The sequence below is a fragment of the Puma concolor genome, chromosome D3, assembly GCF_028749965.1.
Source record: "Puma concolor isolate L17-30 chromosome D3, mPumCon1.1.hap2, whole genome shotgun sequence".
NCBI classification, from domain to species: Eukaryota; Metazoa; Chordata; class Mammalia; order Carnivora; family Felidae; genus Puma; species Puma concolor.
The window spans coordinates 78,540,368-78,611,566 of NC_141678.1; the positions used below are offsets into that span (position 1 = coordinate 78,540,368).

The window sequence follows — 71,199 nt, forward strand, 5'->3', positions numbered from 1 at the left end:
AAAAAGCAGTGGGTGATACATAATGTGCCACCACTGAGGTAAAGTGCTTGAAGGACGTAGGGAATTTCTCAGGACTATCTTTGCGACTTCCTATGGATCTCTAATTACTCCAAAATAAAAAGTTTAAAAAAAAAAAAAAAGAAAAAAAACCCTCCAGGTGGCTGGCCATAATGCGAAATCTTGATACAGGTCACTATTTTGGATTCTAGTCTCAAAATATAAGACACACACAAGTGCCTGTATGAATTAGGCATTTGGTGGACTTCTAATGTAACCATTTCCCTCTCTCTCTTTAAAAAAATTTTTTTTAATGTTTATTGATTTTTGAGAGAGAGAGAGAGAGAGAGAGAGAGAGACAGATTGTGAGTGGGGGATGGTCAGAGAGAGAGGGAGACACAAAATCTGAAGCGGGCTCCAGGCTCTGAGCTGTCAGCACAGAACCCGATGCGGGGCTCGAACCCACGAACTGTGAGATCATGACCTGAGCTGAAGTTGGATGCCTAACCAACCGAGCCGCCCAGGCGCCCCTCTCTCTCTCTCTTTTGATAGGTTTTTTATTTTTCTCTGTCTTTTCCAGCCGTTTACCACACTACAGTAGAGACAATACGATACGTCACTGAGTTGCTAGAATGCAGCCCTGTCACAGAAATAAAGAATCCAAACTTTCTAAACCACAGGGGAAAAAAAACAATTCCCCGGGGAATCCTTAATTCGTATTTATTTTGCGGGTGCCTGTTTCTCGGAAGTTTTTGCTATTAAAAAGCAAACAAACAAAAAATATTAGAGCTGATTCTGGAGACCAGAGAAGCCAAGATATTAGGCGTCTGAATAGCAACAAGTTTAAATTAACTCGGGTTAAATGACTGGGGTCTCCACAGATGAGGTCATTAGGGTGGGCCCTAATCCAATGTGACTTGTGTCCTTATACAAAGGGGTAATTTGGTCCTATAGGCAGACATACACAGAGAGCAGCACCATGGGAAGATGAAGGCAGAGACTGGGGTGATGCTTCAAGAATCTAAGAAGGCCAAAGATGGCCAGCAAATCACCAGAAGCTAGGGCAGAGGCATGAACAGAATCTCCCCACAGCCCTTAGAAGGAATCAGCCCTGCGATACCTCAATCCCGGACTTCCAGCCCCTAGAACGGTGAGACAAAAAATTTCTGTTATTTTAAGCTATCCAGTGTGTGGTACTTGGTTATGGCAGCCGTAGCAAATTAATAAAGCCCAGCCTCAGGGCACCTGGGTGGCTCGGTCAGCTAAGCTTCCCAGTTCAGCTCAGGTCATGATCTCAGGGTTCGTGAGTTTGAGCCACAGAGCATGCTCTGAATCCTGTGTTTCCCGTCTCCCCTTGGCCCTACCCACCTCAGAAGTAAATAAACATTTTGGATAGATAGATAGATAGATAGATAGATAGATAGATAGATATAGATAGATGATATAGATATAGATATAGATATAGATATAGATATAGATATAGATATAGATATAGGTATAGATATAGAGATATATAGCCCACCTTCAACTGTGAGCCCTTGGCGGATTCCTTTATGAGATCTTTTACCCTAGCGGAGTCATAGCAAAGAAATGGATGGAAGATGTCGATGGGTTAGGAGTTAGGGGCAAGTTCTAGCCTTTACAGGACAAGACTTTATGAGATCTTTTACCCTAGCAGAGTCAGAGCAAAGAAATGGATGGAAGATGTCGATGGGTTAGGAGTTAGGGGCAAGTTCTAGCCTTTACAGGACAAGACTTTATGAGATCTTCTACCCTAGCGGAGTCAGAGCAAAGAAATGGATGGAAGATGTCGATGGGTTAGGAGTCAGGGGCAAGTTCTAGTCTTTACAGGACGAGACTTTTTCCAGTACTCCCTGTAATAATAATAATACCAGGAGCTACTGAGCACTTAGTATGGACTAAACGCTTTATGTCATGATCTCATTTAATACATACAGGTACCCAGTGAAGTGGGTATTATTCTGGCTTTGGAGACAAAAGAAATTAGGATTAAGTACCCTGTCCGAGTTTATGGGACTAGGTCATAAACCCTTGGCTCTGAGCTCACCTGATTGACCGCTGCAGTGCTCTGTATGACTGCAAGGGACTAAAGCCACCCGGTTACCCATATCCCTTCGCACCTTAGCTGCTGCTTGTCCAACAGCCTTGCTTCTCCAGCAGCGAAGCAGCTATAGACGAGAAGAAACAGGTAACGTGGCTAATAGACTGTGGTCGGATTGTCAAGGTAGAGTTTTTAAAGGAAGCTATAGACATTGTTATCAGTTCCTATAACTCATTTGGTGCCTGTGACAGCACAGAAGGGGACAAGAAACACTTCTTCCTAGAAGGAGAGGCTTTTCCCAGGTTAAACACATGCACTGGTGCAGGAGTGACACCACTGGTCAGGTTTGGGGATTTGAAGATGAGACAGGAGAGCACTCGGGCACTCTGGACTCTAGCAGAGAAGGGCAAGAGTGAGAGATCATTCTAGGGGCAGAGCAAAGACCACCACTCCTCCCAGTGATTCACTGGTGGAAGATTGAGGCCTGTCATGGGGTCTAACCAAAACCTTTCGATCATCCTGCTGTCTTTGAGGGGAAGTGAGATTGAGGCAGAGCTGGGGAAGGGAACTGGCTGTCTCAAACAATTTCTTTTTTTCTTTTTTTTAATTTTTTTAATGTTTATTTTTGAGAGAGAGAGAGAGACATAGCATGAGCAGGGGAAGGGCAGAGAGACAGAGAGGGAGACATAGAATCTGAAGCAGGCTCCAGGCTCTGAGCTGTCAGCACAGAGCTCGATGCGGGGCTCGAACCCACGAAACCTGAGATCATGACCTGAGCCGAAGTCAGAGGCTTAACCGACTGAGCCACCCAGGCGCCCCATCAAACACATTTCTATCGGTATTTTTCCTGTCTCAGAAGGACTGGCAAATGCAGGTTGATTTTTACCCACTTAACACGGATACTTGATTATTCTGCTTGCCTTTGGGAGCTCCTAGGCGAGAGGCAGGCAGTGCGAATGGCTGGTGGCCCGTGTGACTCCCCCCTTCAACGTGGTGCCAAGGCTCTGATCTGATCCCAACGCAGCCGCCATGCTCCAGGAAGACAGCCAGCCAAGGCCTTTGCTCTGCACCAGACTCATAGGACCGCACAGCAACCTTAAGGAGACGGAGGGCCCACTCTCCAGTACTTTCCAGCACCACCTGACTTACTTGGCCTGATTTACTCGATTGTGCAGTCGTAGCTCCAGTCTCACTCGGTACATCTCCAGCAGAGAGATGGCTCAGGGAAATGGCTCAATGCAGGGGGAGTTCCCAGGCGCCTTGGAGGCAAAGGAACCCACTTGCTCTAGCCACTCACTCGGCTGTGTGGTTTCAGGCAAGTTGCCTAATTTCTCTGAGCATCTGTCTTTTTCCTGTATTAAAAGAGGATTTTACAACTATTTTTGCAAGGTGGTGGCTTTGACTAGAAATATGTTGTCTCTCCTAGGACGTCTCACTGGAGATCAATAGATGGTAACAATTCTACAAGAACTGGAGAGACTGTGTCAGCTCTGTTTGACCATATGTTCTACCGCCTCATGATGTTTCTGTAACTATAACCACATTTCACTGTATCCGTTCAATAAATGTTGAATACCTTCTCTTTCCCAGGTGCAGCGCTGGGTACTGGATCCCCTCTGCGAGAAGTTTAAGTCGGTAGCAGGAAATCTGTCAGTTGAACTTATAGGGCTATAAATCAAGGCAGAAAGAGACGAGTCTCTGTTCTAAATAGATAAAATTGGTTGATAAACAATACCTCCAGGTCTGGCTCACGCAGGGACAACATCCTAAAGAACCAGTAATTAGTGAAACAGAGACAGGGCAAGGGGGCCTGTTCCAGTTATCTCCGGGGTGCCGACAGACATCTGACATTCGTAAAGAAGCCTAGAGTTCCTCTAGTCCCGGGGGGCACATTCTCCAGGAGCTGGGCTTGTGTAATTAGCGTCAGGAGCAGGCCTCTCTGGCTATAAGCACAGTGGTTATTGCAAATTCTGTTCACGTCTCCTCAGCTGGTGGATCATCACCCTCGCCGCCTCCAAATATACCAGGAAGAGCCTCCTTTTCTCCTTTTTTTTTAAAAATTTTTTTTTCCACGTTTTTATTTATTTTTGGGACAGAGAGAGACAGAGCATGAACAGGGGAGGGGCAGAGAGAGAGGGAGACACAGAATCGGAAACAGGCTCCAGGCTCCGAGCCATCAGCCCAGAGCCTGACGCGGGGCTCGAACTCACGGACCGTGAGATCGTGACCTGGTTGAAGCCGGACGCTTAACCGACTGCGCCACCCAGGCGCCCCCTCCTTTTCTCCTTGTAAAAGGATGCACCACCCAGTGAAGCATCCCCTTCCCAGTACCAACCCTTGGCACTCTCCAAAAAGTTTCAGACCTCCTTGGGGGGAAGGAAGAGACATCCAAAATGGAGATCCCTGAATGGAAGTTCACCATAGAAAATCCCAACCAGCTGGAGGCAACCAACACAAAGCCAAGAGTATGTCTGCCTATTCCAAAGACTCCCGCACCTGCTGAGATCCTTAACACAAGGACAATGAACCAAGGCCGTGGGAAGTTTGGGCACCGTGGTCTTCGGTATTCACCTTCAGTGGTATGGGAAGTGTTTTCCTACAGGACCGACCCTCTGGCAAACAAAATTTGCATGACAGATAGGATTACTCCCTCCCTGCTGGGGGGGCGGGAGGGAAAGAGTACTTTTCCAGCCAAGGCTTACTGCCTTTATGACACACATCTGAACAAAGGCCAAGGCAAAAGGTAAAAATAAGTATGTCAGTAGGTGGAAGAAATTCCAAACCGAATGTTTGATTTCTAAGAAGTTCTAGGGAAAACACTCAATTTAAAAACCATGCAAGTGTGATAAGGCAGATAAAAACCCTGGTCATGTGTTATTTGTAAAGTGATTATATGGCTTCATAGTTGCCAATGAGTAAGAGGAACTTGAGAAACCATTAGTAAACACAGTTATTATGACCTCATGTGGTTGTCAGAAAAAGAAATGAACGTTTGGAGTAGGAGTTCAGGTTAAAGAATAACATGAAACATCACTGAGAGCCTGAAATTGCAGAAAATCACCTGCACGAGTTAAATTCCATAGAGCTTCACAGATTAAGAACTGTCAGAAATGGGTTAGTGGGTGGTTGCCTTTCACACTGAGGAAAGTGTAACAGACCTGAATTCTCCTGATTATACCCTAGGCTGCCAGACCAAAGAAAAGAGCTGTTTTACCATCAGCAATACAGACTGTCACAATCCGCTCCTTCCCCTACCACTTGTGGAGTCCCAATTGTTTCCCCCAGCTTCCCCCAACCCTGTTGCCCCAGCTATGGAACAATTCAGGGTCAGGCCAATATCACTAAGCGACGAGTGTTCTCCCTACACGCGCAGCTGGAGAGCTCCTTTTATGACTTTATCCTCACCGTGGGTTATAAGTCAGACTACGCCATGATGTTCTTCCATCAGAAACCCTGCATAAAGGAACGAAGACGCCTGTCACCTAAGTCGCCTTAGGTACAGGTAGAGATTTTCAGAGTGTTCCAAGAAGGTCATTCCGTGTCGACACCTTCCCTCGGCTCCTATGCACTCCTGCCAGACCACCTCTGCCTGTTTGTCTCCATTCCCTCCCACCCCTCTGTGCTTATCTTCCTTCCCTTGACTTAACCTCATCTTGAGATAAGACGGGTCACCCTTCAGTGCCAGGGAAACAATGGTGGGGGAGACAGACAACCAAAGGGAAGACATATAGGTTCTCCTGCCATAGCTGCGTAGACGCTCCACCACACTTTCCTAGAATTACAGGAGTTGATGAAGTCGCCCTTCCCTTTCAAGGAACTCATCACAGCCTTTTCAGGAAGGTTACAAGCAGCAGAGAGTGTTTTGTTTACCCAGTTCTGTTCAGCACATATTGGAGTATTAGTCGTAGGTCCAAGGTTCAGCAACAAGGAAAGAGTCCTCACCTGTGACCATTGCACTCCGCTTCATTTGTTGGTGCTGCTTGGGGAGGCTTTGGGCTCGGATTGAAAGCAGGGATGCACGGAAGCTTAGGGACCATGACGGTGAATGGACGTGTTTGATGGCCGTGGAGAAACGTTCCTGCGCATCCCACCATGCTCATCAGGAAACGGTCAATGAAAGCATTATTAGCAGGCTCAGGACGAGCAAAAGTGCAGCAAATAATGACAAAGACTGAACAGGGACACTTTATCTGGCATTAATGCATTGAGGATATGTACTCGCAGCGAGTTTAAAGAGGAGACATTTCCAGGTATGGCTGCCTAACAACTAGGTAATGTGCAGACGCCAGTGGAAACTTGTACGTCGGGCGTGGAACACATCAAGCCCCTGTTACTTACGTGCCTCCATTATTCTTTTTCTTTTTTAATATATGAAATTTATTGTCAAATTGGTTTCCATACGACACCCAGTGCTCATCCCAACAGGTGCCCTCCTCAATACCCATCACCCACCCTCCCCTCCCTCCCACCCCCAACAACCCTCAGTTTGTTCTCAGTTTTTAAGAGTCTCTTATGCTTTGGCTCTCTCCCACTCTAACCTCTTTTTTTTTTTCCCTTCCCCTCCCCCATGGGTTCCTGTTAAGTTTCTCAGGATCCACATAAGAGTGAACACATATGGTATCTGTCTTTCTCTGTATGGCTTATTTCACTTAGCATCACACTCTCCAGTTCCATCCACATTGCTACAAAGGGCCAGATTTCATTCTTTCTTATTGCCACGTAGTACTCCATTGTGTATACAAACCACAATTTCTTTATCCATTCATCAGTTGATGGACATTTAGGCTCTTTCCATAATTTGGCTATTGTTGAGAGTGCTGCTATAAACATTGGGGTACAAGTGCCCCTATGCATCAGTACTCCTGTATCCCTTGGGTAAATTCCTAGCAGTGCTACTGCTGGGTCATAGGGTAGATCTATTTTTAATTTTTTGAGGAACCTCCACACTGTTTTCCAGAGTGGCTACACCAATTTGCATTCCCACCAACAGTGCAAGAGGGTTCCTGTTTCTCCACATCCTCGCCAGCATCTATAGTCTCCTGATTTGTTCGTTTTGGCCACTCTGACTGGCGTGAGGTGATATCTGAGTGTGGTTTTGATTTGTATTTCCCCGATGAGAAGCGATGTTGAGCATCTTTTCATGTGCCTGTTGGCCATCCGGATGTCTTCTTTAGAGAAGTGTCTCTTCATGTTTTCTGCCCACTTCTTCACTGGATTATTTGTTTTTCGGGTGTGGAGTTTGGTGAGCTCTTTGTAGATTTTGGATACTAGCCCTTTATCTGATATGTCATTTGCAAATATCTTTTCCCATTCCGTTGGTTGCCTTTTAGTTTTCTTGATTGTTTCCTTTGCAGTGCAGAAGCTTTTTATCTTCATGAGGTCCCAATAGTTCATTTTTGCTTTTAATTCCCTTGCCTTTGGGGATGTGTCAAGTAAGGAATTGCTCCGGCTGAGGTCGTGCCTCCATTATTCTAATGAAACAGAAAAGTACGAATGGTGACCTCCCAAGAGCCAGGTGAAGCTGTGACAGGGCCGGGATTCCAAATCCAGAGCTTTGACAAAGGAAGATGCAACATTACGGGGTTTTGAGACTTGGAGCATCACAGGCAAGGTTTAGCATAAGAATAATTTGTTCTCTGTGTTGCCCTGATGGCCCTGGTTAGTGAAAAGCACTGATCTATAATTACTAGGGCTAGGGTTGAGGGGAGTGGTTGCAATTGGGAGCCCAAACATCTATAACTCTGGAGCTCTGGCTTAAGGGAAAAAGTACATTTCTATTCTGGGGCACAGTATTTTATGTGTGTTCTGTGCATATTTTATGTATGTATCACAAGGGTAAATCTAAGCAGAGACAAAATCATCTTGCCCACGGCAATCTCCAAGTGTTCTGTAAGATCATCCTTGTGGAGTGTTATAGGCTGAGCGCTGAGCCTCTCCCCTCCCTGCTGGCCACTCCTCCCTTCTAACAGTTTCCCCTGTGGCCCTTTTTGGGGAGCCCAGACTCACACACCTGAGGCCACCATCAATGGATGCGTGTTAGCATGAAAATGGGTCAAGCTTTGTTGTTGTTTGTTGTTGGGGAGGGTTGGTTTTGTCCTGGCATTCCCCACAAGCTGTTTGGGAAGTTTTCTCTCCTCCCCCTCCCCCCACCCAGTCCAGGCCCCCACCCAGGAGGTTACCTTCCGACAGCAACTCAGATTGCGCAATCTGAGGCTTTATCGGTGTCCCAGAGTTTAAAATACAATTCAAAATATTTGCAACGGACATCATGAAAAAAGGGTCACGGCTGTCATCTTCTCCCTCCGGATCTTGTTGTAAACGTGTACGAAAATATAAAGAGCTCGTGCAAATCCATTAAAAAAAGAGGGAAGCCCGCCGAGAAATAGAACAAGCACATAACCGAACAAGTTTTGACCGGAAAAAAAATTGTAAATAGACCGATGTTAAGGCATGGTTTCATGGCAAATAAGGGAAATGTGAAATCACATCAGAAGGATGTGATTTTCTTTACAAATCGATAAATATCAAAATGAAAGTATGCGGTGCGGCCCTGACACGATGAAAATGCTTATTCTCCTTCACTACTGGCAGGAATGTAAGTGGGCAGAACCTTTCTGGAGGGCAGTTTATTTTCCCGTTTTGGGGAGCGGGGTGGAAGAAAGAAATTCCTTCATGGCTGACCTAATGAAGCAAAAGAAACACTGGTAGAAAACAGTAGAGGGTGGGGCACCTGGATGGTTCAGTTGGTTAAGCGTCTGACTTAGGCTCAGGCCTTGATCTCACAGTTTGTGAGCTCGAGCCCTGCATGGGGGGCGCTCTGTGCTGACAGCTCAGAGCCTGGAGCCTGCTGTGGATTCTGTGTCTCCCTCTATCTCTGCCGCTCCCCTGCTTGTGCTCTCTCTCTCTCTCTCTCAAAGATAAATAAACATTAAAAAAAAAAAAGAAAGAAAACAGTGGACGATAATTTTTTAAGCTTCCTGGGGTAGGACCATCTAAGAATAGAACCAATACCAAAGCCTATAAAGGGAAAGATAGAAGTCATCTGGACTTCACCTTCCTCAGTGGAATTGAGAAGATAATCTGTTATCCACCATCAAGAACTTGAACCTTTCCCCATCCACCCAGAATATACCAATCACATGTCAGACTTTACTGTTGCTATTCAAGTTAAGATGTAGACGTCTCTTTAACTCGTACCCAAGACAGTAGACACGAATAGACACTTTTCCAAAGAAGACATCCAGGTGGCTAACAGACACATGAAAAGGTGTTCAACGTCACTCATTATCAGGGAAACACAAATCAAACCCATGATGAGATACCACCTCACCCCTGTCAGAATGGCTAAAACTCACAACTCGGAGACAACAGGTGCTGGCGAGGATGCAGAGAAAGGGGAACCCTCTAGCACAGTTGGTGGGAATGCAAACTGGTGCAGCCACTCTGAAGAACACTATGAAGGTTCCTCAAAAAGTTAAAAATAGAACTGCCCTATGACCCAGCAATTGCACTACTAGGTATTTACCCAAAGAATACAAAAATACAGATTCAAAGAGGTACATGCACCCCAAATGTTTATTGTACCATTATCAACAATAGGCAAACCATGGAGAGAGCCCAAATGTTCATCAAGTGATAAAGGGATAAAGAAGATGTGAGATAGATAGATAGATTGATTGGTTTTTGTGCCATTTTTTTCTCTCTCTCTCTCTCAAAAACAACAACAAAAAGCAAACTAAAAACATGTTTGACTCCCAACTCCGCCCCATTTCACTAGCTATGTAGTCAACGGCAATTTTTCTATCTTGAGAAATGGAAACAACACTTATGTTTTTACACTGTGACAGTGACAACTGGATGAGGAACTATGAGATTTATGCCCATTTCCATTATCTAACCCACTTCCATTATCTTAGATATCTAGGAGCCGGCGGGTACAAAAAGCAAAAACAGGAGACATAATTGCTGAATAACAATATAGAACTGAAAAGTTACGACTTAAAAACAAAAACAAACCCTCAGCTGAAAGTAATATCTCAGAGAACTTCCCCTCCTACTGGAAAGTGACATCAGAAACCATAGCCGCAAAGAATGTTCTCAAGATGGAGGGCAGGGGGGAGTCTGGATATCTCAAGGAGTGTCTTATGCAAGCCATCACATTTCAGCGCCAGGTGGTCAGAATTTTGTGCTTTAGTCTCCAAAGTCCTTTTCGGATAGTAGAGTGTCCTTTATTCAGCTCCATCAGAAATATTCAGCACACATACAGGTTATGACATTACGGTAAAAAAAAAAAAGTCTATAATCAGAGAAATCATGAAAAGAGCGTATTTATTTTACTAACTTGTCCTAAGATAAAACCCACACTTTTTGCTGGTGGGGGCAGGGTGGAGGAGAAGGCTTTTTTTCTCTTCCTCTTTTACATAGATGGATATCCAAGGAACTAAGAATAGAGCATTTCCTCTTTTCACTCAGGAGATCTTACCCAAGTCAGAAACCATTTGATTACACAAACATTCCTAGTCCTTCCAGATGTCATTTTTCTCTTTATTTTGTCTCTTTCTACTATTTTTATTACATTACCTTACACATTTTGTTTGATGAGAAATGTATTGATTTGTTGAAAATTATTTCTAGGCTCCCAAGAAACCCCGGAAATATGGATATTTCTCTTCTCATTTACAAGATATTCTTTTTTTTTTTTTTAATTTTTTTTTAACATTTATTTATTTTTGAGACAGAGACAGAGCATGAACGGGGGAGGGTCAGAGAGAGAGACACACAGAATCTGAAACAGGCTCCAGTCTCTGAGCGGTCAGCACAGAGCCCAACGCGGGGCTCGAACTCACGAACTGCGAGATCATGACCTGAGCCGAAGTCAGACGCTTAACCGACTGAGCCACCCAGGCACCCCTACAAGATATTCTTTAACTCAGAAATTAGAAATCTTTGGGGGCGCCTGGGTGGCTCCGTTGGTTAAGCGTCTGACTTCCATTTAGGTCATGATCTCACCATCCGTGAGTTCGAGCCCCACGTCGGGCTCTGTGCTGACAGCTCAGAGCCTGGAGCCTGCTTCGGATTCTGGGTCTCCCTCTCTCTCTCTCTGCCCCTCCCCCACTCATTCTCTCTCTCTCTCTCTCTCTCTCTCTCTCTCTCTCTCTCTCTCTCAAAAAGAAAGAAAACATTAAAAAAAAAAAACTGTGCTAACTTAAAAAAAGCAGAAATTAGAAATCCTTGCCTTTCATGACTATTTTCACTTGCCCTGGCTGTTGTGCCTGTGTGTGTGTGTGTGTGTGTGTGTGTGTGTGTGTGCATGTGTGTGTGCGCGTGCACGTGTGTGTGTGTGTGTGTGTGTGTGTGCACGCGTCTGTACTGGAGTGTGTCAGTAGAATAGTAGAATGATCTTGGACATTGTGACCAAATTGTCATGCAAAGCCATGGCTTCTGTCGAGAATTGAGTAAGAGACCTCTTATCAATTAAAAATTGTAACGATCCTTTCAGTTTTAAGATAAATAAATTTTGGGGATCTAATGTGCAGTATGGTGATGACAGTAAACAATACTGTATTATATACTTGAAGGTTGCTAAGAAAATAGATCTGAGATGTTCTCACCACAAAAAGACAGGGAAATTATGTGAGAGGCTGGAAATGTTACCTAATGCTATGGTGGTATTCATTTTGCAATATAGAAATGAATCAGGTCAACACCTTGTGCACCTTAGACTTATACAATGTTACATGGTGATTTTATCTCAATAAAGCTGGGGGTGGGAGAGTGTGGTCTTGAGACTGGAAGTTTATGAAGAGAATCTAGGTGAGAAGGACAGCACACTTATATATTTTAAGATCCAGGGGCGCCTGGGTGGCGCAGTCGGTTAAGCGTCCGACTTCAGCCAGGTCACGATCTCGCGGTCCGTGAGTTCGAGCCCCGCGTCAGGCTCTGGGCTGATGGCTCAGAGCCTGGAGCCTGTTTCCGATTCTGTGTCTCCCTCGCTCTCTGCCCCTCCCCCGTTCATGCTCTGTCTCTCTCTGTCCCAAAAATAAATAAACGTGGAAAAAAAAAATTAAAAAAAAAAAAAGATCCAAAGAAATACAAAATCAATTAAGAGACAACAGCATGGTGGGCGGGGTGGGGGTGCGCGTAGGTGGCTCAGTCAGTTAAGCATCTGACTCCTGATTTTGGCTCAGGTCACGAGTTTGTGAATTCAAGCCCCACTTTTGGGCCCTGCACTGACAGTTCGGAGCCTGCTTGGGATTCTCTTTCTCTTTCTCCCTCTCTCTGCACCTTCTCTGCTCATGCTTTCTCTCAAAATAAGTAAACAAAACTTAAGAAAAAAAAAAAGAGAGCGACAATAGGATATGAATTGTAGGAGCCCATGAGTAGAAGAGGATTGTGTCAAGGGATGAGGTCCATGTTCTAGACCATAAATAAGGCTCGGGGTGTTTCATCAGGGTGTCTGACGAAAATCCAATGAACATGTCAACCCCCAGAATGATATAGGAACATAATTCCCACATTTGTTTAGTTTGAAAAGATAGTTTCTTCTTAAAGTAGTATCTTTCAACCTGGAGAAGAATTTGAACTGGTATAGAAATGTTTAAAAGAATCAAATCTTTAGGATTAACGTTTGGGAAGAGACTCTGCGTGTTTAGTATTCTATGTATGTTCATGTTTAAGAAAATATGATGTGGGGGCACCTGGGTGGCTCAATCAGTTGAGCATCTGACTTCGATTCAGGTCATGATCTCATGGTTCGTGAGTTCAAGCCCCACATGGGCTCACTGCTGTCAGTGTGGAGCCTGCTTCGGATCCTCTTCCCTGCCGCCCCCCACCCCCCACCCCTGCACCTCCCTCACTCATGTTCTCTGTCTCAAAAATTAATAAACATGAAAAAAAATATGTGTTCTGGGGTGCCTGGCTGGCTCAGTCAGTGGAGCATGTGACTCTTGATCTCTGGGTTGTGAGTTCAAGCCCCATGTTGGGTGTAAAGTTTACTCTCAAAAAAGGAGAGGGGTGCCTGGGTGGCTCAGTCGGTTGAGCGTCCGACTTTGGCTCAGGTCATGATCTCACGGTTCCTGAATTCGAGCCCCACACCCGACTCTGTGCTGACAGAGCTCAGAGCCTGGAGCCTGCTTCGGAGTCTGTGTCTCCCTTTGTCTCTGCCCCTTCCTTGCTCGTGCTGTCTCTCTCTCTGTCTCTCTCTCTCGAAAATAAACATTAGTAAAATAAAATAAATAAAAATAAATTAAAAAGGAGAAAAAAGAAAATATGATTTGTACTGATTTTTGACCTAGATGTTATTCTGTGTAGTTAGTGTTTAAGAAAATGAGGCTTGGGGCGCCTGGGTGGCGCAGTCGGTTAAGCGTCCGACTTCAGCCAGGTCACGATCTCGCGGTCTGTGAGTTCGAGCCCCGCGTCGGGCTCTGGGCTGATGGCTCAGAGCCTGGAGCCTGTTTCCGATTCTGTGTCTCCCTCTCTCTCTGCCCCTCCCCCGTTCATGCTCTGTCTCTCTCTGTCCCAAAAATAAATAAACGTTGAAAAAAAAAAATTAAAAAAAAAAAAAAAAAGAAAATGAGGCTTAAATTTAAATGGAGTTACCCAGCCAGCTCCTCCCCTACTGGACCCCTCCTCAGTGTCCTGTTCAGCTGACTCTTTCCAGAACCCTTTTCTCTGTCTGTGCCCACTCCTCAAGTATATAAGTAATCTAAACAGTCCACCATTAACTTGCTCAGGATCTAGTCAAAGGGGCGCCACTCTAGCCCCCACCACATGACAATACAATGGTGGTCATTTTAAAGGTCCATCGAAGCCCCATAATTAGCAAGGAACCAGCTCCCAGCAGCCCTCTCGGCCCCTCCTCTCAAAGCCCGATTAATCAGCATTGCTCCCTCACAGAGGCAACTAATGCGAAACATCCCATTTGCTTGCTTATTTCACAAAAGCTCTTAAAGCATTTAAAATTGATCAGCTTCTGTTTCTACCAGTTGTGGCTTTTGTTAGGATGGACATCAAGTCAGGCTTCCTGCTCAGTCTTCCACAAAAAATGGCAAAAACAAACCCAAACCCACATCTTCTTTTTACGAACAAATCACACAAGGAAAGGACAGGCGCATCGGATGTTTACACGCGCCATCAGGTGTCAGAAGTTTGGTTTGCTTTTGTTTTCCAAACTGCTAAATGCACGGAAATGATAATGCTTTCTCTTCTTTCCGAGTGTTCTACAAATGTCCTGACCTCTCGTTTTACGGGCACACGGACATCACATAGGGTCTCTTAGAGTGCATGGTGCTAGTTAAAATAAAGGTACCAGTGAGTGAGGCTAGACAGTGCTTCTCAAACTCTGAGGACTGTAAGAACCCCCTGGGAATGTTAGCATGCAGAGTCTGACTCTGTTGGTCTGAAGTGGCCCGGATATTCTGCATTTCTAGGTCTCAGGAGCTGCCAGTGTTCTTTGTCCCCTCATCTCATACCCAGCAGTCAGGATGGTGGCAGTGAGATAGATTTGCCTGGAAATCGAGGGTTTAGTTTTGCTCAGGGGGCAAAACCTTTACAAGGCACGCCCTGCCAAGAAAGATAAGTTGGTTGTGTCCGTGGCATTTTCCTTTCCTAGAAAACATTGGGGGAGGAGTGCCTTTTTGTCAGATGTCATAGTAACACTGACTATTAGTCTCTCTTATATCTGAATTTCCACCCCCCCCCCCTTTCCTTGCATCGCTATCATTCTGTGTAATAACAGTGAGTCCATTGGAAATTGCCCAGCTCCCTTAAAATTCCGGACCTATGAAGGAAAGAAAGCAATTCTACTGGCCGGGGTGGGAGCCAGCGAGTTGGGGCTTAGCGGCTATTTATTTCAATAAACCCCTCTGGTAATAAAGCTTCAGGGCAGGGGGGCTGAGTCCGGGGGGGGGGGGGGCAGAGATGAAAGAAAGCACTGGCTGAAGAAACAATGACCAAAGTCATCCAACTGTCACTTCAGCGCTGGTGAGTTGTGGATACAGGTGCCCAGCAAGGCCTGATAGCAACATCCCTCGGGGTTGGTTGTGACCCTGGCATCAAAGAAGGCCACCTCGAAGCCCAGAGGAAAACGGTAGCCAGAGGAAAAAACAAGGGTGGGGCCCCTGTGAAGAGATTAAATGTACCCTCACTTTCATCAGGAGCTCCGATCAGCGGGGCAGATTACCGAGCCCCTGGCCAGAGCCCTGGAGGACTCAGATTAGAGACAGCACGCGTGTGCGCATGCGTGTGCACCTGCACGTGTGTCTGTGCGAAAGGATAGTGACGGGAAAGGAAGCCCCCGCCGCTCCAGATTCTCTCACAGCTGGATCAAAACAGCTCCAGAAAAGACTGTGGACAGAGCCGCCCCCGGGCACATTCTAATTTTTGTCCCCGTAAGCTATGTTGTTATCACGGTCCAGGGCTTCCTCTCTGTTCATCTGGGACAACCTTTGCCCCCCACCTTGCCCAGGCACTAATTTTCCTAGTAGGATACTTTCAGTTCCAGAAAGACAATAAGATAACTGAAGGCTCGGCAAGAGGTGATTAATACCCCGTGTACAAAACCACCATGCCTGCCCGCTGACCGAACTACACAGTTGGGAACAGAGAGGAGAAATCCTGAGGCTTCTAGAGGTCAGACCTCACTGGGGCCATAGGCCTTCAGAGGGCCTGCTGCCTTCCCGGAAAGGGGAAGCGCAGGAATGATTTTTAAGATCCCTGTGCTTTTGGAGCCTGTGTTGAAAGAAGGAGAAGGGAAAAAGATGAAACCAGGCAAAGCAGGAGCTATTAGGGCAGCTGACTCCCAGAGGGCGGACTTTTCAGGTTCAATGGCCCTCTGCGCAGAAAGTTATGTGTCTCCAATCAGTTATGCTGTCATCACCTATCATGCTGCCCGAGGGCCTAAAATAGACACTAATGTGCAACTTTTATCCTTGTGACATGCAACCCTATCTGGAAATAGAACCAGGCCGATGGCCTGTGGTTGTGAATCCGTTCAATTTAGAGCTGGGAATTAGAACAGAGAAAATTTAGACCAGCAAGGAAGCAAACCTTCCTTGGACACTCGAGGAAAGCTCGGCCCTGAGAAAGGAAGGTGAAGGGCAGGGGCAGGGCACAGCCACTACGCCTGGTCTGTGCCACCAGACTATCCATGTCTCCCCGGCACAAGTTAAGATGGGTTTATTTAAAATAGTCATCTGTCCAGCATCTCCTTTGTGCCAGGTGCAGCAAGGAGAGGTGGAGACACGGCGGACATGGCCTTCAGCCCGTGGAGCTGACGGTCTAGTTCCGGACACTGATAAGCGAATACGATGTCAAGTACGGCCACCCAGGAAATTAAGCTGCTACCGCTTTGGCTATGTTACGAAGGAAGAAAGCCAGGGATGGAGACCAAGAGGGATCAAGAGGGACGACTATTTCGGGTTAGGTGCAGAGAAGCTCTCAGCGGCATTTCAGCTGGGATCTGGAGGATTGGAGAATCATCCTCGGCAGAGTCTAGGGCAAGTACAGGTAAGCGCAACAACATTGAGGAAGGAGAGCTTCCTGTGATTCAAGAACCTGAGAAGACAAGATGCTCGGATGTTGGATTTCAAAGATCTGGGTCCAAACCAGTTGACTCTACCAACTGCCAGCCTTGTGCCCTACCCACATTAGAGCGCTGGGATTTTGAGGTCGTAAGACTCAGTGGTTAGACATATTGTCGTCACCTTGATGGCCACTGAGATCAGAAGTCACTGATTCCACATTTCACGTGACTTCTACTTAGGATATATGTACATGTATATTTTTTAGGTTTATTCATTTATGTTGAGAGAGAGAGAGAGAGAGAATGTGAGCAAGTTGGGGAGGCGCAGAGAGAGAGGGAAAGAAAGAAAATCCCAGGCAGGCTCCAAATCCGCAGCACAGAGCCCGATGGGGGGGCTCCAACTCACGAACCTCAGATCATGACCTGAGCAGAAGTCAGATGCTTAACCCACTGAGTCACTCAGGTGTCCCTCTACCTTGGACATTTATTGTTGTTTCCTACACTATATAGAATGTTTGCCATTTCTGAGGAATATAAAATTATCTTTTGCTCCCACGCTTTCTTAACTCTAATGTTTTAGTATTGCTACCTCTGTGACCTTATGTCACAGGTTTCCCTATCGTATATCGTATCTTTATTTCATTGTTTTGTGACTTGGTAGGACTGAATGAGACACCAATGAACCGGACTCCGATTTTAATAGCACATTTTGCTCTGTACTGTAACTTCTAACTAACAAATGCTAGCATCTGTGAATTTCTTAAACTGCCACTGAGAGACTGAACAAAAACATTAAGCACATTGTAACACAAATGTTTAAAAATTCAGCATTTATTAAATGATCGCAGAGGAAACGTGTCTAAGTAAGGGCTAAATACTTGGGCTATCTGCTCAGCTGTTCTTCCTCTGTTTTATTTTATTTTATTTTTTTTTTAAATTTTTTTTTTCAACATTTATTTATTTTTTGGGACAGAGAGAGACAGAGCATGAACAGGGGAGGGGCAGAGAGAGAGGGAGACACAGAATCGGAAACAGGCTCCAGGCTCCGAGCCATCAGCCCAGAGCCCGACGCGGGGCTCGAACTCACGGACCGCGAGATCGTGACCTGGCTGAAGTCGGACGCTTAACCGACTGCGCCACCCAGGCGCCCCATGTTCTTCCTCTGTTTTAAAGTGTTCAGTCAATGCAACAGAAATATCGACCCAACTTCGAGAAAAAAAAAAAAAAGTGCAGGTCCACAGCCCTAATTACAACATCTGTCACCTACATCCTGAGCCCTCGTGAACTGTCTCTGCCCTGAATTGTGATGATGTTGATGACGACTGATAATAACGAATATGGACCTAGGGCTTACTACGTGCCAGGTGCTATTCTCATTGGTTTATTTACTTCCTTGACCCTCACAGCAATCCTCCGAAAGGGGATATAGTGCTATGTCCCTATTTTATGGATGAGGAAGCTGAAGCCCAAGAAAGAAACTTTAGAAAGTTAGCTTCAGTCGTGACAGTATTAAAGCCTGGAAGAGCTTCACACTTCCTGTCTTAGCCATGCCTCACTGATCCAGCTGTGGAGGATTCCTGAAGTTCTCCTGAAGCATTTGTCCACGACGATTATTAGGGAACAAAGTAGACTCTTCTGACAGTTTTGACAGGGAGACGAGGAAGAGCTTATGCTATGCGCAAACAATCTAAAAATACAAATTGGATGTTGATGTTCCCTGAAATCCCTTCTTGGCCATCCCATGCCCTATAGGGCTTTTCTCGGTGTCGGTCCCACCCCCACAGCTCTCATTTCTGTCAATCGTCTGCACATTCTGAGTCCCCCTGCAAACATCTGGTCCTTGCCTCAGTTGTACAAAACGTTCAAGGTCTTCTCAGTCCTTGCTCCCCCCCCCCCACCCCCTGCAGCCTACAAAAAAAAAAAAAATCCACATACTCAGCTACAACCTGCCTTTCCCCAGAACAAATTACACATCCTCAGAAAGTAATAATGGAGGTAGTAAGGCAAATTGTGTTTCTAGTAGAATTTGTTTCTATGTAGTTACGTAGCTCTTGTAATTCTCATTTTAATGACTCATCAAGTTACCTCCTGCTGATGTTCTACACTTAATAAACCATCCTTTTCCTGTTGGGTATTTTGGTAGTTTTCGGTGGGTTTTGTTGCTGTCGTTTGTTTGTTTCTGTTTTGTTTTATATAATACTGCAACAAACACTTTCATTCGTTTGGGAAAAAAATAAAACAAAAGTTTGGCATTCAGTGATTACGGAAAAATTCTTCTAATGTTCTGTTATTTCTTTGTGAGTCTCATTAGCATGGCTCCAAACCGCTGATTTCATGGCCATTTATTTCTTTTTACCTTGAATTGATGTATAACATCCAGGCAGGAAAGAACGGGATACATTTTCACAAAGTGAACTTGCCTCTTCCCGCCGGCCCCCAGCACCCAGATCAAGAAATGGAATATTCTCAACACCCAGAAGTCCTCCTATGATCCTTCGGTCACTAACTCCTCTAAGGGTAACCCCTATCATGACTTCAACGTCATAGGTAGTTTTGCTGCTTTGGAGTATTTTGCCTATAGGTCAATCATTCTCGTCGCCACATAGTATTCTACTATGTGAACGGACTGCAATGTAGCTATCCATTCCACCGTTACAGCTTATTCTTTGCAAAGCTTCCAAGTTTGAGGTCACTCTAAATAGCGCTGCTCGGGGTGCCTGGGTGGCTCAGTCGGTTAAGCGGCTGACTTCGGCTCAGGTCATGATCTCACGGTCCGTGAGTTCGAGCCCCGCTTCGGGCTCTGTGCTGACAGCTCAGAGCCTGGAGCCTGTTTCAGATTCTGTGTCTCCCTTGTACATATATACATACATTTCTATCCCCTGTATACCTAGGAGGAAAACTGGTCCACGTCCATTTGAACTTCACTGGCATATTCTTTGAGCAATGACTATAAACGCGTTTTTGGATACGAGTTACGAAAGAGCATACAGTGAAAACTAGCTATTCCTCGTTCCTCTGCCTGCCAACCACTCAATCTTGCTCCAAGAAGCACAGTTACTAGTTTCTGGTGAAGTCACTTCTTTTCTTTTTTTTTTTGGAACTGCCCCGTATAACCAATGTTACATTACAGCTTAATAACTGCCTCCTGATTGGTCGAACTGCTGTCCTGATAAATCCCAAGGTACATCACCCCCCAGTTTATATACCATGTGTTCTTTTCAAAGATTCTCTTTTTTAAGTAATCTCTACACCCAACATAAGGCTCGAGCTCACAACCCCAAGATCAAGAGCCTCTCGCTCCACAGACTGAGCCAGCCAGGAGCCTCAGTTTATACCATATTTTAAAATCTACTATCTCGGGGCACCTGGGTGGCTCAGTCGGTTAAGCGTCGGACTTCGGCTCAGGTCACGATCTCGCGGTCCGTGAGTTCGAGCCCCGCGTCGGGCTCTGGGCTGACGGCTCAGAGCCTGGAGCCTGCTTCGGATTCTGTGTCTCCCTCTCTCTCTGCCCCTCCCCCGTTCATGCTCTGTCTCTCTCTGTCCCCAAAAAATAAATAAACGTTAAAAAAAAAAATTAAAAAAGATAAAATAAAATCTACTGTCTCACTCATTGAATCATTCCCAAAACTCATGAGGTGGGGCAAGGTCACGACTGCCAGCCAGTTAACAGCTCAGGCCCTGGAGGAAGTCAGTCCTTTTCCAACAAAGACTTTGGGTTTTAAGTGGCAAAGCTGGAAGTAAATCCAGGATTTCTGTCTCTAAAACTTGGCATTGTTCCTGCATAAAGGATCAGAGTTAATATCTGACGGCAGTGACGTACAAGCTGACAGAACCCTGCACCCAGGGCTTGTCCGTGAGCTGAGGCCCCAGGCTGAGGACGGCTGTGAGCCTGCGTCTGGGAGCAGGGAGACCCCCACGTGCACCCCCAACAGCAGGTGCAGACCCCACGCTCCTTTTCCTGCTGGGATTTTATTTAGAAAGATAAATTTGGATATTTGCTCCTGCATATCTCCCGCAGGACAGCTCAAAAACAAACACACAAACAAACCTAAGCAAACCACAAGTCACCTGCTGATGCGCTGGGGTCCCCGGTCCCCCGCCTGTGGGGCCTCTAGGCTCTAAGACTGAGAAAGTGATTCATTTCCTCTTTTTCTTTTAGTTTCCTTTCTCTGCCTGTCACCTCTTTCCTTTCTCTGAGAAACTCGACAAAGTGGGTCATGTTTACAATCCTTGCATTCTGGTTGGAATTCAGCCCGTCATGCTGACGCTTTGAGTTTTCCCGGGCAGAGCCCCCCTGTGTGCTTGGGATGGGGAAGGCACCCACTGGGAATTGTGCTGGTGGGGGGGGGGTTTCCTGGTGGGAGGGCTGCTACTTTCTTGCCCTGCCCTTCTCATTCTGGGAAGGGTGATGGGGGGAGGCAGAGGGGGAAGGAACCTGCCCCATGTGGCACCCACAGCTGCTACCTGACTTGCCTTCATTATCCCTTTTCATTCTCAGGACAAAGCCCTGGGTGGGAGGTATCATTATTAGTCTCCCTTTCCAGAATAGGAAACCTTGGCTCAGAGAAGTGAAGCAACTTGCTCAAGTACACGGAGCAAGTAAACAGTGATGCTGGAATATCAATACAATGAAATAACAAAAAGGGTGTCAGAGAACTAAGTCCCCCACTAACCTAAGGTGTACCTAGCATCGTCCTTCTTTGGGAGTCCCATCTTCTTTCGGGTACTTCCTGTCAGCGAAAATACAGATAAACCCATTATGAGTTGAAAATATCCTAAGTCGCTGGGCTCCTGGGTGGCTCAGTAGGTTGAGCGTCCGACTTCAGCTCAGGTCACGATTTCATGGTTGGTTGAGTTCGAGCCCCGAGTCGGGCTCTGTGCTGACAGCTCAGAGCCCGGAACCCGCTTCAGATTCTGTGTCTCCCTCTCTTTGTCTGCCCCTCCCCTGCTTGCACTCTGTCTTTCTCTCTCTCAAAAATACACAAACATTAAAAAAAAAATAAAAGGAAAAAAACAAGATCCTTTCCCTGCTTAAAGCTTTTGGGGGTCTGTGTCTCCTCTCTCTCTCTCTCTCTCTCTGCCCCTCCCCCGTGTGCACTCTGTCTCTCTCTCTCTCTCAGATAAACATTTAAAAAAATAAAATAAAATAAGGGGCGCCTGGGTAGCTCAGTCGGTTAAGTGTCTGACTTCGGCTCAGGTCATGATCTCCAGGCCTGTGAGTTCGAGCCCCGCGTGGGGCTCTGTGCTGACAGCTCAGAGCTTGGAGGCAGTTTCAGATTCTGTGTCTCCCTCTCTCTCTGCCCCTTCCCTGCTCACACTCTGTCTCTCTCTCTCCCTCTCTCAAAATAATAAACATTTAAAAAAATTAATAAAATAAAATAAAATATCCTAAGTTAAAAATGCATTTACTACACTGACATCAGAGCTCGGCTGCGCCTCCCTCACCTGAGCTCCGACCACTGACATGAGCCCGCCGTGGCGCAAAATCCTGTCACACAAAGCCTGTTTGAGAACCAGGTGTTGACTGTCATGTGTGAAGAACAGGACGGCGTGTGGGCACAGGTTGTCAGCGACCCCACGATCAGAAGTGGCACAATCTACGGACCGAGCCAGCCAGGCATCCCATTAATGGGTATTTTTTAAACATTATATTTTCTAAGTGGTTGTTGCTGGACTGTAAGACTATTTTAATTTTTTTTAACGTTTATTTATTTTTGAGACAGAGAGAGACAGAGCATGAACAGGGGAGGGTCAGAGAGAGAGGGAGACACAGAATCTGAAACAGGCTCCAGGCTCTGAGCTGTCAGTACAGAGCCCGACACGGGGCTCGAACTCACAGACTGCGAGATCATGACCTGAGCCGAAGTCGGCTGCTTAACCGACTGAGCCACCCAGGCGCCCCTGTAAGACTATTTTAGAATACCGATGTGGTATCTGACTTGACATCTTTTATAATTTCTCATGGCTTTTCTTTCTCACTTTGTGTCAGAGTGCTGGGGCTGCTGATTTCACACCGGCCTCCTCTCTCTCTCCCTCCTCCCTCCCTCCCTCCTCCCCTTCCTCCCTCCCTCCCTCTCCTTCTCCGGCATTGTCCACCTGTCCTCTCCCCCACATGGATAGCTGGGGGTGGGGGATTCCTCCCGGGCACTACCCCCTCCCTTGTCCTGTCTGGGAATAAGAATAAGCAAGAATAAACTCTCACTCCATTTTTTCCCTTGAGCTCTGGCAGGTGGCTTTTTCATATTTGCTTTGACTCCAGGGACGATCAGAGATCCCCAAAAACTTTAAGCAGAGAAGGGATCTTGTTTTGATTAAAAAAATTTTTTTTTAAAGTTTATTTATTTTTGAGAGAGAGAGATTGAGAGAGAGAGAGAGTGCAAGCAGGGGAGGGGCAGAGAAGGAGAGGGAGACACAGAATCTGAAGCAGGCTCCAGGCTCTGAACTGTCAGCACAGAGCCGGATGTGGGGCTCGAACTCACAAACCAGGAGATCATGACCTGAGCTGAAGTCGACGCTTAACCGATGGAGCCACCCTGGTGCCCCAGATCTTGTTTTTTAAAACATTTTTTTTTCAACGTTTATTTATTTTTGGGACAGAGAGAGACAGAGCATGAACGGGGGAGGGGCAGAGAGAGAGGGAGACACAGAATCGGAAACAGGCTCCAGGCTCCGAGCCATCAATCAGCCCAGAGCCCGACGCGGGGCTCGAACTCACGGACCGCGAGATCGTGACCTGGCTGAAGTCGGACGCTTAACCGACTGCGCCACCCAGGCGCCCCCAGATCTTGTTTTTTAAAAATAAAAATCTGCTCCACTCTGGAAGCAGTGTGGACAATGGGTAGAAAGCCTCGAAGAAGGGACAGGGGAAATTAGCATTAGAGAAAGTCAAGCTGGCTCCCTTGTGAAGAACAGACAGAAGAGGGGTAGGGTACGGGGGTGGGGGTGGGGATGGGGTGCAGGGAGCCCCTGCAGGGGCCCAGGTGAGTGGATGAACCGGTGTAGAGCGAGCCAACAGGCGTTCGGGATGATTTCAGACAGACTGGCTGTGAAGGTGCCCGAGAGGGAGGGAGGTGGGTGAGTCCTGGGTCTTCGGCCTGGACATCTGGAGGGGGTGGGCGGGGTAAGAGTAGGTCAGGATGGGCTGCGGGAGCGCGTGAGACTGGGCAGGGGGAGAGAGAGGGGTGGGCGGAAGGCAGCGGCCTCTGCCAGAAGGGAAGCAGCTGAGAAGGGCCCTAGAAGGAGAAGGAAAACAGAACGCTTCGGACAGTGCCCGGCTAAGTGTGTTCATCATCATCACCTCTTCCTCTGAGCATCTCAACTTTTAAATCTGGAGGTTTGTTGCTGAAGAGAAATACTTTTATAGGAAAAAAAAAAAAAAAAAGAGGCAGATTGCAAATGCCCAGCATCTGTGATCTCTTCTGATTACTGTCAACCTTTCTTTTTTTTTTTTTTTTTTACCGTTTTTATTTATTTTTGAGACAGGGAGAGACAGAGCATGAACAGGGGCGGATCAGAGAGAGGGAGACACAGAATCTGAAACAGGCTCCAGGCTCTGAGCTGTCGGCACGGAGCCCTTCACGGGGCTCGAACTCACGGACCGCGAGATCATGACCTGAGCCGAAGTCGGCCGCCCAACCGACTGAGCCACCCAGATGCCCCTTTCTTATCAACCAATAACTAGGTGTAATGAACTAAGCGTAGAGTAAGAAGTTTTGGGTTATCATGGCCACTGGCTTACTTCTTAGCACTGCAAATTCAGGCAAATGATAGTAATCTTCAGTTTTGGTTTTCTTCTCTGTGTGTGGAAAAGTGAAAACATAGTCCACAAAATTGTTTTAGAGTGGAAGGTCCTTCCCAACATCCCATTAATGGCCAGGGATTTTACTCAACAAATATTTGCTGAGGTCTGCTCATGTGCCTGGTACCATAGGTCTAGGTGCTGGGATCAGGAGAGAACACGCCATATAAGGTGTGAGCTCATGTCAAGTTTGAGTTCAGAAGGGGAACCAGACAATAAACAAGTCGGACAACTAAAGAAAATAGATCTCACGGTAGAGAGTCATATGGAGGGGGTAGGGGTGGGCAATTTTAGACAGGATTGTCCACGGCGGGGGGGGCTTGCCAAGAGAGTAGCATTTGTTCTGAGACCTGAATGGCCGGAATTATCTATCTAGTTATGGAAAAATCAGGAGAAAGCATTCTAGGCAGAGTCCAGGGCAAGGGTAAAGGCTCAGAAGCAGGAAGGGATTCGGTGAGTTAGAAGAAGGCTCATCGAGGTGGGTATCAGTGAGATGCATTGGCGGCCCCCTACATGTTATTCCCAAGGCTCACAAGTCCACTAGGTCAGTGACACAGAGTCCCCCCTGGGGTGCTGTCGGCAGATGGAATTAGGCATGGCTGAGGGTAAGCAAGAATTCCGCCTCCATTTCCACGTCAGTGTGCCAGAGTTGACGTTGTACCTTCTGCTAAAGGCAGCAACTATCCCTACAGCCGGCTAAGAATTCTGCTCAAAGGTGTAACACTCAAAGCTTCTGGACACTCCGAACATCTTCTAATTTCTAGTTCCCCTCTCGTTTATCAATCGTGTCATGTTTTGCTCCTTCTGCCTCTTGTCGATCATGAGTACCAAGAATTTCAGCCCTGCCTCTTCCCATTCCACTGGGCAAATGCTATGGGTCGGATTGTGAATGTGTTATCACTGTTTTTATCCTTTTTTCCTAAGACTGTTTATCCTGGAGGTCCAGGCTTCTTTTGTCTCCTGAGGGTAATTAACAAGTCTTTTTTTTTTTTTTTTTTTGCCCCTTTCCCTACTTGTTTTTTTTGTTTATAAAGTTTATTTATCGAGAGAGAGAGAGAGAGAGAGAGAGACAGAAAGAGAGAGAAAGAGCAGGGAGGGGCAGAGAAAGAAGGAGAGAATTCTAAGCAGACTCTGCAGGTCAGCACAGAGTCCAGCTCGGGGCTCGAACCCACCACCTGTGAGATCATGATCGGAGCCAAAACCAAGAGTCGGCCGTTTAACTAACTGAGACAACCAGGCGCCCCCCTACATAATTTTTTTTTTTTAATTTTTTTTTTCAACGTTTTTTTATTTATTTTTGGGACAGAGAGAGACAGAGCATGAACGGGGGAGGGGCAGAGAAAGAGGGAGACACAGAATCGGAAACAGGCTCCAGGCTCCGAGCCATCAGCCCAGAGCCTGACGCGGGGCTCGAACTCACGGACCGTGAGATCGTGACCTGGCTGAAGTCGGACGCTTAACCGACTGCACCACCCAGGCGCCCCCCTACATAATTTTTTTTAATTGTGAAATATAACGCTTATCCAATAAAAGCAATGTACAAATTATTTTCACTTAACTATCTTGTAAAAATATTTCCATGTGTCACAATTTCATAACAAATGAGATTCCATTTTTAATTCTTTGCTAATTCATATATATTTTATTTCTTTAACTAGACTCTACACTATTTGAGGTCAGGTATCATCTTTTTAAATTAATTAACTTATTTTTGAGAGAGAGAGAGAGAGAGGCAGAGCACATGAGCAGGGGAGGGGCAGAGAGAGAGAGAGGAGAAAGAGAGAATCCCAAGCAGGCTCTGTACTGACTGCCAATGTGGAACCTGGTGTGGGGCTTGAACTCACGAACCGAGAGACCATGAGTCAGAAGCTTAACTGACTGAGCCACCCAGGCGCCCTGGGTATCATTTCCTAAGTGGTTTTTCATCCTCTCCATTAGTGTAGAAGCTTGTGAAAATGAGGATTTTCAGGCCAGGGCCCCATGGATTGTGAAGCACGCTAATAATGTGAGATCAGGTCTGCATTTTAAATTGATCCTGAGGTTGTAGTTACACAGATTACACTTAAACAATCATTGTTTTCTACTCACACAAGACTGAATCGCCTTGCTAGCAGTTATTCAATAACCACCTAAAAATCATTTTATCATCAGACGCTCTGGATTCTAATAAACACAGCATTTCCTAATCGTGTCTTGATTAAATCCTCTAAGTCAGTTGAACTTACCAGTTGTTGAAAATCAACAGCTCAGCTAAAATGCTCCGCGATACCAACTGATTTCCACTGTTCAATTGATACTTGTTGAGCCATAACACTGCCTCTTTCTCTTCTGGAATCTTCACAGATGAATAAAGCACAAACATGCTTGATGATCGTTATTTGTGATTATCCAGCAAGAAAACAGAAAAAAATATATTAATTGGGGGGGGGAGAGCACGCATCACCATGTCCGCAAACGGGGGAGCAGCAGAGGGAGAGAGAATCCCAAGCAGGCTCCACGCTCAGCACGGGGAAAGAGGGCTCGATCCCACGACCGTGGGGTCATGACCTGAGCTGAAATCAAGAGTCAGACGCTCAATGGACTGCGCCACCCCGGTCCCCCAAACATAACATTTGTAAACCAGAGAGAAGAAAATGAAGCATAGAAACTTTGGGGGATTAAACAAATTTAAAATGCGGTCCAAATTTTACAATGTGCTTATACGTTGCACTAACGAAAATTAAATTTGCTTTCAAGCTCCACCCAAGAATTTATCAAAAACTCATTTGGCCTTGTGAGTGAGAAGCCTGGGGGTGGGACGAAGGGAAGGCATCATACCACAGTCTCCAACTAAGATGTGCATGCCTTCTGTGGCTGACAGGTGTCCTAAACCTGTTCCCTTAGAAGCCATCTCATTTCTTATCTTAACCACACTACTCTGGAGCTTTATTTCTGGCCGCTTGAACCCACTGTCAAGTTTACTAAGGGCCTTTTGGTTTACAAATTGTGCAAATTGCAAATAGGATGAAAGAAAATGTATATACAGAAATTTTTAAAAGGCCCTTGAGGGGCGCCTGGGTGGCACAGTCGGTTAAGCGTCCGACTTCAGCCAGGTCACGATCTCGCGGTCCGTGAGTTCGAGCCCCGCGTCGGGCTCTGGGCTGATGGCTCAGAGCCTGGAGCCTGTTTCCGATTCTGTGTCTCCCTCTCTCTCTGCCCCTCGCCCGTTCATGCTCTGTCTCTCTCTGTCCCAAAAAATAAATAAAACGTTGAAAAAATAAATAAATAAAAGGCCCTTGATAAGGGAGATGTGATGGCTTGAGCTGCGTCCCTCAAAAAGATATGCTGAAGTATACGGCCCCCCCATCTCATCATCCCCTACCTCCATCTATGAACGTAAACTTATTGGAAAACACGGTCTTTGCCGATGGAGTCTCATTAAAATGAGATCCTAGGGGCGCCTGGGTGGCGCAGTCGGTTAAGCGTCCGACTTCAGCCAGGTCACGATCTCGCGGTCCGTGAGTTCGAGCCCCGCGTCAGGCTCTGGGCTGATGGCTCAGAGCCTGGAGCCTGTTTCCGACTCTGTGTCTCCCTCTCTCTCTGCCCCTCCCCCGTTCATGCTCTGTCTCTCTCTGTCCCAAAAAAAATAAAATAAACATTGAAAAAAAAAAAAAAATTTAAAATGAGATCCTATTGGAGCAGGGAGGACCCTCAAACAATGACTGATGTCTTCGGAAGAAATTTGGAAAGAAGGCCATGTGAAGACTGAGGCGGAGATTGGAGCGATGTATCTACAAGTAAAGGAAGGTCATTACTGCAGGCGACCACGGGAAGCTGAAAAGACAAGGGAGATTTCCTCCCATTGAGACCCCAGAGAGAGCACAGCCCTGCCCATACCAAACCTTGATGTCAGCCTCCAGAATTGTGTGGGGATGAACTATTGTTTTCAGATTTTATTTTATTTGTTTAAAGTAATCTCTACGCTCTGTTCCCAAGGTGGTGCTTGGACTCGCGACTGTGAGATCAAGAGCTGCCCGCTCCACTGACAGAGCCCTCCGGGTGCCCACGCTCCCATTGGTTTAAACCCCTGTTTGTGGTACTTTGTCGTGGCAGCCTTAGGACCCTAATATAGGAGAAAATTATAATCGTGCTGAAAAATATCAAGTCTTGCTCCAATAGAATGTGGTCCTATCCTAATCAGGAAATGTGGGAATTTTATTTTTGTATTTTTTTTATTGGCGGGAGGTTGGCGGGTGGAGAAGGGCAGAGGGAGGGAGAGAATCCTAAGCCGGCTCCACGCTCAGCACAGAGCCCAGCATGGGGCTCGATCCCACGACGCTGGGATCACGGTCTGGGCCGAAATCAAGAGTCAGACACTCAACGGACTGAGCCACCCGGGCGCCCCATGGAAATGTGGGGATTTTGATGAGACAGGGGTTAATACTGTGACTGTCCTTGTGGACACTACCATCTTGGAGGAGGATGACCACAGCACATATCTTCATGAGTCACAGCGTCACCCCTCTTAGCTCAGCTCATCTAGTAATAGTGCAGCCAGAGTGAACTGTCTAGAGTCTGATCCTATCACCCACATGCCTAAAACCTTCAGTGGTTCCCCCGTGCCCCCCCCCCCAAATAATACACAGACTCCTGAGGTGGCTTCCGTCTCCACTCGCCTCTCACCCCTTCCTCCTCACACTGCCCTGCAGTCTTTGCCCAGAACATACTTCTTTTCTTTGGCCTCATTGCTTAGCCGATCCCATTTATGCCTCAGTCCCTTTCTACGCAGATGTCCTTTCCTGCCCCATGGCCCTCCGGGGCCGTCCCATAGTCCCCCATAATTTCCGTGGGACAGCCTTGACGCACATCTCGTTGTACCCGCCTGTGTTCTTACCTGTATCACCCTCTAGCCTTTGCTACTCAAAGCGAGGTCCCGGGGACAGGCACTAGGGCATCACCAGAGTTTGTGGAGCTCAGGTAGATTTTCACCATCAGATGTGCATTTTCACCAGAGACTTGGGTGGTTCTCATGCACATTGGCTTTGTGAGGTGTTGGTCTCTTCAGCATAACCTCCACGGGGGTAGGGAGCACTGTCTCCCAGAGCCCAGCACAGTGGCTGTTTAAAGAGAGATGTAACTGATGAATGCATCGGGCCCATTTCCTGTTAACAAGCGTGCCTCGCAGGAAGAAAACAATGACCAAACTAGAAAAAAGCAAGTCTCCTTTTATCGGAATACAGAGACTCAGGTCCTTAGCCTGTCTGTATTTGTCACAGCTCTCTTGAAATTCCCCCTTACATCTGTCATATTCTTTGTTTTCCTGTCAAATCCTATTTTCTGCACGAAACACGCGAATGACTGTTCTATTACTAATCATGTTTTCTGTTCTGTTTTGTGTTTTTTCTTTTTTTCTTTTTTTTTAGTAATTAAAAAAAACGCTCTCATGACAACACAGGCATAGCCAGGTTTACACTGTTATTTTTTTTTTTTAATTTTTTTTTCAACGTTTATTTATTTTTGGGACAGAGAGAGACAGAGCATGAACGGGGGAGGGGCAGAGAGAGAGGGAGACACAGAATCGGAAACAGGCTCTAGGCTCCGAGCCATCAGCCCAGAGCCTGACGCAGGGCTCGAACTCACGGACCGCGAGATCGTGACCTGGCTGAAGTCGGACGCTCAACCGACTGCGCCACCCAGGCACCCCTACACTGTTATTTTTGAACTTGGTCCATGAAAACTGATACCTGGTAATAGCTTTAAAAATGGTCCTCACCGTTCTTTTTTCTTCCTCCCTCTCCCCTCCCTACCCCAGCCCCTCCCCTCTCCGCCTTTTCTCCCATTCAACAGATAACTGGGTATTCTAATGCTTCCTGATAAGTCTTTGTGATGTCAGTCCCGGGGGTCAAAATACGCTGATATGTTTCTATTTCTCACAAGCTCTCAGTAAATGATACGTCACTTTTCCAGAGAAGTATACAGGTAAGAGAGCCTTTCCACACTCAGCTTCTAATTCCCTTAATAGAATGTTAAATCTGACAGTTTATGAACCATCTCAAATTTAGAAATCTTTTTTTAATGATTATTTATTTTTGAGAGAGAGAGAGAGAGAGAGAGCGCGAGCGAGCAGGGAAGGGGCAGAGACAGAGGTAGACAGAGGATCTGAAGTGGGCTCTATGTTGACAGCAGAGAGCCAGATGAGGGACTTGAACCCACTAACCCTGAGATCATGATCTGAGCCAAAGTCAGACGCTTGACCAACTGATCCACACACGCGCCCTCAAATCCAGAATCTTGAAAATCCTCCATAAATTGCTGACTTGACCCACCTCTGAAGCCTATCTCCTCTTAGCTTCTCTCCTCCCTTCCCCTCCCAGCAAGCTGAATTTGCAATTCGCTAAAAGGCACCACTTGCCTAAGGTTTGTACCTAGTAGGGGTCACGTGGCCAACAACCTTTTGTAATGATAATGTTCCAGGATGAGATTGGCACCCTCTCTGTAGGTAAACAACCGTAGGACTGGCTTTTCTTTCGTTGAATGTATTCCCTGCATTTCAGGGTGCACGATGTGGCCAGAAGTTTCCTAATTCATCCAGTCAGAAAGTTAATGGTGTTCCTTAAGTATTCAGACAGTCAAAATGAGCCCTGCAAGAGTCCCCGTGGCTTTGGGCTGTGACAAAAGATTTGGAGGCCGCATCTCTGCGGCGCTTCCCAGGTCGGGGGATAACTCCTCAGTGCGGCCCCCTCTTAACCCTCTGAGTGTTTACCACACTCAAAACTACGTTGTTTAAACTCAGGAGGAGTCTGGTTCCACGATGATAGCCTTGTCTATACTTCTGTAGGACCAAGCCATGAATAACTAAATACTTGCAGCTTTGCGTTGATCGGGTGATCTCAGGTAAATAAACAAGCTCAAACGCCTACTGGGGCCACATAATGTAAATGGCAAACGCAACAGGCGGGTGTGTGGCGGATGGGAGCTCCCGCCCCCGGTCCAAGCGGAGAGGCTCCCACACTTCCAGCCAGCTCTGCTCTGCTCGGAAAGGGAGCCCGGGTTGTCAGAGCTTCGCCTTTTACAAAGGACGCCGGAGATCGGGGATTTTAATGTAATCTCTCAATTTTTAAATTTTGGTAACCACTTCAAATCTTCAGAAGACATTTTGCAAGTCAATACCCTGAACCAAAAGCAAACACTCCTGGGAGCCAGACAGCCCTAAGTGGCCAATTTGTAACCTCGCCACTGAACAGTGCAGATAATTAAGACCATTCACTTTCAAAACAATAACAACAACAACAACAACAACAACCCAAACAACAACAACAACAACCACAAACCACCCAAAACCCCCCTCCCGTTCTGGGAAGGCCACTGTGGGTACGAACTCCTGCTCCGTAGGGCCCGGCCCAGGTTCAGATCCTGGCACGACTCTCGGCCAATGTTCTCACACCTGTAAAGCGGCTTTTATGGTTAAGAATGACAGTTTCGTAGGGTTGTTCCGGGGACAGAATGAGAAATGGTCTACCGAAGCCCTTATCGTGAATTGGCCCCCAGTACCCTCTCTCCACCCCAAATTACCACTTCTCTTGATAAGAATGGAGTTACTCCTGGCCCGGGCAAGCATCGTGCAAATAACTTCCTATTCCCCAGATACCTCGTTCCCCCGTCCACAAGGGCACTTGACGGTCTACTCTCCTTGTGTTTCTACGCAGCATCCAGATGGGAGAAACATGGACCTATCCGGGGGCAATGTGCTCCACACAGACCTGATCCGGGCCGAGAGCTCGTCCCTTTGTCGCCCTACATCGCATCCACACACACCAGCACCCCCACTCAAACCAAAACAGCGTTGGCTTGCTGGCTCCGGGGTTTCAAGCTGGTACTTTCTCGCACGCCTCTGGCATCCTCTCCCCTGCTATGAAAGTCGTCTCCCTTCCCCTGCCCCGCAACTAACCCCCCCCCCAGTTCCAGCTTTCCTCCCCCGCCCCCAACCCCCCGCACTCCTTCCAGGGTTGGCCCGGAGTCTCTAACTGCGGGTTTACGGGAAGCGCCGAGCGCCCGGCCTCCCCACCCCCAGCCTTCCCGCCACGAGAACTTTCCCCTCTCGCGACTCCCGGACTCCCGCCACGACCGCGACCTCGGGCGGGCGCAGCCTCTCGGCCCCGACCCCCCCGGCCCCCGGCCCCCGTCCGCGACCGGAGCGATCCGGGGGCGGGGCAGGGTCTCCGCGCCGGGAGCGCTGAGCCCCCCGCCGCGGACCGGCGCCGCCGCGGACCGCGAGCGAGTCCGGGCAGGTCCTCCCCACGCGGCTGCCCTCGGGGGGGGGTGGGGGGGCGGGGACAGGGGCGGGCGCAGAGTCAAGTTTCGCTACGTCACCGTCCCCGGGAAGTCCCCATAAGAGGAGAGCGCGGGAGCCGGCCGGCGCTCAGACCTGAGAGGTGCGCGCGCGCGCCTGTCGTCGCTGGTAGAGTTGGGTCCCGCCGCCCCGGTCCGGCCCGTCCCCCCCGCGCGTGCAGCTCGCGTGCCGCCGCCCCGAGGTGTTCGGGGTAGGGGACCGAGAACCCCGGGCTCCTGCGGCACGGTGGCCGGCGGCCGCTGGCGGAGATGCCTGGGAAGAGGACGCGTAAGAGCGCGCAGCCGAGCCCCGCGCGGGCCCCGGCAGGTAGGGAGCAGCTGGGTCCCGCTGAGAACCCGGCCGGGGCCGGGGCCGGGGCGGGGGCCGGGGCCGGGGCCGGGGTCTCGGTCGCGGCGGGCTCAGTCCGTCGGCACGCGGCCTCCGGGTCGGGCAGGTCTGCGCCCCTGCATGTGCTTTGGGGGCGCCTCCAGGAAGCCCTGCGGGGTTTCCCCCGGGACCGTGGAGACGGCGCGGGAGGAAACCCGATTCGGGATGCAGATGGCGGTTTGGGCGGAGGAAGAAAGCCTCTTCTTCGCTTGCTTCGCTTGCTTCGCTTGCTTTGCATCCCCAGTTGCTCAGCCCTGGGGCCGCGGGGAGGAAACGTGCAAGTGCGGGCGACCATCACGAGGAGAAAGTCATTGTCACGGCAGGTGGGGGCGGGAGAGAGGCTCGGGGAGCCTCCAGCGCTTCCTGAGACTAGCCCTCTTCCTCCTGAGGCGAGGACCATGGAGGTCCCCACTCTGAGTGTGGCCACTCTCGGGCCCCCCAACGCAAAAAAGCAGTACTTGGCTTGGTACCTTCACGCTTCCCACAAAGGACTGATGGAGCGCTACAGAGGCCCTGCGAGGACCACTGCGGCCAGGAGCCTAGAAAGTTTTGCTGCTTTGTTAAAAGTGCAACATGTTAACAATCGTTATTATTGCGGGGATGGGATAGGAGAAGAACAGGAGTTGGTCTGCAGTGGTTTTTAATCCATCCACTTTCCCCTCCTCCCCACATATAGCCCCATCAAATAACTTTTCGGAACCCCCTCCCCCCTCCCCGTCTAAATCTTACCAAACAAGGCAGTCATCTGCCAAGGGGCTGTAGCGAAGAAGGCAGAAAGGCTCTGGGCTCGAAATCCGTCCTACTGCTATTGCATCAGACGATAATGGCCCCCTTTTAAAGTTGGTTTCGCTTTATAGAGCCCCTGAGGCGTGCAAAGGAAGTGGTGATTGACGATACGGCCAAGGCTAACTCGGTACCTTGTTGCTGTCTCCCGGGTCTTGTTTGGGAGGGAGAAAGCTTGGCCTACCCTTTGGGAAGTCCAAGAATTCTGTTTTGGGAAGGCCTAACCTGAGAATAATCTGCCTGCCATTTAACTTCGTTCCCAGTAATAAGGGCCCTCTTAAACTTAATTAGATAGTAATACATTGTTTAATTGAGATATAAGTGACCTGTGACATTGTATTAGCTTTGATGTGGTATATGCATATATCAAATGATGATTTGACATATGTATACATTGTGAAATGATTCCCATAATAGGTTTAGTGAAGATCGCCACTCCACCTAGTTACAGTTTTTTTTGTTACTACATTTGAAGAAGTGTAATTAATAAAGATTTAGGAAACACCTAGCAGCTATTTTCTGCCCCCTTTTTTGGTGAAAGGGATCATTTTTTTTAAACTCTCCTAGTAATCCTTTTTCTTCAATTAATATTTGTTTAATTATAATATCTCACGTTTCAAACGTAGTACACATGTGAGTTAAACGTTGTATTTTCTGCTTCACTCATAAAGGCAACAGATTGGTACAAATTTGGTTTGTCAAAAGCACACTTTACACCAATTTATGTATTGGTGTTATTGTATGTTAGCCAATTTGACGATAAATTATATTAAAAAAAAATAAAAGATTATTGGCCCCCAAAGAAAAAAAAAGTATAGGAAGATTGTATGAAAAAAAATTGGTTTGTAGGAAGAATTTGATTTACAGTAGAATATAAATTTCTAAGTTATTTTAGAGAATGTGGGCTTAATTTGGATACAAGATTTTATGAGACTTACTAGATTTCAAAGAGTTTTTTTTTAAATGGGGATAAGAACACATTTGGATTTGCCTATTAATGAAGGCATAATATGAGCTGTGAATTACTGCCATTTATAAAATAAATCCTACTTGAAAACAACATAAAAAAGTTTAGAATTCCGACTTCTGTTCCCCCAACCAGCCTTAAATGAGAGAGAAAAGGATGACATCATCTGAGGCTGGCAAAGACTCACTAAACTGCGGTGTGTGACATAAATGTCCCTATTGAAAGAAAGATGACATTTACCTCATCCGGTATGCGTTAAAAAAAAAAAAGACTTCAAAGTAAAAGTCTTCATTCTTACTGTAACTGTTGTTTTTTTGTTTATGAGTCACACCGTGTTAACATATGTCGTGTGTGTTCTAAGTAACCTTTCTCACGTTCAGAAAATGGGTGTGCTTAGAGCTAAAGTTGACATAAACGCTTCACTGGATGCACACTCAGCTTGCCCCTCGGATGGGGCTCTTGCCGGTTACAGTTCGTCATGTCAGCATGATTTTGATGGTTTGCTTTCCTTTTCAGAGCCCGAAGTGGAATGTGCCATGCAGCTCCGGAGATTTGGAGACAAACTGAATTTCCGACAGAAGCTTATGAATCTGATATCCAAACTCTTCCGCTCGGGAACCTGACTGCTTTGGGAGCTTTCGAATGAGGAGATGGCTTTGAGACGGAAGGTTCCCCAGTGGATGCAAATTTCATCAGTTAGAAGAGACTGCCTTGTAATGGAGGTTGTGAGGGAGATCTCACTTGCTTTGGATGCCCTTGGAAACCAGGATGGGATACATCCAAGAGGATTTCTGTCGGGGATTTCCCAGAAGTCATTTTTCTGGGGCTCGGGAGAACGTTATAAGACCACTTTGTTCATTTGTAAAGCAAGAATGGAGGAACTGTGCAACATAAGGAATGAATTACTTATACCTTGAGTTTTTACTTCGAAAATTATTCTGGTATGTGTGCTGAAGGTTGCTGCCCAGGGGTGCTGGCAAACGGATAACGGTGGGCAGGGGCAAGAAAGAGTGAATGTTCAGTGTTGGTTTTCACTTTTGGAAGACAGAAAAGTGCTGTATAGTCTTCGGTTTATATATTACCTTGTTAAAAGTAAAGATTTCATTCTGGAAACACAATGTCATGGTGAATGTTGATCCCGTAGGTCACTACAAAATATAGGGTAATTTGAAACCTTTTTCCTTTTGACTCAAAATGTATTGCTTCTGTTCGGATGACCCTTCATTGAATTATGTTCCTCTGAATCTTCGCTGGAAAGTCTGTACTTGGGAAGAAATGTGATAGAGATGTTATATGGTGCCAGTAAGATTCTTACCGGTTAGAATGTTACAACATACAGAACGAATGTGGGAATTTGCATACTGAGAAATAATGGGGGAAAAAAACGATTTAGGCTTTCTACTGCTGTAATTAAAACTTAGTGAAACAAAAATTCTCAAGTAACTTGATAGGAAAATGAATGTATTTCTAAAGAAGTTTTGAAAATCTGTAAGTTGCCTTTTCTCATACTAGTCAGTGTACCTCTTGCAAGAAGTGGTCCTTTAAAAGAAATTAAGCATGTTTTACATAGGATATACTTTTTTAAAAAAAGAATGGATTGCTCATCCAGAATGGAAATCTCATCTATATGTGTAATTTGCATTATAATAATATGTAGGTTCTGTGAAAGGTATCATGAATTCCCCCCTTTTATTGTTAGAAGGCCAGACTACCGACAAAGCCCCCAAATACATAAAAAAGAAATAATAATGTCATGATTGAATTTCAGCAAGAATGATCTTATTTATTTTACCTATTTATAATTAAAATATGTTGTTCAGTTTCAAAGCGTATTCGTTAAAGTTACATTTTTAGATTATGAGACCAGGCTTTCATAAGTACTTGAACAGTAAGAATGTTTTCCTGATAGGCTGTAGTCACTTTAGATGAAAAATTACCTCAGTATCTGTTTTTCTGCAGTGTTACTTAAGGCTGTTAGTTTATTTCGTGGCAACGATGTTTTTTGATCTGTCTGGAGGCAGATCTTTTGCCCTATGGATATTTATGGTCTGTAAGTGTATTTATACAGGTAAAACTTTATACTGTAGCTGTAAACTATTAAAGATTATCACCAGTCTTGGCTGCGTGTTTACTTCGGTCACGTAAGCTGCCGAATGTTCCTTACGAAACCAAAATCGTTTCACCGATTTCCGTCTGCAGGCACATGGCTGATCACCGCCTCCTGGGTTCCAGCTCTGGGGCAGGAGTGGAAAACACGGGGACGTTTAGCATGACTTCTGCTGTCAAGGGACTTACGGTTTAACTGGCAGAGGAGATAGCGGAAAAAGAAGATATTCGTGCCAGGCGTGGGTCTCGAGTGCCCTCGCAGTACTGCCTGGAGAGTGATTTATTTAAAGGAGCCTTCAGAGATGTGGGACCTCATTAGAGACCCGGGGAGCCCTCCTTGGCCGCCCTGGGGCCTCTGCCTTGGCAGTTTCCTTTTAGATGGCCTCACGCTTCACCCCTCCTCCGCCCCCACCCCGAGCAGCAAGTATTGCTTCATCCGAAGCCAGTCGTGTGCAGAAGTAGGTGTCACTCGAGTGCCCTTCCAGTGTGAGTGAGAACTCCAAAGATCCTCCTAATTTGTAGCTTGGAACTGGATGGCGTCTTCCTGCTGAAAGTGTGGAATGTGTATGGCCTCCCTGAGCTGGGGAGGGAGAGAGGAGGGGCTTCAGGAGGAGGGTGACCATGGGAGAGGGAGAGGGTGACAGCCAGCCGGGGACCTGGGAGGGGGGGATGAAGGGCTGCCCCGGGGCATCTCAGGAGGAGGGCTTGGGGGCAGGGGGGCGATTGGCTCTGTAAAGGGTGGGGGATCTGCAGGATTTGGTTTGAGCCTCTCTGGAAGAGTGACTCCTGTCCCTTTGCCTCTTTGGAGAGCCGGATTCGAACCCTTGGTGTTAATTAGGTTTGCTACGAGCTGCCTTGCCGCTCTTTTATACAGGGAGTAGCAGGAAAGCCTTGAACAGTTCACAGTCTTCAGGTTTGAGAACTACGTATGTTCTGAGAACTCTTTTTTTTTTTTAATTTTTAAAATGTTATATTCATTTTCTGAGAGCGACAGCATGAGCGGGGGAGGGGCAGAGAGAGGGAGATACAGAATCTGAAGCAGGTTCCAGGCCCTGAGCTGGGACGCGGGGCGCAAACTCAACAAACCATGAAATCGTGACCTGAGCTGAAGTTGGATACTTAACTAACTGAGCCATCCAGGTGCCCTGAAAGGTATCAATCTTTACTTTTTTTTAATGGTTAAAGAAAAAGAAGCCTGAGTTTGAGCAGAGGCCCGGAGAATGCTGTTTCATACCTAGCCTAGTCTGGATTCCTTTTCAACTGAGCTTATGGTTTCTATGGGGCTTGAACCCCTGAATGGGGAGATCATGACCTGAACAGAAGTCAGTCGCTTAACTGACTTGAGCCACCCAGAAGCCCCCCTCCCCCCCTCAGGACTCTGAATGTAAAAAAATTCCCACGATGCCCACATCATTGTAATTGTAAATGCTGACTAACAAAAAGCTACCAGGAATTAAAAAAACAGTTTGACTTGCATTTATATATTTATTATTTTTTAATTTTTTTAAGTTTATATATTTTGAGAGACAGAGCAGAGGAGGGGCAGAGAGAGAGAGAGAGAGAATGCCAACCAGGCTCCATGCTGTCAGTGCAGAGCCTGATGCGGGGCTCAAACTCATGAACCATGAGATCATGACCTGAGCAGAAACCAAGAGACAGACGCCTAACCGACTGAGCCACCCAGGTGCCCCTGACTTGCATTTATATCTAAGAGAAAACCATAACTCGTATATTTGAAAAGTCACCTAGAAATGGCAAAGTGCTATTCGCAAAATGGTTACATAAAAGTATAATTTTGCTTCTGAATTGCTTCTAGTTAGTTTAAAATTGAGCAAGAAGGGGCACCTGAGTGGCTTAGTCGGTTAAGCGTCTGACTTCGGCTCAGGTCATGATCTCACGGTCCGTGAGTTCGAGCCCCGCGTCGGGCTCTGTGCTGACAGCTCAGAGCCTGGAGCCTGTTTCAGATTCTGTGTCTCCCTCTCTCTCTGACCCTCCCCCATTCATGCTCTGTCTCAATAAATAAACGTTAAAAAAAAATAAAATAAAATTGAGCAAGAAAAAATTCACTGCCTTTTGCACAAACATGTTCGAAATCCTTCACGTTAACAAAGTTACTGTCATTCCCTCCACAGCAAGTATAAGTGAAGCCTTCCCAGGCTTTGCGTCTTGGATTAAAGCAATAGTGAATCACATTAGCAGAGCGCAGCCCCTCACCCTTTAGACTGTGGCAAAAACTGATGGACCTTTGCGGGGAAAAAAAAAATCAGAAATGCAATAATACCAGAATTAAGAAGCTGTGACCATCACTGAGGGAGCTGAAGAAGACCGAATCCCACAGAAACTTCATTCTGAATCCTAAATATACTAAACCGCTGAAAAATTAGTGCCTCTGGGACACCTGGGTGGCTCAGCCAGGTAAGCATCTGACTATTGATTCCCGCTCAGGACATGATCTCACAGCTGGGGAGTTCGAGCCCCACATTGTGCTCTGTGATGCCACTGCAGAGACTGCTTGGGATTCTCTCTCACGCACTCTCTGTCCCTCCCCTGCCCGCATGCTTTCTCTCTCGCTCAAAACAAAAATAAAACAAACAAAAAACCCCAAACACAACAAAAACAAAACCACAAACACCAAAAACCAAAACCAAGCCAAAAAGCAAAAAACCCTTAAAAAATAAAAAGTGTGCTTCAAATGTCAAGAAAGCTAGCACCTATAGGGACGGAATTTCTTCTGAAGTTATGTCCTTGTATCATTTGAATGGGTCATCAGGTTAAAATGGGCTACGCTTCGAGGGATAACATGACATGCTTTGGTAAACTTTCTTATGTTGATAGGTTTTTTTAAAATTTATTTACGTATTTAAGTAATCTGTACACTCCGCGTAGGTCTCAAATGCACGGCCCCAGGATCAAGAGTTGCACGGTCCCCGGACTGAGCCCGCTAGGGACCCCCTCCTATGCTGATAGTTTTATTTGAGATGTTTTTATCAGCTCTCCTACCATCACTAATCGAGAAAACAGGTATCTAATTGTGTCATTTACATTTACACAAACAATTTAAGAGAAAACCAGCAAAAACATCTCAGTAATTCAAAGATTTTGCATCGTCAACACACTACAGCTATAGAGCTTTATCATAGTCTCTCCCAAAGCAAGTTTTCCTTTTTTTGGTGAATTTATTTATCTCTGTGTATGTGTCTCTCCTGTGCTTGGGCGAAATGCCTGTATTGTCTCTCTACAAATATTAAATACTGCCCAAATAACCCATCATTTCAGGGCCTGTGGGGGCTGGGCAGGGATGCAGGTAGGAAACGGGGAGGAAAGAAGAGGGATAGAAATCTCTTTGTGCTGTAATTTGCAATTACTAACTAAAGGATACAGAATTCCCGTCAAAACCTTTAAAAAGAAATTTTCAAATTTTTACCATGTTGAGTCTATACTTATTCCAGTATCTCGTGTGTACAACTGATTCCATATGTGCTCATGGCACTCATTAATGAATACTGTAATATTTTATTTTATTTTTTTAAGTAAGCTCTGTGCCAAACATGGGGCTTGAACTCATGACCCTGAGATGAAGAGGCACATGTCCTACCAACCGAGCCAGCCAGGGCCCCCCCCCCCCCCCCCGAATACTGTCATTTTTTGTGTAAATCGAGGGGATGAGAAACAGTTCTAAAGAAACAATGAAGAAGAGGAAACAAACACTCAAATCATGGCTTTGTCACTTTTCAGCCCTGAGAACTTGGCAATTCATTAGCTTCTCCTAGCCTGTGCTCTCGCAGGTGAAATATGGGAATAATACTTCCTATGGCAATTGCGTGAGGACTGATAACACATGCGGGTGGGGGCGGGGTGGGGGGAAACAAAGGTCGTCTGTCATCTATCACCTCTCTCTTTATCATCTATCTATCAATGTATCTATGAATGAGATAAGTTGTTTTCTTCAGTCTAAAGACTCTGTGTGCTGTGATTTGGGCTGTTTAATCCCTTGCAATAACTCTGCCCCTGCCCCAGCACACACACACACACACACACACACCTTTGGGCTGGAACAGCATAAATTGTGAAAAATCTTGCCAAACTCCTCAAACCTTTGTCAGAGGGAATGACCCAGCAGGAAGATAACTGGCACCTTGAAAAAAGTCACCACCAAGGGTGACAAGCCCTGCAGAGTGGAATCCTGACGCCCGACTTGGAGGGCAAAGCCATCAGTGAGCTTCGAGACCCTGAGCCAGGCAGCCTGTCTGAGCCAGAGTGATTCCCCTGAATCACCTCTCAGGTCACTTGTGGTTTGAGACAGAAACTGGGACGGCAAAGGGGTCTGGAGACATCTGCCACACGCCTGGTCCTAGCAGACCCGCTCCTGACCTCACTCACAGCACACGGTGAACTGAAGTGTTTGCAAAAAGAAGTAGGAGAGTGGGTGTACAAAGTCCCCTCCGAAGATCTCTTTTCCAAGTTCTCCTCCACATCGATTGAAGTCCTGGAGGAGGTTGGGCAGAAACATCTTGGACTCAGAGGTATTTTCTTGGATATGAAAATTCCCCATGTGTTCTGGCTTCCCTGGGGGGTGGTGTCACTGAGTCTGGGCTGCTTCTTATATGCAGCTGAAAATAGAAGGGGTCACCTGACAGGACACACCCTACCCTGTATCTCACGTCATAGGTCATGGTTCAAGAACAAAACCTGTGTCAGTACAATCCAGGCCCTCTCTCTGTTAAGGACTTTCAGAAATCAGTTTCACAAATTCAGACCTACCGACAGTCTTCTTCCAAATCAGTTGATTGAAAAAAACACCAGAAAAGGGGGAGAATTGAGGAGTTATAGGTGGGGACTTAGGATCCCCTTACTTTGGAAGGCTGGGTCCCCAGACTGCTCCCAGGTGTGATTAGAGACTGCACAGTGGGGAAAAAAAGTTTTTTAAAGAAAGAAGGAAAGAAAGAAAGAAAGAAAGAAAGAAAGAAAGAAAGAAAGAAGGAAAGAAAGAAAGAAAGAAAGAAAGAAAGAAAGAAAAGAAGGAAGGAAGGAAGGAAGGAAGGAAGGAAGGAAGGAAGGAAGAAAGAAAGAAAGAAAGAAAGAAAGAAAGAAAGAAAGAAAGAAAGAAAGTCTCACAGTGCATGGAGCCTGGGCTTGGATTTGGGCTGGGAATGGAATGTGCAAATAGCCCTTTGATATTTCTTGTGTCTTAATGAAAGACTTTTTTTTTTCTTTCTTTTCATCAGGCTCTCTCACTAATGACCTCTCACGGAGCTAGGAGATTTGCCCACTTCCAACTTCACATCTATTTTTAAAACCACAAACTTTCTTTCGCCACAATTATCCCTGGCTTTGGACTTTGAAATCAGCTACGGTGTTGCCACTTATTCTTTGCAGGACTCTGGATAAATGGCTTCGTCTCCCTTTTCTTATAAAACAGTGTAAGATACACCGGTTTCAAAGCTTCTGGGGGAATCAAACAAGGTGAGAATGTGCATGGTGTGTGGCTCACAGTCATGCTCAGTAAATGCCAGTTAACTTCACTTTCAAGACGGAGGGTTAGATATTAGCTTCCTTACAAAGCTATGGAAGATCTTGCCCAATTAAGATTATTAGACTCAAATGAAAGCTTTTGGAAAAAAGGCAGCGGTGAAGCTGGAAAGGAAGTGGCAGGTTTTCCCTTGATGAGGCCATCTGTTTTTAATTTATAACCTTCTAGTGATGGTAAAACCTGTATTTTCGCTCTGTACATAACAGGCTTCATGAATACTACTGAATTGCCCAAAGCTCCTGGCATGTATTCATATAAAAATGCAGGTCCTGATTTATATCATACTGCGTCAAAAAATAGGAAGAAGGGGGGCACCTGGGTGGCTCAGTGGGTTGAGCGTCCGACTTCGGCTCAGGTCATGATCTCACAGCTGGTGAGTTCAAGCCCCGCATCGGGCTCTGTGCTGACAGCTCACAGCCTGGAGCCTGTTTCAGATTCTGTGTCTCCCTCTCTCTGACTCTCCCCTGTTCGTGCTCTGTCTCTGCCTCTCTCTCTCTGTCTGCAAAAATAAACATTAAAAAATTAAAAAAAAAATAGGAAGAAGGTCCTGTGTAGTTACTTTGGACAGATTTGGGTAAGGGAATTCAGCAGGGAATCATAAAAGGCAGTCTCTCCCCTGGGATGAAACTGTGAAAATAAAATGTGCTAATTTGGGGAACAGAGGTTGAATCCTGGCTGCTTCTGTTTTTGGCTTTAGGAAACCACAGGGTTTCCAGAGGACTTCTCTTGAGTCTGTGTTCAGATCACCAATACTTCCCCAAGAGAAACACTTCTTAGTAATCACTCACAAGGTGATACAATTTTATTGTGGTCACCTACTTGGAACCTCTGATTAGCTTTCTTATTTTATAGGGGAGGGGGCCCGCCTCAGAGAATCAGCAGTCTCCCCGAAGTCGATTGATTGATTGGCAAGTGGCTGGAACACTCATGGGATTCGAACTTGAGCCTTTCTAACCTCCAAACTGTCTTCCCTGGCCACCACAGTCCAGCCGGCTTCCCACAGGGGCCCGGGGAAGGGCCCCGTCCCAGAGCAAAGCTAGTTTGTTTTCCGCTCCGGTGCCTCATTAGATGCAGCCAAGTTTTATGCCCCTGGGTTTTCTGAGGGTGCGGGGTTGATTATTAAACCAGCTGATATGTGCAAAATACTGATAAGGTCAGTGCCAGCTCCCCCCCACCCCGCCCCCCCAGCACAGCGCTGCAGCTGGGCGCTCCTAGGTGCTTTCCAACCCCCAGTGATGAAAACGTGACCTCAGAAAGGGTGTCACGTTATTCCAAGAAGCCAGAGGGAACCTGGAGGCAAGGAAGGTGTTGGGGCATCTCACCCCTCCGGAGGGATGTTGTAGGGAATGAGCATGGAACTAATTCTGAAAGGCACACTCCCTACCGGCTTGCTTTTTACCGGCGAATGCCAAAACAGCACCTTCCTGAGACAGACCTGCAGGAGCTGTTTGTGAAGGGAAAGAAGAGGGTTCAAAGAAGCCAGTCAAAACAGCAATTTGTGTGTTTTGTCGGATTGGGCTGCCCTATTTCAGCAAAGCCAAGCAGCGGCGAGGAAGGAAGAAGAAAATGCTGCCACCATTTTTTTTTTTTTAAAACCCAAACAATAGAGAACATCTAAGCGAACCAGTCTGCCTTCTTGATGATTCATTCGGACAAGTGTCGGAGGAGGAGGAGGGGCAGGGAGCGTTGGGTGGTTGTGGCGATTGTGAAATCCTTTTGTTTTTCGAAGTTTACTTTTTAGTAAGAGATTCCCAGATCCTCTGTCGGGAGGGCGCGCACGCGTTTATCAGAAAGCAGAGAGCGAAAACATCTTACTTTGCCCATCTTAAAAAAAAAAAAAAAGACCCAACGCCGTATGGCACCTGCAAATAAAATGATAAAAATACTCCTTTCCTCTTCTTGAAACTTTTATTGGTGTTGCATTAAAAAGAACAGGTTTCGGAGAGTTAGGACTAAACTTTTATTTAAGTTGCATAATATAAATATAGAAGAATATAAGGAAGTCAGGCTAACGCTTCACAGAGGACCCATGGGAGCCCTGGGAAAGTGCCAGCCAGGACGATAAATCTGGACTTTTCTTCCAGACTTGAAATTAACAGACAGGAGGAAGAAGGGCCTTCAGGCTGCCTACGTGTGCCACTTGCAACCCACACTTTTTCAAGCATCAGCTGGGAAATGAAGAAGTGTGTATTTCTACATGTCTTGGAACAAAGTCTGGTGTAATTTTCAACCCAAGTCATCTTATAGGTACATAGGAATTCTCTTCATAATGAATATTGCTAATAGGACATAGATATTAGCCCTTTCATTACGCATTTTACTGTCTCATCCTTAAAGACTAGGGAAAGTTTCCTAGCCCTGGTTTACCTGCACCAGTCCTGGTTTTAAAACTGAAAGTCTCAGGGTGCCTGGGTGGCTCAGTCGGTTGAGCGTCCAACTTCGGCTCAGGTAGTGATCTTATAGTCTGTGAGTTCGAGCCCCGCGTCGGGCTCTGTGCTGACAGCCTGGAGCCTGCTTCAGATTCTGTGCCTCCCTCTCTCTCTGCCCCAACCCACTCGCATCCTGTCTCTCTCTCAAAAATAAATAAACAGGGGCGCCTGGGTGGCGCAGTCGGTTAAGCGTCCGACTTCAGCCAGGTCACGATCTCGCGGTCCGGGAGTTCGAGCCCCGCGTCGGGCTCTGGGCTGATGGCTCAGAGCCTGGAGCCTGTTTCCGATTCTGTGTCTCCCTCTCTCTCTGCCCCTCCCCCGTTCATGCTGTGTCTCTCTCTGTCCCAAAAATAAATAAATGTTGAAAAAAAAAATTAAAAAAAAAATAATAAAAAAATAAATAAACATTATAAATAAATAAATAAAAACTGAAAGTCTCATGTTCTGCAAATGCCCTCCTGCCTGGGCAACCTGGGACAGTTGGTCACCCCGGTGTGGCTGTAATGCACTTTTATCTCTGAGGATCTTCATTGAAATAAACTAGATCTCCCTTCTCTTTTCCACTGTCAGCTCGTTTGTGAAAATTAGAGTAAGTATAGCTCCCCAGCCCTGTGGAAGCCCAGGATTTGTAAGGGGACTGAAAAAGATCATGGATGTGATGCTCTCAGCCCAGAGCCTGGCAGTTAGTAAGCCTCCAATAAATAGTTGCTGAAAAAAATACTCTGGGGGATTACAAAGAGTGTACAGAAGCCAGAGGTTATCACGGTTTTTATGGGAATTATTAAGTACGTACTGAGTGGAGATGTGAAGGAAGTCATGATTCATGGACTTTGCAGTTTAGCTGAGGAAACGGACGAGTGCAACCAGATGAAACATGCAAGTGGTCCAGAATTAACAGTTATAAACCACGAAGCGGTCCTTTGGAGAAAGGACAAAAGTCAGGTAGGGTCAGGCTTTTGCTTTCGGTTTGTTAAAGATTTATTTTTGTAAGTAATCTCTACCCGCAAAGTAGGGCTCGAACTCACAACCCCGAGATGGAGAGTCGTATAGGTATTTTTTTATTTCAGAGGTAAATGTTGCTTATCAGATAAGTCATTTCACTATCAAAATGGCCAGTGACTCAGAAGTCTTAACAGGCAGGTCTCCCAAGGTATCATTGGGACACTTTTTTAGAGGGTAGTTGACTTCCTCAAACATGTATTTTTATCAGCAAAACCTTTCATCTCCAGTTTTTCATAGGTACTGTTTTCTTAAAGGTTACTAGTGGCCTACTTGCCCCATCCCAAAGGCCTCTTTTAAAATTGCATCATACTCAACCTCAGAACATCACCTCCTCCTTCAAACTTATGTAAAGTGATTAGCATACCATATCACATGCCTGAGTCCGCTTAACTCTCCCTGGCAAGTTCCCCTTTCCTGTTGGTCTTTAAATGTCAGTTTCCCAAGGTTCTGCTTTCAATGTGTTCTCTAAGAGTAGTGACCTCACTTGCGCCTTTGAAGCTAATTGATCTCCAATTTTCATCTCCGTCTGGTTTCTCTCACCCTGGGACCAGGCCTGACTCTGTCACTCTGCTAGATTTTTCCACTTCTAGGATTTGTTTATGGTTTTTATTAATTTTGAATTCCTTTCCTTCCCATCTTTGCTGCTTAAAGTTCGGTTAACCTTCAAGGTCAATGTCAAAAGCCATTTCCTCTGAGAAATATTTTCAGATTGCCCAGATCAGAAAGGACATTCTGTCTTTCATGTTTCTATGGCACATTTTTCTTATTTTGATCCAACATTTATTTCACTCACATTTCTGTTAGTTGGTTTTATGTCAGTCTCTCTAACTTGATTATAAGCTTCTACACCTACAACACAGATCTAACTGTATTTTTTTAATCCCTGTGCATCACTTAGCAAAATGATATTCATTCACTCATTTGTTCACTTATCCATAAAATAATTTTTGACCAAATGTACCAAGAGCTACATTTGACACTGGAGATATAAGGATAAGATAACTAAGAACATACATCACAGCCTCAAATGTCTCAAAGTTCAGTGGAGACACCAAAACAAAATCAGGTGATTACAATGAATCCATTAAATATAGTGCTGGGGCTCCCGGGTGGCTCAGTCGGTTAAGGGTCTGACTTCGGCTCAGGTCATGATGTCATGGTTCATGGGTTTGAGCCCCGAGTCGGGCTCTGTGCTGACAGCTCAGAGCCTGGAGCCTGTTTCAGATTCTGTGTCTCCCTTTTTCTCTGCCCCTCCCCTGCTCATGCTCTGTCTGTCTGTCTCTCTCTCTCTCTCAAAAATAAAATAAACAGGGGCGCCTGGGTGGCTCAGTCGGTTGGGCGGCCGACTTCAGCTTAGGTCACTATCTCGCGGTCCGTGAGTTCGAGTCCCGCGTCGGGCTCTGGGCTGATGGCTCAGAGCCTGGAGCCTGCTTCCAATTCTGTGTCTCCCTCTCTCTCTGCCCCTCCCCCGTTCGTGCTCTGTCTCTCTCTGTCTCAAAAATAAATAAAAAAAAAAAACGTTAAAAAAAATAAACATTAAGAAAAGTCAAGTACAGTGCTACATAGTAAACACAAAGCATTGCTCTCAGGTTCACTAAGTGTGTGTGTGCATGTGTGTGTGTTTGGCAGAAGGTATTCAAGTCTTCATGGAATATATGTTGCATGAAATGAGTGCATTAGTTATATATTGGTATGTAATAAATAACTCCCCAACTTACTTTCTTTCTTTCTTTCTTTCTTTCTTTCTTTCTTTCTTTCTTTCTTTCTCTTTCTTTTTTCAATTAATTTTTGTTTTCAATGTTTTTGAGAGAGAGACACAGAGTGTGAGCGGGGGAGGGGCAGAGAGAGAGGGAGACAAAGAATCCGAAGCAGGCTCCAGGCTCTGAGCTGTCAGCATAGAGCCCGACACGGGTTCGAACCCATGAACTGCAAGATCATGACCTGAGCCGAAGTCAGATGCTTAACCGAGACACCCAGGCGCCCCTACCTCCCCAACTTTAGCAGCTTAAAACAATCACATTTATTATCTCATTGTGGGTCAGGAGTCTAGGCATGGAGTAGAGAGATTTTCTCTTCTGTTCTGCTTCCGGGTTTCTCACCTCAATTGCAATCAAGTTGTTAACTACGTGGTCTCATCTGAAGGCTCAAATGGGCATGGAACTACTTCTAAGCTCTCTCATGTGGTTGGAAGGACTCAATTCTTTAATGGTTGTTGGAGTGAGGTCTTCAGTCTTTAACTGGTGGTTAGCTAGAGCCCAGTTTCTTGCCACGTGGGCTTCCTCATCTTGCTTCATCAGAGAAGCATTCAAGAAGAAGGAAGGAGAGCGAGCAAACAGAATCATAATCTTTTATAGCCTAATCACGGAGATGACATCCCATCACTTTTGCTATGTTATGTTTGTTAGAAACAAGTCACTAGGTTCGATCCACACTCAAGGGGAGGGGATTACACAGGGCATAAATACTAAAATTGGGCATCATTGACATCTATTTTGAAAGGCTGTCCACCGCCCCAATGAGTGGGAATGAGAAGGTCACCAGTTCATTTCTTATTTTTTTTATGTTTATTTATTTTTTGACAGAGAGAGACAGAGGATGAGCGGGGGAGGGGCAGAGAGAGAGGGAGGCAGAACCCGAAGCGGGCTCCAGGCTCCGAGCTGTCAGCACAGAACCCAACGCGGGGCTCGAACTCACAGACCGTGAGATCATGACCTGAGCGGAAGTCGGACGCTCCACTGACTGAGCCACCCAGGCACCCTGGTCACCGGTTCATTTCTCTCAGAGGAACCAGCAAGAGCAAATGCAGGATGAGGAGACTAACCCAGCATGCAAGACACTTTGATGCTTCTGGGTCTTCAGGTTTCAAGAACGAGCGATAAGTGGGGTCTGGTTTGTCATATTCAGGGTCTTGGACTACATCTTGTAGAATGGTTGTGCTAATATAAGTAAGGAGTGACTAGAAGTTTGATTTTTAAATGTCTCAGCCTGCACCTATACAAAGGATGCATGTGAGGGAAGTAAGTATAAAATCTGGAAAACCACAGAGGAGATTGTTGTAGAAAGACGATGAAGGCCTTGATGTTGGCAGTGGTTTAGGGTGAGAGAATCAGAGAGAGATCTCAGCTACAAAGAAGAGGTAAAGCTGACTGACTTTTATTTGCCGTAGCCGGGAGACATTCAGGTAGAAACATCTAGCAGACGGTGTGGATATGCAAGTACGAAGCTCAGGGAAGAATCTGGCCCACGGTTTTGGAGTCCTATGGATATCGGTGGTAGTTACAACTAAAAAAAATCTTATAGAAAATGAGATAAAAAATGAACGTGGGGGACGCCTGGCTGGCTCAGTCGGAGGAGCACGTGACTCATGATCTTGGGGTTGTGAGTTCAAACCCCACGTTGGGTGTAGAGATTACTAAAAATAAATAAATTAACTTGGAAAAAAAAAAAAAAGAACCTAGGAACACAAGGGCTTTGGTATGTGCAGAGAAAGAGAAGCCAGTGAAATTATGAAGAAGGAATAATCACAATGCTCAGGAGAATATTTGGCCTCGTTCAGATGAGGAAGGGAGGTGACCAAGAGGGTGAAGCTGCAGCAAAGTCCATTAAGATAAAGATTGTTAGGGGCACCTGACCGGCTCAGTCTGTGGAGCGGGGCCTCTTAGTCTTTGGGTTTCGAATTTAAGCCTCACGTCGGGTGAAGAGATTACTTAAAAATAAAAAATGAAATCTTTAAAGCCGAAAAGATCAAGATGGAGTGCCGTTTGCACGTTCATGCACTCACTCAAGCCTTTGTCCAGAGATTACTTTATGCCAGACAGTGGGAGAGGTGTGGGCTGTGGACCAGACAGGCTCCCAGGGAAGTCACGATCCAGGTGGGGAGATGGACAGTAGAGACAGTGACAAGTGCTCCAAGAGAACGAACAGGGCGCCATGAGTGAAAGCATAGGGAACAAAATATACAAGCCGAATCTTCCTAAAAAGCAGAGCAGAGTATAGCCTCAGAGTTCCCATTGAAGAAATCACTTTTTTTAAAAAAGGTTTTTTTTTAATGCTTATTTATTTTTGAGAGTGCGCGCGCAAGAGAGACAGAGAGAGAGAGAGAGAGAGAGAGAGAGCATGAGTGGGGGAGGAGCAGAGAGAGACAGAGACACAGATCGGAATTAGGCTGCAGGCTCTGAGCTCTCAGCACAGAGCCCCGGCCTGGGACTCGAACTCACGAGCCGTGAGATACGACCTGAGCCGAAGTCAGATGCTTCACCAACTGAGCCACCCAGGGGCCCCTAGAAATCTCTCAACCATACTAGGCAGGAAGGCTGGTGCACAGAGCCCAGCAGCAGTCCTGAGTGGCTTTTGCACACCAGCTTGCTGTTTCTTTCCACGGGACAGGAGGGGATATATCAGTTTCCGAGGGCTGTCTTACGAAGCGCCACAAATTGGGTGGCTTAAAACAACAGAGATTCATTCTCTCACAGTTCTGGAGGCCAGAAATCTGAAATGAAGTTGTCAGCAAGGCCACCCTCCCGCTGAAATCTGTAGAGGAGAATCCTTCCTTGCCTTTTCTCACCTGGCAATCCTTGCTTTCCGTGGTTTCTAGAAGCATGCGTTACTCGATCTCTGTCTCTACGATGACATAGCCTCCTCCTTGTGTGCTGAGGTCTTCACCATGGCCTTTTCCTCTTCGTGTAAGAACCCCGTTCAGGGGCGCCTGGGTGGCTCAGTTGGTGAGGCGTCCGACTTGGACTCAGGTCATGATCTCGTGGTTCTTGGGTTCGTGCTCCCTCTCTCTCTGCTCCTCCCTACTCATACTGTCTCAAAAATAAATAAACATTAAAAAAAAAAAAAAGAATACTGGTCATATTGGGTGCGGGCCCATCCTAACGACCTGATCCTAACTTGATCACGTCTATAAAGACCCTATTTCCAAAACAGGTTGCAATCATACTGGGAGTTAGGACTTCACCATAGCCACAGGACACAGTTCAACCCACAGCAAGAGGTATGAAGGATAATTGGTAAACTTCAAGGAGGCGGTTTAAATGGACTTATGGATTGTAGTGTTATCACGTGATCGGCCCGAGATGGGATCCATAAAGGCTTTTGATGAGATACACAGCAGCCATTGCCTTTCTCATCATTTGTGGTGCCTTACTAGGTTCCATCAGAGAAAACTGTTTGGGAGGAGAACTCACCACTAGGAGAGAAGGAAGAATATGGACCATCCCCTGCTCGTGAGCTCTCCCTCTCTCTCTCAATGATAAATAGCACTTAGAAAAAAAAAAAAAAGAAGGTTATTTTTTTCTGCGGAGGGCATCCATTGTTGTGTCAAGAGAGCCTATGACTCAGTAATATTTATGAACCATTGGACTACTTTGGTGGTGGTTCTAACATTTAGTTGTAGGGAGATTTAAAATGCCTGGTCCCCTCCCCGCCTCCCGGGGTGGGGGACAGAGACTCTGATTCAATTGGCCAGAGGTGGGACCTGAGCATCTGTAGTTTCCAAGGTCCTCAGAGGATTGCAGGGTGCAGCTGGGCTGGGAACCACTGAACCAGAAGGCCCCCACGCCCCCCACCTCCTTCTGTACTTATATTCAGATTCTGACCCCCTCTGCTCTTTAAATAAGCAAGAGGGCATATCGGTCAACGCCATCCGTGCTATGGGGGAGGGCGTGTTGGGGCCCATGAGGAACATGATTTAAGGTACTTCTGGTGTACGTTTCAAGAACTTCCTTGAAGCTCTGGGTGGATGCCGCAGCTGCAGGGAGTGGGTGCAGGCAGCTGGCTTCTGAGACCTCTGGCCCACTTCCTATACTATTAGCTTCCAGGAAGAATCAGGGCCACAGACAGGGATGCTGCATAGCTTCTAAGGGGGGGTGTGGTGAGAGGGGCAGGCCGGCTCGGGGTGCCTGCGTGGCTCAGCCGGCTCAGGTCACGATCTCGCAGTTCGTGGGTTCGAGCCCCGCGTCGGGCACTGTGCTGACCTGAAGCCTGCTTCGGATTCTGTGTGTGTGTCTCTCTCTGCCCCTTCCCTGCTTGCACTCTTTTACTCTTTCTCAAAAATAAACACACACACACAAAAAAAAAAAGAAAGAAAGAAAAGGAAAGGAAAGAAAAGAAAAGAAATGAAAAGAAAAAAGAAAAGAAAAGAAAAGAAAAGAAAAGAAAAGAAAAGAAAAGAAAAGAAAAGAAAAGCCCCAGTTACGTGGGGGGGCTGCCTACAGAAAAGGAGGTGGGTGGGGGGTGATGAGAACAGGGCCTCTAATGGGAGCCTGAAAAGTGAGCTAGCTCACAGACCCATTGATGCTGAAAAGGGCCACAGTTGCCTTTGTGGGGTGACTCAGCAGCTAATTTTCAGGAAGTGTTTTTTCTTGCTTGCTGGCTTTAACGAGCTAGTGAAGGAGAACCAGCGAACAGGTAAGTTCACAGGACTGAAAAAGAGTTCAGCCTCTTATGTCAGGTAGGGAAATAGCTTTAATTGTTTAATTAGTTACTCACAAAAACAATCCAATGCCTCTCCGCTTTTCTCTGCAAACTGGGACGGTGTGAGCCAGGGGTCTCTGCCTTCCACCCACAAATCAAGGCTGGGTACTCCCATAAGACACTGGTCCCCAGTTGATTGCCCAGACACCCAGCAGCACATAGAGCCTCCCCCGTGTCATTTATCTCTCTGCAGACGGGAAAGCTGGGCGTGGGGTATTGTGGCTCTGCTCAGGGACATGGCCCCATGGGACTTAAAATTGCCCTGCCAACAGCTGGGATGACTCAGACCACGTTCTTCAGCCAACACAACGGGGCCCGGCAGGGTGGGGCTCAGTACAGTTGGACACAAGAGACTTTCCCAGTTGTTTTATTTTAAGCTACAGTGTCTTGTAACAGGTTTGGTAGGAAGTTGGCTGGGGAGCAAGGAGGGATTAAATACTGTCTCTAGGTCCTTGTTTTAATACTAGTCTACCCTTCTGATCGAATAATGTGTGCCAGCTCTGGCTTTAAGTGCTTTGTAAGCATAATTTCATTTAATTCTTTTTTTTTTTAATTAAAAAAAATTTTAATGTTGGGGCGCCTGAGTGGCTCAGTTGGTTGAGCGTGCAACTTCGGCTCGGGTCACGATCTCACGGTTCGTGGGTTCGAGCCCCGCGTCGGGCTCTGTGCTGACAGCTCAGAGCCTGGAGCCTGTTTCAGATTCTGTGTCCCCCCTCTCTCTCTCTCTGCCCCTTTCCCACTTGTGCTCTGTCTCTCTCTGTGTCTCTCAAAAATAAATAAAAATGTTAAAAAAAATTTTAATGTTTATTTTTTGAGAGAGAGAGAGATAGCATGAGTGGGGTCGGGGCAGAGAGAGAGAGGGAGACAGAGAATCTAAAGCAGGCTCCAGGCTGTCAGCACAATGCCCGACGCGGGGCATGAACTCACGAACTGTGAGATCATGACCTGAGCCAAAGTCGGAGGCTTAACCGACTGAGCCACCCAGGCGCCCCTAATTTCATTTAATTCTTACAGCAACGCTCAGGACGAAGTACGGTTATTGCTTTTTTTTTTTTTTTTTTTTTTTTTTTTTTTAACAAGGGGAGAAACTGAAGGTTAGGAGATTTGGAGGCCTGCTCAAAGTCAGAAGACTAAATGCAGAGGTCGAGACAGAACTTAAATCTGATTCCAGAGGCCGTGTCCTTGGTCTTTGTGATGAAGCTGGCTGTCCCTCTCCCTGTGGGAACTAATTCCAGGAGCACTGCTGAGAGCCTGCGACGCGCAAGGCACTTTGGAGAATGTCAGTGCTCAAGCCCACGGCTCTGGCTCTCTAGGTAGGCATCGCTAGCTTCTAGGTACACTGGAAAATGTTCATTTTAGTCTCGGTTCTTTCCCCCACCAGTGGTGCGACGCTGGCTGCTGTTTTTAGTCCAGGATTTCTTTTTGTTCTGTTATAAAGTGGGGCTAGCAAGACTTCTGTGCATCCAGACGAGAGAAGGTACTGGGGCCGCATATTGAAAAGTAAAGTGTTCAGAAAAGTGAAGCTTTGCTCACCTTTCACAGGACAGCTGGGCTTCGTAAGACCATCGGCCGGGCTGGTTCTGAACAATTTCAGGGCTTTACTATAACCTTAAGAGTATTTTAATTGCAAAGAATAAGCAGCTCTCTTTTTATCCCATTTTGTTCTTTTTTTGTTTTTAAAGTTTCCTGATAATGCGGGTTTATTTATTTATTGGTTTTTAAGCGATCTCCATGGCCAAGGTGGGGCTTGAACTCATGGCCCCAAGATTAAGAGTCGCACGCTCTACTGACTGAGCCAGCCAGGCCCCCGTTATCCCCTATGTTCCGCGTTTTGATGTTTTACTTAAAGCGTCAGAACGCTAGAGTGACCCGAATTTGGGGTGTATGCTTGGCGCCATTAATAAGTTTAGCATTATCGGCTAAACTTTAGCCACATATTTCGAGAATGTTAGACCTAAGAAGCCCACGATACATTTGGCCTGTTCAGCATGTGTATAATGTCTTGACAACGCACCATGCTTTATTTACACAGTTATTCATTAATTCCTTAATAAACAACTTACTCAGCACCCGCCGTGTGCTGTGTGTACGGTTCCTTGTCTCAGTTAGAACCTTGCACCGACGTGGCACCGTCCTTCACGCGAATTTCCCTCGTGCGGACAGAGTGGAGCCATTGTGCCCAAGTCACAGTCGTGGTAGAAGATGCTCGAAGACGCTTGAAGAAGTCGCGAGGGGAGATGCTTGGCTCATCGCCACCGGGTGGCTTTTTTGACAGCACGTGATGACCAACGAGGCGATACGTTAAAGTGGAGAAAGCTCTGGACTCGGAGATAGAAGCGAAGTGCGTGTGTGTGTGTGTGTGTGTGTGTGTGTGTGTGTGTGGAGGGGTGGTAATTCCATAAGTCCCATTGAAGATTCATGATCTTGGCTAATTTTCTTGTGATTTGCTGCCCGTTCTGGAAGTAGGGTGTAAGAATAAACCAGACCAAACCGCCCTCTAACCCAAATGACCAAACCACCAAAAACTCATGGCGGCAATGTTCACCCTCTCCTGCTCAGATTCCTGGAACAGGCCAAGCAGTGGAAAACAGGTCCTAGTGCTGTTTTGTGCGTGTGTATGCCGATCTCTTTGGCCGTTTCTGAGTCCAAAGAAGCCTCCGGTCTTTTTCAGAGCTTCCCATGGCCAGAGAAGGGCAAAAAACATCAAGGCTACAATCCACCCCAAATAATAGTCTGAGCGAGGGGCAACCTACTGACAGTCACCTGTGGCTTCTTGCTACTCTCAAATGCAAACTGTCTTACAAAGATAACACCATGGTAGAATACTCTGGTCTGGAAGACTGACCGGTGACTGCCACTTGTACATCATTTCAAGTTTTTAATGCTGTCAGTATACCATGAGGTTTACTTTTATCTGGTTCAATCTGCTGTGAAGCACAGGGAAATCAGCCATCCTGAGTTGGCTAATGTAGTATATCTAAACTGTGTTCACTATTGCCTTGTAATCTAAACAGGAGGCTCATTTCCATGGTTGTAGCTCTGACCGGAACACCCCAGATGACATGTGTCTTTGGAATGCCACCAAACAGGGCCAGGATTCATCCGCAAGAGGACACCAGTGCCTGGCAACCCACATGCCTCCTGTCGTCTGGGAGGAGCGTTTCCTCTCACCCCAGAGCCAGCAACTTCCCTGTCAAGTCCAGTGTGACTGCATCATCCTATCAGACTCCTTGCCAGGGATTCCCACCAGAGGTCACAGGGCCTTTGGCTGTAAATGTTTCCCTAGATAACTTGCAGCTTTCTTTGATTGTTTTCTCCCCCCGGCCAAACATAAGGCAAGGGTGACATTTTTCCGGCTCTTTATTTCTATAGCACGGCAGGAAGATGCTTTGATATATTCACCGAGTTTTAGGTGGGTGACTCCACGAACCTCCTGCTGCCGGGCAGACGGAAACCGAGCCCCGTTTTCTTAGTGAAGAATTGTCACAGCAGAATCAGAACCAAACTCCCGGCTTCTAGTTTCCGGGTAGAGGATGAAAAAAGATTTGGAGGAAGAGGGTCAAGCAGAGGCAGTTCTCCCATGAGTGAAGTCTAGGTAACGTTGTGTAAGATGGAAAGGACGCAAAGGGCTGGAAGAGCAGGAGAGTCCAGTGAGGCTTGGGACAATGGGACCACAGGTGGACAGCAGCGGGGTCCGCTGGAGCGGTCTCCAGCACCAGGAAGTTGTGAGGAAGCACCCTTCACCTCCTTCGGTGTCCTGTCCTTCAGGGGAGACCGCCCCCCCAAGGAACACTCGCCTGGATCACAGATCTGTGCATAGGTATCTCCTTACTGCTCATGGCAGGGGCGGATGGAGGATGCCCAGCTCAGCAACCCAGGACGTGGGAACTGTCAGGAAGCTTCCTGTCTAGGTCTTTTTGTTTTTCTCTTAACATCCTGATGTGCTGCCTCTGAACAGAAGGATACTGGGTGTGGGCAGACCCTCTACTTCCCATCTTCGCACTTCGACAGATGGAGCAGAGACTGAAAAGCTGTCAGAATGTGCGGATTGATCAATTTACCCAACAATTGCAAATCAACTGATTCCGGATGTGTTGATTCTGTAATCCTGTTAGGCACACTTATGAACGAGAACTCTTCACCGCACCTACAAAAGTTTAGTTCAAATTATTCACACGATTGAGCATCAGCTGAAGCACTGATTCTCTCAGGAGCCGATGTACGTGGTCCATGTCACCAAATCAGTTTGGGAGGCTTCGACCTGACAATCGTTCCCCTTTACCTGTGCCGTTTTCTCATCACCTGAAGCTAGTATGTTAATGCCTGATTTAATTAGCCAAACTCAGTAGGGGATGGTTGAGTTTTCCTTCACTGGAGTGTTGTTCAGTGTATGCTCACTGCTATGAACAATCCTCAAATATAAGTGAGTTAGCAAAATGGACATTTCATTTGTGGTCACATAAAGTCTCCTGCTAATGCTCCTGGTTGAGAGGTGCTCTAGGCTTCTCTCTTCCCAGGGGTGATTTGAGGACCCAGGATCCTTCCGTCTTGTGGCTTTACCATCTTTGGCCCCAAGGCCACTGGTATAAGTTGAATTGTGTCAACCCCCTTCCCCCAAATTCATATGTTAAAACCTTAAGCTTCAGTACCTCAGGTTGGGGTTCTCTTCGGAGGTGGGGACTTTAAAATTTTTTTTCTTTCAACGTTTTTTTATTTATTTATGGGACAGACAGAGACAGAGCATGAACGGGGGAGGGGCAGAGAGAGAGGGAGACACAGAATCGGAAACAGGCTCCAGGCTCTGAGCCATCAGCCCAGAGCCTGACGCGGGGCTCGAACTCACGGACCGTGAGATCGTGACCTGGCTGAAGTCGGACGCTTAACCGACTGCGCCACCCAGGTGCCCCTTGGAGGTGGGGACTTTAAAGAGGTGATTAAGTTAAAATGAGGCAGTGAGGGTGGGCCCGAATCCCATCTGACTGGTGTTCATATGAGGAGAGGAAATCTGGGCAGAGAGAATACCAAGTGAGGACACAACGGGAAGCCAAGAAAGCCAAGGAGAGAGGCCTCAGGAGAAACCAACCCTGCTGACAACTTGATCTTGGACTTCTAGTCTGCAGAATTGCAAGAAAATACATTTCTGCTGTTTAAGCCATCTGGTCTGTGGTATTTGTTATGGCGGCCCTCAGAAACCAGCACACCTTGTCGTCATCCTGAGGACAGAAGAGGGGAGAGAGATGAAAGTCCCCTCTGGGGGCTCTCTTGGGCTGTGTTTGCGGTGAGGAGGATGGCACGTACGTCTTCCATCTGTATCCCCGGCCCCGGATTTAGTCAGAGTGGTGGTGGCTTCATACATGTCCCCTGACGGTTCTTCTTCAAGCTGTGTGTTATGTTTTCAACACTCTGGAATACATGTGGGGTGTACCACAGTGCAAATATTAAAAAGCAAAAAACCCAAAACTAAAAACCCTATCCTGCCACCTCAAAAGCAGTGCCCGTTTACTGGGAAGTTGAGCTATCTCCTTTTCCCTGGATGGGAGGGATCCTGGATTAGACAGCAGTGAGGGAAAAACCAATCTTGCGATCTTCGTGTAGATAAATCTCGTGGTTTGAAATTTGTGTAGTTTTGTTTGTTTGCTTGCTTGCTTTTTGTTGTTGTTCTATGTTTGCATGTGAAGTCAAACAATGAGAATCATTTTCGGGGCCCCTGGGTGGCTCAGTTGGTTGAACATCCGACTCTTGATTTTGGCTCAGGTCATGATCCCAGGGTCGTGGGATCCTGCGGTGAGCATGGAACCTGTTTTAGATTGCCTCTCTCTCTCTCTCTCCCTCTGTTTTTCTCCCCTGCTCTCACACTGTCTCTCAAATAAAAGAGAGAATAAAAGAGAGAGAGAGAGAGAGAGAAAGAATCACTTTCATAAAAATAATGAGATTATTATTTTCTGTTATTAGAGGAATTAGATATTTTTAGAAGAAACTTAAGTTGTTTTGATTCTCTATAAGGCTGTTCTGAAAATAGCCAAATGTGTTTCTTTAACAAAATAACATTCCGGGGACGCCTGGCTGGCTCAGTCAGTGGGGTGTGTGACTCTTGATCTCGGGGTTGTGAGTTCGAACCCCACGTTGGGTATAGAGATTACTCACCAAAAAAAAAAAAAATACGCTTTTCCCAATTGTGTTTCAAAATTCGTGTTTTACTGCACACATGCACACTCACTTCCTTCATCCAGCAGGAAAGATGCTCGGAAATGACTAGTTGACTCACAGCCTTTCTTCTATTTTTGTGTTTGTATTTGGGGCCTGTCATATCTGTTGGAGAACGCATGCCTCCTGAGGTCCCAATTAGGGTTTCCATTGATTGAGATTGTCGCTCTTACTGAGTCCCATTCAGAAATATATCATATGCGAAGCGGAATTGAGCGGTAGCCAAGGGCATTGAGTCTGGTTTTGAACCCATCACTCTACAGTTGTGAGACAGTGGGCAAGTCACTTAGCCACTCTGTGGCTTGGTTTTCCCACCTGTAGTCTAGGGATAATACCAGAACCCACCGCATAGGGTTGCTGTGTCGATAAAATGAGTTAATATACAGAAAGAACGTAAACACGGTGTCGGGCATAAGTAAGTGCTATGTAACTATTGTTATTTTAGACCTAGCAAAGTATTGTCATTCCTGGCCATAAAGCTGCCACTGTTGTTTATGTCTTCCAGGAAGAACAGGAACCATCAATGTGAAGAAAGTGAATACGTTAATTTACAGAATGAGGGACAATTGCACAAGGGGCTGACGCGAGAACGTGGGCCCTTCTGTTGGAGATCCACAAGTCTCGGCCTGCTTCCTCACGGGCGCCATACAAGTCCACTGCTTCGGGAAAGACAGCTCTTCAAACCACAGTCACAACCCCAACCCAGGTCTCCAGACCGGCCCAACGGGAAAAACTGGGCTTGGTGGCGAAATTCCGTTCTGAGTGAGAGTGTTGTTATTTTAACCAGAGGAAGGACCTGAACTGGATAACTGGTGAGAAAGACCACTCTTAATCGCCAAGCAGTTAGGCAAGTCTGGTGGTCTGAAAGGATAGAGGATCTAGGCCAAGGCTTGCCAAGTATGTGTGGGAGTGTCCGTGACTCAAAGTCTGGGGCTGAGTCAGAATAAAACTCATTTCTGGAAGTAGGTGAATGTGATCGGGGGCAGGAGGAGAATACAACTATTTACGGTGTGACTTTCTCTTTGACTTTTCACAAAGAGTTCTCACAGAGTCCAACAGGACACATTCAGAAGACTGAAGGTTTAAGGATGCTCTGCTGTTGCCAACATTTTAGTTCTCATTTTGTGCTCGGAAGTAGGTTCTTTTCCATCTGGCCTGTTCTTTCTTTCTTTCTTTCTTTCTTTCTTTCTTTCTTTCTTTCTTTCTTTCTTTCTTCCCTTCTTCCTTTTTTGAAGCGTATTTATTTATTTTGAGAGACAGAGAGCAGGGGAGGGGCAGAGAGAGAGGGAGAGAGAGAATCCCAAGCAGGCTCCATGCTGTCAGCACAGAGCCCCATGCGGGGCTCAAACTCACAAACTGTGAGATCATGACCTGAGCCAAAATCAAGAGTTGGATGCTTAACTGACTGAGCCACCCAGGCACCTCACCTCTCCCAGGTTCCTTTTCTTTTTTTTTTTTTTAACGTTTTTTTTTTTTTTTTTTTTTTTTTGAGACAGGGAGAGACAGAGCATGAACAGGGAAGGGTCAGAGAGAGGGAGACACAGAATCCGAAACAGGCTCCAGGCTCTGAGCTGCCAGCCCAGAGCCCGACGCGGGGCTCGAACTCACGGACCGCGAGATCGTGACCTGAGCCGAAGTCGGCCGCCTAACCAACTGAGCCCCCCAGGAGCCCCCCAGGTTCCTTTTCAAGTGAGAGGGCCTTGATGTGGAGAAGCCAGCTGCATGGGGTAGGAGTAAGACAAAATGAGCTTGAATGCAACCTTCAGTCTTCCCTAGAGCAGGAGGGAAGAAGACAGGGAGAAGGGGGTTCACGTTTTCTCCGCTTCAGACGGGATTGCACAAGTACCCCCAGGGGAGTGGAGGGCGCTGTCTCAGCAGCTTGCTGGGAAATGAGAGAAATGGGAACTGGCTTCTCAACTGTAACTCAATTGTAACTCAAATGTAACTGACAACATTTCTAACACCAAACGTGGGGGAGTTCTTCTGCCCACTGAGCAAGTCTTCCCTTCTCTAGGTTTTTAAAAAAGTTAAAAAAAAAAAAAATCTCCACCCCCAAGGTGGGGCTTGAGCTCACCACCCCGAGATCAAGAGTTACATGTTCTTCTGGCTGAGCCGGCCGGGCGCCCCTAAGTCTCTGATTCGGTACAATTCTGGATCATTAGTTGTGTCAATAACGTCCCTGGAGGTCAGCACGGTCCCCGAGATTGCCCTCACACCTATACATCTGCCCGATTGGCTATAAGTCCGGGATTCCCTCGACCTCCTCCTCACATTCCATGATTGCCAGAATGGCTCACAGAACCCAGGAAACACTTACACATACCAGTTTATCATAAAAAAACACAACTCTGGAAAGGTCAAATGGCAGAGGTGCATAGGGCAAAGCGTGGGGGAGGGGAGCGGGGTTTCCAGGCCCTCTCTGGGTACAGCATCCCCCCCTACAGCTCCACGTGCTCACCAACCCAGAAGCTCCAGAAGCTAGTCGTTTAGGGACTTTTATGGAGGTTCCTCTAGGAAGGCTTGATTGATTCAATGTGATTGAACTCAGTCTCCAGCCCCTCCCTTCGCCCTCAGGGGGGTGGAGCTGAAAGCATCCTGGTGGTCTCTCTGGAGACCAGCCTCTGGCCTGAAGTGGCCTAGGGGTTCCCCCGGCCCGCAACCATTGCATGATCAGACAAAAAGACACTCCTCACTCTGGAGACGTGGAGGGTTTAGAAGCTCTGTGTCAGGGACCAGGGACTAAGACCAAATAAGTATTTCTTGTTGCATCACACTGGCTCTGTTCTTCCAACCAGGAAAGGAACAGCACTTATGCCAAAGATTGTAAGCAACAGCCATGGCTAGGGGAAGGTGCAAACTACATGTCCTAATGCATGCAGGTGTCCTGAGAGATGAGCGTACGTTCCTTTCTAGTAGCCGATAGGGTCCTGGCTCATTGCAGTGGTCGGGCAGCGGGGCCCGGGTTCCTATCACAGGAACAAAAGAATCAGATGGAGTCATATTTCTACCCTGGCAACGTCAGACTTCTGCATTAGTTTCCAGTTGCATTGGTCTGTTTATGCTTAAGGCCTGTGGTTTCCACTAATAGATAAATACGCCATTTCTTTCGAGTTCTCATTGGCCAGGGGTATAATGCAGAGTTTGCAGGTGACCTCTCAGGAGCCCCTGGAAATTTCATGCAAAATTATGTTTAGGTAAGGGACACCTGGGTGGCGCAGTCGGTTAAGCGTCTGACTCTTGGTCTTGGCTCAGGTCATGATCTCACGGTTTGTGGGTTCGAGCCTCGTGTTGGGCTCTGTGCTGATGGGGCGGAGCCTGCTTGGGATTCCGTCTCTCTTTCTCTCTGCCCCTCCCCTGCTTGTGATCTTTCTCTCTCTCTAAAATAAACATTAAACAAACAAACAAACAAACTCAAAACCAAGTTTAAGTAAGCACATTCTGTTTTCTGGTACTAAAGTCTAATGGTTTCATTAAATTCTTCAAAGTATATAGCTCAAAATAGTGTAAGAACAGTTCTCCAGAAGTAGATGAAAGGTACCTCAAATTATCTTATGAAATACAGTATTCTGAGTTTCCCAGTACCTTTCATGAACCTGGCATTACATTTTATAAGAGCCAATAAATATACTTCCAAAGTAAAATTATAGACTAATTCGCTTATGGCTATAGATGTAAAAATTCTAAATAAAATATTCATATATTCAATGCAGTATTGTATCAGAAGAATAACATACAGAAATTAAGTAGTTTTATTCTGGAATGCAAGAATTGTTTGACATTCAAGAATGTGTAAATAATAATTTGTTACAGTAATAAATGGAAAGAAAAATTCATAATACAAAGAGGTTCTCCAAAGGCTTGTGTTAATTCAGTAAGTATCCACTTTAGAAAAAAACTACTCGAATATGGTAAGATGTACCAAAACACAAAAGCGAACATCAGACCGAGCATTATAGTGCAAAAGAAGTCGTTGGAGACAAAATTGGGAATATGACAGAAATTACTATTATCTCAACTTATTGATTAGTTCTACACTGCTTTCGAGGAGGATCCAGCCAATGAATAGTGGATTAAATAATCCGTGTAAATATTGGGGGAAAAAAAAGACAATAATCGAATCAAGTAAGTCATTTGGACTTGTCCGTTGTTTGCCCTTTGCTTGATATATTTATCGAATAATGTTACATTTCAATGTAAGTTTTATATTTTTATGGCAACAGATTTAATAACCTTTTCCTTTAACATTTATGATTTTGTATCCTTATTCAAAAATGTCTTCCCTGCTCAAGAACGTGTACAAATCCCCCCCACTATTTCATCTAGAAGTTTTAGGGTTGTTATGTTTAAACTTTTGGTTCCTCTGGAATCTCTTTGGGCTTAAAGAGAAAAGTTGAGATGCAGATTTATTCATCTTCCAAATGGTCATCCCACCACCATTGATGAAACAATGCTCTTTAGGCCATTGATTTGAAATGCCTACCTGACAACAAATTACAGTCTAGAATGTTGTTTGATCTGTTTCTGGGATCTATACTTTCGTTTACGTCTTTTGCAGGTTCAAGGTATTTTAGTCATTGTATCTGCATTTTATGTTTGTCTGCAAGGAGTTGCTAGAGAGAATCTTCGGTGTTTTCAAGTTGTGAAGGAAAGGTGTGAGCCGCAAGATTCCTGAAGCAGGACACAGTTTCCTGAGCCAGTTGAGGAGTTAGGCGTGGCCAGGAACAGGGAGCTTGGGAGGGGACGGCGGAGGTTAAGGACGGTGACAGCGGTCTCAAAGTGACAGTGACCTTTCATTTTGTTCCTGAGGCAATGGCAGTCTTCGGCAGCTGCAGTTTGTGCCTGTGGTTCTGTGTCCAGCCCAACCCGTCCCTCACTGAATCAAGAAGAGTGGAGCAGGGCTCCATTCCAGAAGTTAACCAGCAGCCTGCCAAGTGGTGTGGTGTAAAGAGCTCTGTCCACACTTGGGATGCTAATTCGGTCAGAGTCTGGCGTGTTGATTTGCGTAACAGTCACTCTCTGGTTCTGGGGTCCTTCTTCATGTAAAACATAGACTGACAGTGTGAATAAAAAAGGAAATTTTAATGCTACCTTTTTTCTTCCCTAGACCCAGAGGGAGTAAAGGAGAGTAGTGTCCCTGGCCCAAAGCAAGTCAAGGATTAGAATTTCCACTTATCACTGTAGTCGGGGTCCAGCTGTCACTTGCTGCAGCGAAAGGGACAGGGGTAGTTGTTTCCTTCCAGACTCGGGTCCTAGAGGACACTGGCCGTTGCCTCTTCTCATTAGGGACAAGCACCAAATCCAGCAGGCTGCCTCAGCCACGCCAATAGCCTCAGGGGGGTGAGTGAAAGTCCTGTTACTCCAGGCTGCCCCAGGACAGATGGCCACAGAGCCCCTCCCGTGATGGCGCTAGCTGATTGGCTTGGCATGAGTAATACACCTGTCTTTAAAGAGAAAACAGATGAACATAAGGGAAGGGAAAGAAAATAATATAAAAACAGGGAGGGGGACAAAACAGAAGAGACTCATAAATGTGGAGAACAAACTGAGGGTTGCTGGAGGGGTGGTAGGAGGGGGGATGGACTAAATGGGGAAGGGGCACTAAGGAATCTACTCCTGAAATCATTGGTGCACTATATGCTAACTAATTTGGATGTACACTTTAAAAAACAAAAAATAAATAAAAAAATTAAAAAAAAAAACAGACAAAGGGGTGCCTGGGTGGCTTAGTCAGTTAAGTGTCTGACTTTGGCTCCCGTCAGTATCTCACAGTTGATGAGTTCGAGCCCCGCCCGCATTGGGCTCTGCTCAGAGCCTGGAGGCTGCTTCCGATTCTGTGTCTCCTGCTCTCTCTGACCCTCCCTCTCAAAAAGAAATAACCATTAAAAAAAAACCCAACAACCAGCCCAGAATCAACCAAAGATACCATGTGCAGCTAAAATTCCCACTGCTGATCTACACTCAAATGTCATCAGCCTGTTTTACTTAAAAGTTTTTTTGATGTTTATTTATTTTTGAAAGAGAGAGCATGAGTGGGATGGGCGAAATAGGTGATGGGCATTCAGGAGGGCACTTGTTGGGACGAGCGCTGGGTGTTGTACGTAAGTGAGGAATCACTAAAGTCTACTCCTAAAACCAATACTACACTATGTGTTAACTAACTTGAATTTAAATAAATAAAAAAAAATTCAAGCAAGGAATTAAAAAAAAATTTTTTTAATGAATTTAAGAGACCAGAACAGTCTCTCCCCTTAAGGGAAGAGAGTCTCTTCACAAAATGGCATCTGCTTTTTTTTTTTTTTTTAAGTATGAAATTTATTGGCATTTGCTTTTCGGCATCCACCAAAATCCAGGCGATTCCACCTGGGGACTCTACCAATTCATTACGTTAATGGTTTTCAATAGGTGGCCTTCATGTATTTGGAGGGCATGCAAAGGCTTTGCAAGGGGAACACACACGTGGGTAGGTTTAAGGAATGAATTTCCTGATATTCAACGGGCATATGTATATATTCCTAAAACGTATCTGCCTGAGAGTTTGCTATCCTGTCCTCTTTTATCCATTTATTATGAATCTTGCCGTGGCTACCAGCCCTGGGGATGAACACCGTGCCTATGAAAGCCAAGGGCAGCTGGAAGTGTAGGTGAGGAGTTGAGAAAAGCGAATGACTAATGATGGACTGGTAAGTTCTTCTGCAGATCAAGGACTTTTCAAGTGGAAGAGGACATAAGCCTGTGGCGAGCTTTTAATCCGATGACTATTCAAGTGATGTTTTTGATGACAGACAACTAAAAAAGTAGCTTATTTTTCATGGTAAATGGTCAAAATAATTTTGCCAGGAATTCTGAGGAAGCGTTCAAGTAATTGAGGTACATTTTTGTAGACAAATGCCTTCCATTTCTACCTATTTGTTTATTTCACAGTTGTTTCCAAAAAATGGAAAGAAGAATAACAGTCTATCACCCACAGATTTAGTAAATAATTGAGGGAAAAAAAGCCCCAAACTCAAAACCAGCAAACGAAATAGTCCCATTCATCTATTAAATGCTTTATTTTCAATACATTTTAGTTTTTATTTTATATTTTTTGTTTTATATTTTACTTTATGTTTATTTTATATTTAATGACTTAGCAGATGTGATATTCAGGTACTTTGAGCCCTTGTTTCCTGATAATAATTGTAAAGATGATTCAATGCAGGGGGCGCCTGGGTGGCTCAGTCAGTTAAGCATCAACTTCAGGTCATGATCTCACAGTTGGTAAATTTGAGCCTTGCACTGGGCTCTCTGCTGCCTTCACAGAGCAAGCTTTAGAACCTCTGCCCCCCACCCTCCCCACCCCCCGGCCTCTCCACCACTCGTGTGTGCATGCTCTCTCTCTTAAGAATAAACATTAAGGGGCGCCTGGGTGGCTCAGTCGGTTGAGCGTCCGACTTCGGCTCAGGTCATGATCTCGCAGTCTGTGAGTTTGAGCCCCACGTCGGGCTCTGTGCTGACGGCTCAGAGCCTGGAGCCTGCTTCCGATTCTGTGTCTCCCTCTCTCTCTGCCCCTTCCCTGCTCATGCTCTGTCTCTCTCTGTCTCAAAAATAGATAAAAACATTAAGAAAAAAAATTAAAAAAACATTAAAAAAAGATAATTCAATCCAGAAAAATAATATTTTTTTAAATCTTTATTTATTTTGAGAGAGAGACAGGGTGTGAACAGGGGAGGAGCAGAGAGAGAGGGAGACACAGAATCCGAAGCAGGCTCCGGGCTCTGAGCTGTCAGCACAGAGCCCGACGCGGGGCTCGAACTCATGGACCGTGAGCTCATGACGTGCGCCGAAGTCGGCCGCTCAACCGACTGAGCCACCCAGGCGCCCCCAGAAAAAAAATATTTTTATTTATGGTCAAAAGAAACCATTCTCAATTTCAATTTATATACCTATTTTTGGTATAGACACATAGGGAAGAAGGACAAAAGACTTTCGGGCCTAAAAATGTTGCATTAGAGATATAATTCTGGGGGAGACATGGGAAGGCACAGAACCCGGGTCAGCCCTCATTTCTCCCTCTCCACGCTGAGTTTTAGGTGCTGGAGGCCATGTGATGATTGCTGTTCTCAGTTTCTGTGAGGTCATCCCTCCAGTGACAGTAGGTATCATGAAACCCTAACTGCTCAGCCTACAGTAAGTTGGTCTCCAGCATTTAAAAGAGAACAAAATAAGATTTCATTTTTCTTCTTCGGGAGAACAGGAACAAGGCCACACTACAAGGAGGGTGAGCTGGGTGTGAGGAGGGAGACGAGCTGATGTTCTCCTTCCATCTGCTTCTGTGACCTGACCGTTGTTTATTTCTCATTCAGGTAAAATCCATTTGGCACAGAAAGCGCAGGGGTTGGGTGTGTGTGTGTGTGTGTGTGATTTGTTTCACAGAGTCATTCAGGGCCACATCAGATAGAGGTTCTGAGTCACGAGAAAGAGATACAGAGCCTTTTCCGGGTAATTATGTTTAGGAGTCCTTTTCTGTGTATATACATTGTATTCTAGGTACACAGCAAAGTAAAGGATACTATCCCAAAGCAGCAAAATGTAAAATATAACTCTGTCTTAGGGGTGGATAGAAATGAGCCCCAGCCAACTTCAACCTCATGTGGTGACACTGTACCTGTTATAACCTGCATGACTTAACGGGTGACCTCCAAGTTCCGCCCCAGCTGTCAGCATCCACTGTGCAGACGGGGCAAGAGACAGAGAGGAGAGGTTTGGATAGGCCACTCCTGGGAGAAGGGGACCATCACTCTGCTCAAATTCTATGACTAGATCTCAGAATGACCACACCCTATGTTAAGGGGGGCTGTGAAACGTGGTTTTCCCGGGGTCCTGGAAGAAGATGACTCCGGTTGTCTCCACAGCATGCTGTATCTGCCGTCCTGGGGTAGAAGGTTTGGAGAAAGCTGAGAAGGTTGAAAATAGCCACTGGAGCACGAGAGGAACAGCTGGCCAGGAAAACATCGATGTCAAGTTCCAATCTGTGGGGTGGTGAGCTTTCTTCCAGCAGCTCACAACAACAGGCGGATAGTTGGTTAGATCCAGCTTGGGGTCTGGGGCAATGGACAGAAGGGCAAGGGAACCAGGGAGGTGAAGGTCTCGGTAGGAGAGAATCAGGGGTGAGGAAACACCGCACGCTTCCTGGATGGGGAACAGAGCGGACGTGCCTGGTTGACAGTAAAGGAAGGGCTCAAGTTCCTGGAGGTCTAAAAAAAAAATTTTTTTTTGGTTTATTTATCCATTTTGAGAGAGAGAGAGAGCACAAATAGGGGAAGGGCAGAGAGAGAGGGAGAGAGAATCCCAAGCAGGCTCTGTCCTGTCAGAGTGGGGCTTGAATCTACGAACTGTGAGATCATGACTTCAGCCAAAACCAAGAGTTAGAGGCTTAACCTGACTGAGCCACCCAGGCGCTCCATCAAGTACCTGGAGGTCTTGATGGAATTGGAGAGAGATGTAGTGGGTGAAAGGGATTTAAAGCAGGGAGGGAGAGCTTGCCATCCAATAAACGGTATGCTGGGGTGCCTGGGTGGCTCAGTCGGTTGGCTGTTCAACTCTTGGCTTCGCTCAGGTCATGATCTCGAGGTTCATGGATTTGAGCCCCACATTGGGCTCCGCGCTGGTGGTGTGGGGCCTGCTTGGGATTCTCTCTCTTCCTCTCTCTCTCTGCCCCTCCCCCACTGATGCCCTCTCTCTCTGTCTCTCAAAATAAATAAGCTTTAAAAAAAACCCAAAAAGGATGTGTTATGGACTGACTGTGTGTCCCACCCCCAATTCATATGTTGAAACCCTACCCCACAATGTGATGCCATTAGGATGTGGGGCCTTTGGGACAGGGTCAGGCCAAGAAGGTGGAGCCCTCATGCATGGGATTCATGCCCTCCTTAGAGTCCCAAGACAGTTTGCTTCTCTCCCCATCTCTCCCTCCCCCTCTCCCTCCTTCTCTCCCTCTCTCCCCTTCCCCCCTCCCTTTCTCCCTCCCTCTCCCTCCTCCTTCCTCTCTCTCTCTTTCTCTTTTTCTCCACCATGACCATATGAAAGAAAACAGCCTCTCTGAAGAGGACCCTCACCGGAATCCAACCATGCCAGGAGCCTGATCTCGGACTTCCAGCCTCAGAACGGTGAGAAATAAGTCTGTTATTTGTAAGGCACCCAGTCTATGGAACAGCCAGGATGTTTTGTGGAACAGCCAGGATGAACTAGGCAGCATATTTGAATGTATGGTTTTGGAGGGGGGACAACCTTGGGTAGACCTGAGATGCACTATGTGGCCAAGGGAGTTTGGGGTGGGCGTGGGTGGGTTGTGTCTTTCTCTCCTCTGTTTCCCCAGAGACCACCCGTTGGGGTGCTGGGTCCCAAGACACATCTGTCATCTTGGCCATCAGGAGGTTGAATGCTTTGATTCAAAAGCAGTTAAAAATAATTAGCAAGTTGATTTTGTTGGTAAAATATTTTTAAAAAATCGACTTTCAGTGATGTGGATTTGTATGGCATGAAAAAGACATTAAAAAGCATAGCCTCTTTAAGGCAATTATGTTTACTGGCCCTTTTCTGTGTACGTGCCTTGCGTTCTGTAGAAATAACAAAGTGAAGATCGCTGTGATACCAGTATGATATCCATTTAGCAAAAGGTAAAATTAAGCTCTGTCTTGGGGGTGGTTGGAAATGAAACTCAGCCAACTTCAGCCTTGTGTGGTTACGCTGTACCTGTTATAACCCACAAAGCTGAAAGCCAACGGTAGATGAAGAGTAAAAACAGCAGGTTTTAATGTACGACACCTGTTATGATATTAGATGGTGTTATTAGCATCCTGTTACAGAAGTGAGGGTTTTAGGGGGCCCGCTTGGAAACAGGTAATCATTTATACTCTAAAGGTTAAGAAACACTTTTATATTTTAGCTAAAGGTAGTCAATTCTTCTCTTTCTTCCTCTTCTTCTTCTTCTTCTCCTCCTCTTCCTCCACCTCTTCCCCCTCCTCCTCCTCCTTCTTTTTTTTCTATAAAGCCTTCCAGGTGTCATATAGGGAGACTTTCCAGGTGGGAGGATCCTAGCCAGGTGGGATCCCTTCCAGGTACAAACAACTGATGTAATTATCTTGGCTGACAAGGCAAGAAAGCCACCTATTAGGTGGCCATCCGTAGAGGGCTTTGCTCTAGGAGCCTCTCTACACACTTTGCTGTGGTCTCTCACTGTATGAAAGAACAGCTTTAAAATCAAACGCAAAAAAAAAAAAAAAAATTCTGTGTTGGCTTCAAATAATCTTTCATCGGGGCGCCTGGGTGGCGCAGTCGGTTAAGAGTCCGACTTCTGCCAGGTCACGATCTCGCGGTCCGTGAGTTCGAGCCCCGCGTCGGGCTCTGGGCTGATGGCTCGGAGCCTGGAGCCTGTTTCCGATTCTGTGTCTCCCTCTCTCTCTCTGCCCCTCCCCCGTTCATGCTCTGTCTCTCTCTGTCCCAAAAATAAATAAACGTTGAAAAAAAAAAAAATTAAAAAAAAAAAACAAAAAAAAAAAAACACAAAAAAACCCAAATAATCTTTCATCATTTAGGCCACAGATAGAATCTAAGAAGTTGGCCACTGACAGTTGGATGCAAACACCATGGGGTCAGTGGCCTTCCCTTCTGCTTCCTTCTCTACATGTAATTAATTGCTGGTCCTCAGGGAGACATTGGAGCTGACCTCATCAGGGCTTCTTATGCACACCTGCTGGCCCGCTCCTCCTTGTATGAACTTGAGTCCACGAGGAATCAGAGGTTTGGGTGTGGCCCAGAATATTCTCTCCTATTTTATTTATTATTATTATTTTTTAAATTTTTAATGTTTTACTTGTTTATTTTTTGAGACAGAGAACATGCCCACACAAGCAGGGGAGGGGCAGAAAGAGAGAGGGAGACAGAGAATCCGAAGCAGGCTCAGCACAGAGCCCCACGCGGGGCTCAAACTCGTGAACTGTAAGATCATGACCTGAGCAGAAATCGAATGCTTAACCGCCTGAGCCACCCAGGTGCACCCCCTTCTTTTGTTTTAATATACTGTATTGTTTTATGAAATGTCTTCTGTGTGTTAATGTAAAAAGGAAGGTGTTTGATCCTTTTTACACAGAGGCCTCGTGGAATGAAGGACTTGCTCAACATCGTGTGTGGGTCTTCCAGTGTGGGATGACTGCCAGCTCTTCCTCCTGGTCTCAGCCCAAATCTCATCCTTTGGCGCTCTCAGTTTCCTTCCTTATCAGGAACGATAAGTATGTTCATACGTATGTGTCCTGAAACGGCCAGCCACCTGGTTCTTGGAAATGGGTCCCCTTAATGTCAGCTTAGGGAAATCAGGCAGAGTGGCAAGGTGAGGCCCTGTGCCTGTACCGATTTGCAGCCAAGATGGCAGACAACTGAAGACCATTGGCTAAGTCTGGCCATTAACCTGCATAATCATACAAGCATAGATATTTGTCTTCTGGTGACATTTACCCTGAAGCGCCGTGAAGTTTAGTCTGGCATCTGGCTTAATGTTTTGACTTTTCTATCCTGTGGTCTGATCTTCTTGTAAGCATGGAGCTGGTGCTTATTTACCCAGATAATCCCAAGTTTTGGGAAAGATTTTGAAAGC

The 71,199-nt window shown here is 46.3% G+C and overlaps 1 protein-coding gene and 1 long non-coding RNA gene across 2 annotated transcripts; one reads left to right on the forward strand and one right to left on the reverse strand.

The window, feature by feature from the left end:
- Positions 1-28,040: 28,040 nt before the first annotated feature.
- LOC147575656 (uncharacterized) lies at positions 28,041-33,916 on the reverse strand. The gene is made up of 3 exons (XR_015242604.1): positions 33,803-33,916; positions 29,252-29,474; positions 28,041-28,191 (listed from the first exon to the last, which is right to left on the reverse strand). It is a non-coding gene; the product is annotated as an uncharacterized LOC147575656 (long non-coding RNA).
- PMAIP1 (phorbol-12-myristate-13-acetate-induced protein 1) lies at positions 32,751-36,939 on the forward strand. The gene is made up of 2 exons (XM_086683132.1): positions 32,751-33,013; positions 35,340-36,939. The coding sequence occupies exons 1-2, from the start codon at positions 32,956-32,958 to the stop codon at positions 35,444-35,446; spliced, it is 165 nt and encodes a 54-aa protein (XP_086539258.1). The 5' UTR covers positions 32,751-32,955; the 3' UTR covers positions 35,447-36,939.
- The last annotated feature ends 34,260 nt before the right edge of the window (positions 36,940-71,199 follow it).

What these genes read in the sequence shown, in the direction of transcription:
- PMAIP1 (XM_086683132.1), top strand. Translation starts at nt 32,956, where the DNA reads ATGCCTGGGAAGAGGACGCGTAAGAGCGCGCAGCCGAGCCCCGCGCGG. An exon ending in CCCCGCGCGGGCCCCGGCAG is followed by an intron (nt 33,014 to 35,339) that starts GTAGGGAGCAGC and finishes TTTCCTTTTCAG; the next exon opens with AGCCCGAAGTGGAATGTGCC.